The following is a 72,089-nucleotide window of genomic DNA, read 5'->3' as shown; positions in this document are numbered from 1 at the left end:
AAAACTACCACTTTTATTAAAGTTATTTGATTAAAATGACACTAAATACTTATGAACTCACCAGCATTTGTAAAAATGCTGATACTCGCTTTTCAAATAACTTGTATTCTCAGGTCAGCATTAGACAGGTACATCCCCAGAGCTGTTGATGAAGATAGCTTAGTACCATGTTGTACTTATTATATTTGCTTGTATTACTTTGATATATTGCAATGTAAACCATGTAAAACTATTACTATTAATGCAATGTTTTGTTGTACTTTGATTACTATAATGCATGTGTTGTGATACTTGACATGACGTCATCCACCCCAGAACGTTTCCGCCGTTCCGGTTTTGGGGTGTGACAGATTGGTATCAGAGCATTGTTTATAGTGAGCTAAGTATATCAATTCATAAAAGACATGCATCCTATAAATACAATAGGGATAAAACACTCTGACCAAGAATTATACTTTAAAATATAACCATATTTTACCAAAGTATAACAACATCTAGAACCTAACCACTCGAACACAAGTATCATAAGAACAACAAGAATAAAAGTCTTCGGATGTTGAGCATTACCGTCAAACCTGGGCAGTTATGAAATCGTAAGCAGGAATAAATGTAACCTGATCAACTACATTTATTCGAGATGCGATGAACATGTGCTTGGGAGTGATAGTGGTGTGCAACAGGTCTGAAACTTACCTACTAGGAATGTTAGAGCCAAACATAAAGTTAAAATACTATAGGAGTATTTTAGAACACTAAAAGACTCACACTAATCCCAGAATCATGCTCAGAAGATAAGAAAGCAAATAAGAAATTAAAATACCATAGGGGTATTTTAGAATCCATAACCAACCTTGTGTGAGAACTAAAAAGATCCTTATTGATATACCTACAACTACATAGGGTATACTTCCGAGGTTATATATAATAAGGACCCCATAGGCTAAGAATGTGTGCTTTCTCTCTACTTCGTTTTCCTCGTTGGGATGTGGATATAGAGTAGTATCACATATTCGAAGGCATCGGATCTAAGCTATATATGATTTGTATACCCTGTGTAATCGTAGCAGGACTCGATATGGATCACTCAGTGAAATGTTAATAATCTCTTAGGATTCTTTAGACATTTCCATTCTCGCACGAACCCTGTAGACAACCCTATCCACTTCAGTTCTTGACAGAAGATTTGATGCAGACCCAGCAAAGGTTCATTGAGAATATTTCCTGTTTGGAAATAGATGAACTGGGTCGAGACTATTGAATTCACCAAGCGCCCATATCTTTTTAGGGACATCGGTGAGAAACTCGCCTAAACTTCCGAGATTTCCAGTCATCCATCATGAAGTGATGACACCCAGAGACGGATTCGGAAGTGAGGCGGAGTAGAAATTCAATATGTCTTCACAAGAGAAGAACCCTAGGTAACTACCCGAAGGAAACCAACGCCGATTTCAGCCAAAGCTACCAGGTAGACAGAGGGAGCCAGTACATGGAACCCGAGAAGTGTCTTTTCCTCGTGTTCGTCACGCTAATACACCCATAAAATAATACAATTTAGTGAGTTAGTGGTTACACTACTCACGCTATGTGTTAGGTAAATCGCCGTTTCCCGTTGCCAGTAACACAATTAGAGCGGATCCCCGCACCTCTATCGAGAGTGTTTAGTCATGAGCTTTCATGATGCCTCTCTTTCCGTGATTTTCGTTCCGAATCGTTCTCAAATCTCTCCAGGCCGGAGAGTGAAACCTTTCCCAGTATTAAGGTAACTTAGTAGGAACGACACCCATCTTATGGCCTTTTCCGATACTCACACTCCTACCTTGATTACCAGGACTACATTATAGGGATGTAGGTCGACACTCAGACAACCAGTACCCGAGGCACGGGAAAAATTTATGCCTAATACATTCAGGATACATATGTCCGGGGCTAGCCATCATCTCTCATTATCCCGTATTCCTTTCCGTGTAGGAAAACCATGCCTCCGAAGAAGCGTAACCAGTCCGCAAGCAAGAAACCTACTCTCCTATTTGATGAAGCTACGTTCCAAGCTGCAGTCTCAGTAGCCGTAGCAGCTGTCATGGCTCACCTGAATGCTAACAACGCCAATGTTAGCAAGGGCCCTATTGGGATTTCCGATCCTAGCAATGGACAGCAGCAACCAACGCCTACATACCGAGCCACCCAAGAACCTCAACCGAATCCACTGAAGAGAAAACTCAAGATTGAGGAGGGAGGTACCTCGGCTCAAGGACCCTCCGAAGGGCAACGAGCTGAGGCAATCAACACCCCTGTCAATCCTTCCCTCCCGACTTCAAGAAGACCATACCTAGGAAACCTTCCCCACTGCGGCAAGTGTAGCTACCATCATCATGGTATATGTCGGGAACTCTTATGTGCTAGGTGCAATATGAAGGGGCATACTGCTCGCGTATGCAGAACTCCAGTTGAGTTTATTACATCAACCACTAATGTGGCGGCTAATCCAGTTTGCCGTCTATGTGGTGCAATTGGACACCTCAAGAAGGACTACCCGACCGAAGGAAAAGACAAAGACACAGGAGGAGCCTAACTCTACTACTTAAGGAAAAGCATCAAGGAACCCGGTAGATTTTAGTACGTCTCTCGATCTCAGCTAACTAACGCAAAACATCAAAAGACTAATTCAAATGTAAATGCTTCCTCATTAAGGCGAAAGTTCGGCATACTGCTCGCGTATGCAGAACTCCAGTTGAGTTTATTACATCAACCACTAATGTGGCGGCTAATCCAGTTTGCCGTCTATGTGGTGCAATTGGACACCTCAAGAAGGACTACCCGACCGAAGGAAAAGACAAAGACACAGGAGGAGCCTAACTCTACTACTTAAGGAAAAGCATCAAGGAACCCGGTAGATTTTAGTACGTCTCTCGATCTCAGCTAACTAACGCAAAACATCAAAAGACTAATTCAAATGTAAATGCTTCCTCATTAAGGCGAAAGTCCCAGCACTATTATAAAATTTAAAAATTCATCAGGTAAAACTATAATGGCTAAACATATACGTTACGGCCATGTATAGTTAAGATGGATAGACCTGGAGTGAGTGAATGCCGCCTCATTTCCTGTTCCTCGTTTGGTTGTGGATTTAGGGCGGAGTTGCTCAGTCAACAGTCCTCCCCACCTTAATTATACATGACTAGTATATGTTAGGCGATTATAGAAATGCCTCGTGAGAATTCATTCATGAAAAGGTACTCTACTCGAAAACACTTAGGACTCTCTATAGTTCCGCGTCGACTCTATTGGTCCAAGTATCTGCGGCAGTGATACACAGGACTAAACCCGAGACACCTAGAACTTGTGTGCCTATTCGGCGCATGACTCTATCGATCTTCATTTTATATCATGTTGAGGTATGCCAACTTCGACGACTCTATCGATCATGGTTTGTGTAACGCCCCATTCCTGGTACATTGCTTCTGTGGCATTTATTTAGAAGTTTTTGAGAGGGACTCGGCGAGTCTATGGCCCGACTCGTCGAGTGGGGACGAGACTTCGAGCACGTGTTAGTCGGTGACTCGGCGAGTCCATATTCGGGACTCGGCAAGTCTGCCTGCCAGGTAGAAACCCTAAATCCCCGGGTTTGCACCCTATTTAAACCACCTTATGAGCCCCAAACTCATCCCCTTCATCCTCAGAGCATCATTTAGCAAACCCTAATCGTTTCCTTGGTTATTTGTGCATTTTTGTGTGAATCTTGAAGTTTTGAAGAGAAGAAGGAGGCTAGATCCAAAGGAGAAGAAGAAGATCCAAGGTCCTGCTCCCATTTCAGAGTTCATTGAGGTATTAGCCGAATTCCTTCTGTTTCTATGATTGATTTCTCTTTAGCAAGCATATTTAGCCTCTTTTAGCCATTTCTTAGCTTGTTCTTGGTAGAGAGGTCACATTATATAGATTAGCCTTCGAATCTAGCCATGTTTCAGTTCCAAAATCGTAGATCTATCACCTTTATGGAGCCATTTTGCATGATAACCCTAGATCTACTCTTCTAAGTGCCTTTTTAGCCTTTATCTCCTTTTTCATGTGGATGTACACGTAAAGTTGGAAACTTTACGTGGTAAATCAGCCTTAGGCACTCAGATCTATAATTTGTATGCGGTGGTGTTAAGCAGAATCGAGTTTTTAGGATCTGCATGAATGTGACTCGGCGAGTCGTTCTTCGGACTCGGCGAGTCCGGTCGCGAGTCCCCGATATTTACCCCCTTTGAGTGATTCCGAGTGGAGGTCAGTGAGCAGTAGGATGGACTCAGTGAGTCGGAGGGTGGACTCAGTAATGGTGGGACTCGACGAGTTGTTCATACAACTCGGCGAGTCCAAGGCAATCTTCTTAGATCGAAGAACAACTCGTCGAGTTGTTTATATGACTCGGCGAGTCGGATGAAGATTGTCTGAGTTCTTGGATCGAGAGGATACTCGTCGAGTCGATGCCTTACTCGATGAGTAGCCACGAGTAGGGTTGAGAAGTGAGACTAGAGACTCGGAGAGTTGGCGGCCCAACTCGACGAGTCAGGTCAACTGTGGGTTGACTTTGACCGAGAGAGTTGACTTTGACCAAGGGTAAAAGAGTCATTTTACCCAAGTGCAGTGTTTAGCATTTGATTTAGTGTGTTTATGGACTTGTAGCCGGGGAGATACCGGAGCAGCAGCAGTTAGCTTCCAGAGCCATTCAATCAGCAGCCAGTTCACGAGGTGAGTTTCCCTTTAGTAGGAACGAGTCTAAGGCCACAATGCTGGCCCGTTCAGTTAGCCGTAGTTTCTGGACTTCGGTCCAATGCAGAAGCTAGTATGTTTGACGCCTCCGTGGCTCAGACAGGATTTATGTGTTTATGCTAGTTGATATGTTTATGCTATGTTCAGTCAGCTTCGGACTTCGGTCTGATGTAGGGGACAGAGGTGCCAGTCAGCTTCGGACTTCGGTCCGATGTAAGGGACGAAGGTACCAGTCAGCTTCGGACTTCGGTCCGATGTAGGGGACAGAGGTCCCAGTCAGCTTCGGACTTTGGTCCGATGTAGGGGACGAAGGTCCCAGTCAGCTTCGGGCTTCGGACTTCGGTCTGATGTAGGGGACAGAGGTCCCAGCCAGCTTCGGACTTCGGTCCGATGTAGGGGGCAAGGCCCCAGTTAGCCCGGACTTCGGTCCGATGCAATGGGCAAGGCCCAGTATGTGCTTATATGTTATTATGTGGTATGTGGTAGTTTGGGGGAGCTCACTAAGCTTCGTGCTTACAGTTTTAGTTTTTGGTTTCAGGTACTTCCGTAAGCAAAGGGAAGAGCTCGGGATGATGGCATCGCACACACCACAGCTTCAGTTTGTCCTAGGAGTTGATTTAGTTTTCTTGATATGTTTGGATACAGTTGTGATATAGTTTTTCTCACAGTATTTTATTATGGTTTTTGAAACACGTAGCATATGGTTTTATTATGTGATACTCAGTCTCGTGGTTTTTGTTATAACAAAAATTGAAATTTTTGGGTGGTATTTTTGGGTTGTTTCAAGTTTGTATAAGAGCCCTGGTTTGAGGGATTCGGATACACCTCCGGGTGCATCTGAACTCAAACTAAGGGAAAGATAAAAAGATTTTAAAAAAGAAAAATGTTTTCGAATGAGATTTTGAAAAGCACTTAGAAAGAAAAGAACTTTTTTTAACAAGATAAGGGTGTGGTGCATGCGATCAGCCGAGCTCAAGTAAGTACTCCCAAATTACCAATACAAGTTTTATTATTATGATTAATTGTTCCAGTTTCAGTAGAACAACATGCTAGTATAGGACTAAGGATCTAGGAGGATGCCTTATGTGCCTGCCTTATGTGTTACAGCTTTATGAGAATTGCATGCTAGTATTGAGTAGACAGCAGTAGGATAGCCTGTTTAGGTTATGCCTGGTAGCGCGAGCTTAGCATTGTATGCTAGAGTAGCTTCTCGTTATGAGAATAGTTTTGCCTGAGTATGTTTCCTTTATCCGAATGTTGCTTGCGTTGTGCTTTGTGGGACTCTGAGTGGTGGGAGTTAGCCATTAGGTGAATACGTCACATTACATGTGATCAGGGTTGAATAATCTCAGAGTGCTGGATTTGGCCCTATTGCGCAGCTCTTGTCTGAGTCCAACCGTTGTAGGGATGAGTCTTTTACTCGAAGGATTATCCGAGCCTCATTGCATGTGATTGTATTCAGGTAGTGGCTAATTAGCATTACAAGGAGGCCTTCAGCAGCTGAGGACTGGTTTGAGTGGAGTCAGAGATTTCCCTAGGGCAAGCCTAGGATGAGAGTGGCAGAGATCAGTAGTAGTAGAAGTAACTTGGTGGAGTCAAGGCAGCTCTTGAGGAAAGTACGGATAGATGTGGAAGGTAGTATGGGCCCGTACTACTGAAAGCAGAGGATCCGTGCTCGAATCAAGGAAGGCCGAGACAACACCAGGAAGTTAGTAGTAGTATCAATGATCCCTTGAAATATTTCAGTTTTCTGATGTTGCTATGATGTGTTTCAGAATGGTGGTTTTGCATCCGAGGACAGCAGCCGGCAGTGGAGGTGTCGGGGAGGGATCAGGATCAGGCTCGGGGGACGAGCGCATGGATGAGCAGACCAGAGAGTTTCTTTCTTCAGAGATTACTCGTATCATTTTAGAGCAGACTCCTGTGATCTTCGGTTCGATCAAGGAGGGTATCCTAGAGCTGATGGATGAGAGGTTGGGCACCTTCCGTGCCGAGGTGGTGGCCATGATGGGGTTGCGCACACTTACGTTCAGGGAGTTCAAGGCATGTGGAGCTCCAGACTATCACGGGGCGCGGGACCCCATAGCGAGTACTAGATGGTTGGCGGATGTGGCCAACGCGTTCTGCACTAGCAGGTGTCCCGAGGGGGACAAGGTCAGATTGGCGTCCTATCTTCTGAAGGACAGGGCACGGGATTGGTGGGAGGAGGTCGGACATACCATTGGAGATGATGCAGCGTTGGATGTCATGACCTGGGCTGATTTCTCTACCAGGTTCAGGGCGGAGTTTGCACCAGTCATTGAGGTGCGGCAGTTAGCCAGAGAGTTTCAAGACCTCACCCAGACTACGGAGACCGTGGCGGAGATCACCGCCAAGTTCAGGGAGAGGGCTGTTCTTGTTCCTCAGTATGCGGCCGATGAGGAGATGAAGAAGGCCCGTTATCATGAGATGTTGCAGAGCGATATCCGCCAGTTTGTGAGCCGGTCCAGCTGTAAAACATTGGACGACATGATTGTTAGGGCTCGAGAGAGGGAGATTGATCCCGAGATGGAAAAGAAGAGGAAACCGGAGGCGGTTTCGGGTTCAGGAGGTTCAGACAAAAAGCCCAAGGTTTCAGATCACAGATCAAGCATTCAGCCGAGCCACAATCGATGTGGCAGGTGTGGGAAGATGCACGATGGGGTGTGCAAGGCAGGGAGTTCCGGCTGTTTCAAGTGCGGTCGGACTGGACATTTGAGCAGGGATTGTACGGCCCCTGCTACTGCCGTTGCAGCATCAGATCTGATTTGCTTTCAGTGCAATCAGCGGGGACATAAAAAGTCCCAATGTTCGAGTTTAGTTGCAGTAGGGAAGGTGTCTGCACCTGCCCCTGCTACTTTGAGGATTACAGATGGCCGGCAGGGCCGAGCCGAGGCGCCGGTGGCGAAGAGTAGGGCGTTTCAGATGACAACAGAGGAGGCGCGAGCGACTCCTAATGTGGTGACGGGTATGTATCTTCCCTTCATCTCTTTATTATTATTGATTGATTATTGCTTATGATTGTATGTTTTATATAAGGTCGTTCTCTGTGAACGACATTTCTGCTATGGTATTATTCGATTCGGGGGCTACCCGATCATTCATATCGCTTGCGCTTAGCAAGAGATTTAGCAGAGCTCCAGGGGAGCTGGATTGTCCACTAGAGGTTGAGATAGCAGATAACAGGACCGTGAGGGTCACCAGAGTGCATAGAAGGTGTTCTCTTCAGTTGTTTGACGAGCAGTTTTCGGTGGACCTGGTTCCTATTCCCCTGCGAGGGAATAAGGTTATTATAGGCATGGATTGGCTAAGCCCCAACAGGGCGGTGATTGATTGTGAGCTTCAGCTAGTGAGGGTTCGCACTCCCAGTGGGGGAGAGTTAGTGATTCAGGGCGAGAGGCCACAGCGCGGACCGACCTTTTGTTCCGTCGCAAGGGCGAGGCGCTATTTTCAGCAGGGTTGCGCTGGTTATGTAGCTTATGTCTTGGATGCCCGGGAGAAGGGCAAGACGACAGTTGATGATGTTCCGATAGTGCGAGACTTTCCAGATGTATTTCCCGAGGATTTACCAGGAATACCTCCTGAGAGGCAGGTTGAGTTTGGGATCGACCTGATTCCTGGTGCGGCTCCGATAGCCAAGGCACCGTATCGCCTAGCTCCCCCTGAGATGCAGGAATTGTCTACGCAGCTGCAGGAGCTGCTAGACAAGGGTTTCATCCGGCCGAGCAGTTCGCCTTGGGGAACACCGATCATGTTTGTGAGGAAGAAGGATGGGTCGCATTGTATGTGTATAGATTACCGGGAGTTGAATAAGGTAACGGTGAAGAACCATTACCCACTTCCGAGGATAGACGATTTGTTTGACCAGCTTCAGGGAGCGTCTTGGTTCTCCAATATCGATCTACGCTCCGGGTATCATCAGATGCGGGTTAGGGATGAGGATGTGCAGAAGACTGCTTTCAGGACCAGGTATGGTCATTATGAGTTTGTGGTGATGCCATTTGGGCTCACCAATGCCCCAGCCGTGTTCATGGATCTCATGAATCGCGTGTGCAGACCGATGCTGGATCGGTCAGTGATAGTATTCATAGATGATATCTTGGTATATTCCAAGACGCAGGAGCAGCACGAGGAGCACCTGAGGGAGGTGCTAGAAGTTTTGAGGAGGGAGAAACTTTTCGCAAAGTTCTCCAAGTGTGAGTTCTGGTTGCGCGAGGTGCAGTTCCTTGGTCACCTCGTCAACCAGAAGGGTATTTTGGTGGATCCGGCCAAGATGGAGGCCATGATGTAGTGGGAGGTCCCGAAGTCTCCATCCGAGATTCGGAGCTTCCTAGGGTTGGCAGGGTATTACCGGAGGTTCATTCAGGATTTCTCCAAGATAGCAGTGCCGCTCACCAGACTAACCAAGAAGTCGGTGGTTTTTCGTTGGGGACCTGAGCAGCAGGCAGCGTTCGAGACCCTCAGGCAGAGATTGTGCGAAGCTCCGATCCTTACCTTGCCAGAGGGAGTAGAGGACTTCGTAGTCTACTGTGATGCCTCAATCATAGGTATGGGAGCAGTGTTGATGCAGCGAGGCCATGTGATAGCTTACGCCTCGAGACAGTTAAAGCCTCACGAGGCTAACTATCCTACCCATGATTTAGAGCTGGGGGCGGTTGTGTTTGCCCTCAAGATTTGGAGGCATTATCTTTATGGGGTCCGTTGTACTATCCACATGGATCACAAGAGTTTGAGGTACCTTATGGATCAGCCGAGTCTGAACATGAGGCAGAGGAGGTGGTTGGATGTGCTGAAGGATTATGATTATGAGATCCTTTACCATCCAGGGAAGGCCAACGTGGTGGCCGACGCCCTGAGCCACAAAGTGTCGGCAGCCCCTATCAGGGATTTGTGTTTGAGGATGACAGTGATTACTCCATTGTTGGAGCGGATCAAGGAGGCTCAGGTTGAGGGCCTCAAGGAGGAAAGGCAAAAGTGTGAAAGGATAGTGGGCCGAGTAGCTTCGTTTGATTATGACAGTCGGGGATTGCTGACACTTCATGGGAGAGTGTGGGTACCGTACTGGGGTGGGGTACGGCAGGTGTTGATGGATGAGGCTCATAAGTCTCGATTTTCTATCCACCCAGGGGCGACGAAGATGTATAGAGATCTTCGACCCGATTATTGGTGGCCCTGCATGAAGCGGGATGTCGCTTGGTATGTTGAGAGGTGCCTGACCTGTAGGAAGGTCAAGGCGGAACACCAGAGGCCTCACGGCAAGATGCAGCCGTTAGACATTCCCGTGTGGAAATGGGAGGACATCACCACGGATTTTGTCACCAAGCTTCCCAGGACCGCACGAGGAGTAGATTCGATATGGGTAGTAGTGGATCGGTTGACGAAGGGTGCTCATTTTATCCCGATCCAGGAGAGTATATCAGCAGAAAAGTTAGTCGATATCTATGTGCGTGAGATCGTGGCACGTCATGGAGTGCCGGTATCGGTGGTGTCAGACCGAGATGTCCGTTTTACATCCAGATTCTGGAAGCGGTTTCACGACGAGATGGGTACTCTTCTTCATTTCAGCACCGCTTTCCACCCTCAGACGGACGGGCAGAGCGAGAGGACGATTCAGACTCTCGAGGAAATGCTCAGGGCATGTGTTCTAGACTTCGGTGGCAGTTGGGATAAGTATCTTCCGTTAGCGGAATGTTCGTATAAGAACAGTTATCATGCGAGCATTGATCGACCTCCCTTTGAGATGCTTTATGGGAGGAAGTGTAGGACCCCGATTTGTTGGGGCGAGGTTGGTCAGCGGGTCATTTGGAGCACAGAGGTGGTGCTCAAGACGACCGAGTTGATTCAGCAGGTCCGTAGTAGACTGCAGACTGCGCAGAGTCGGCAGAAGAGCTACGCCGATAGGAGGCGTTCAGACTTGGAGTTCCGGGTGGGCGATATGGTCCTCCTGAAGGTCTCACCCTGGAAGGGTGTCATCAGGTTTCGGAAGAGGGGCAAGTTGGGCCCCAGGTTCATTGGTCCTTTCAGGGTTTTGGCCCGAGTGGGTCGGGTTGCTTATCGGTTGGATATTCCTGTAGAGCTTAGCCAGATCCACAAAACTTTCCATGTGTCTCAGTTGAGGAAGTGTTTGGTGGATGACTCAGCAGTTGTTCCCTTAGAGGATATTCAGGTTGATAGCAGCCTGAATTATATTGAGAGGCCAGTCGCGATTCTGGACCGGAAGACAAAGACCTTGAGGAACAAGGCAATTCAGTTAGTGAAGGTGCAGTGGCAGAACTAGAAGGGGTCTGAGTGGACGTGGGAGGCTGAGGAGGAAATGAGAGAGCACTACCCGGAGTTATTTGCAGATTCAGCCGTGGCAGACTTCGAGGACGAAGTCTGAGACAAGTGGGGGAGAATTGTAACGCCCCATTCCTGGTACGTTGCTTCTGTGGCATTTATTTAGAAGTTTTTGAGAGGGACTCGGCGAGTCTATGGCCCGACTCATCGAGTGGGGACGAGATTTTGAGCACGTGTTAGTCGGCGACTCGGCGAGTCTGCCTGCCAGGTAGAAACCCTAAATCCCCGGGTTTGCACCCTATTTAAACCACCTTATGAGCCCCAAACTCGTCCCCTTCACCCTCAGAGCATCATTTAGCAAACCCTAATTGTTTCCTTGGTTATTTGTGCATCTTTGTGTGAATCTTGAAGTTTTGAAGAGAAGAAGGAGGCTAGATCCAAAGCAGAAGAAGAAGAAGATCCAAGGTCCTGCTCCCATTTCAGACTTCATTGAGGTATTAGCCGAATTCCTTCTGTTTCTATGATTGATTTCTCTTTAGCAAGCATATTTAGCCTCTTTTAGCCATTTCCTAGCTTGTTCTTGGTAGAGAGGTCACATTAGATAGATTAGCCTTCGGATCTAGCCATGTTTCAGTTCCAAAATCGTAGATCTATCACCTTTATGGAGCCATTTTGCAAGATAACCCTATATCTACTCTTCTAAATGCCTTTTTAGCCTTTATCTCCTTTTTCATGTGGATGTACACGTAAAGTTGGAAACTTTACATGGTAAATCAGCCTTAGGAACTCAGATATATAATTTGTATGCGGTGGTGTTAAGCAGAATCGAGTTTTTAGGATCTACATGCATGTGACTCGGCGAGTCGTTCTTCGGACTCGACGAGTCCGGTCGCGAGTCCCCAATCTTTACCCCCTTTGAGTGATTCCGAGTGGAGGTCAGTGAGCAGTAGGATGGACTCAGTGAGTCGGAGGGTGGACTCAGTAATGGTGGGACTCGACGAGTTGTTCATACAACTTGGCGAGTCCAAGGCAATCTTCTTAGATCGAAGAACAACTCGTCGAGTTGTTCATATGACTCGGCGAGTCGAATGAAGATTGTCTGAGTTCTTGGATCGAGAGGGTACTCGTCGAGTCGATGCCTTACTCGACGAGTAGCCATGAGTGGGGTTGAGAAGTGAGACTAGAGACTCGGCAAGTTGGCGGCCCAACTCGGCGAGTCAGGTCAACTGTGGGTTGACTTTGACCAAGAGAATTGACTTTGACCAAGGGTAAAAGAGTCATTTTACCCCAGTGCAGTGTTTAGCATTTGATTGAGTGTGTTTATGGACTTGTAGCCGGGGAGATACCGGAGCAGCAGCAGTTAGCTTCCAGAGCCATTCACACAGCAGCCAGTTCATGAGGTGAGTTTCCCTTTAGTAGGAACGAGTCTAAGGCCACAATGCCGGCCCGTTCAGTTAGCCGTAGTTTCTGGACTTCGGTCCAATGCAGAAGCTAGTATGTTTGACGCCTTCGTGGCTCAGACAGGATTTATGTGTTTATGCTAGTTGATATGTTTATGCGATGTTCAGTCAGCTCCGGACTTCGGTCCGATGTAGGGGACAGAGGTGCCAGTCAGCTTCGGACTTCGGTCCGATGTAGGGGACGAAGGTACCAGTCAGCTTCGGACTTCGGTCCGATGTAGGGGACAGAGGTCCCAGTCAGCTTCGGACTTCGGTCCAATGTAGGGGACGAAGGTCCCAGTCAGCTTCGGACTTCGGTCTGATGTAGGGGATAGAGGTCCCAGCCAGCTTCGGACTTCGGTCCGATGTAGGGGGCAAGGTCCCAGTTAGCCCGGACTTCGGTCTGATGTAGTGGGCAAGGCCCAGTATGTGCTTATATGTTATTATGTGGTATGTGGTAGTTTGGGGGAGCTCACTAAGCTTCGTGCTTACAGTTTCAGTTTTGGTTTCAGGTACTTCCGCAAGCAAAGGGAAGAGCTCAGGATGATGGCATCGCACACACCACAGCTTCATTTTGTCCTGGGAGTTGATTTAGTTTTCTTGATATGTTTGGATACAGTTGTGATACAGTTTTTCTCACAGTATTTTATTATGGTTTTTGAAACACGCAGCATATGGTTTTATTATGTGATACTCAGTCTCGTGGTTTTTGTTATAACAAAAATCGAAATTTTTGGGTGGTATTTTTGGGTTGTTTCAGTTTGACGTAGTGTAACCATGTGTACATCCTTAGTGCTATGTAAGAAGAACTTTCTCCGTAGCCATATCGGCAAATAAAGGTTCTTCCGAACCTAAACATAATACAAATAATCAAACCCAATGCGATCCGTCAGTCGTCACTTTTATTTCAAACCTTCCGAAGTACCCAGGAGAAGGGTACCACGCGCTGTTGACCAACCCCTCTTAGTCAGATGGAAACCGAAGCGGAAGACACTGCGAGATACTCCAGAAGACGATAACCATCCGAAGCATACTTCGTAGGTTCCCCAGAAAGACCCTTCGCACCTCGCACACTAGGTTCGCGAACCCAGAGAATAGAACTCATAGGAATGACCACTATAACCAGGTATATGCGTAAAGGTGGTATATAATCGAGATCAAAAGATTTAAGATGTGTGCTTCCTCCCTACTCCCTGTTCCTCATTGGATTTTGGGTCTGGGGTGGAGTCTCACAACTGAACATCCTGCCAGTCTCAATTATATACGGCCTGCATACACCAAGTATTAGTGGTTAAGCCAAGTATGAGCTCTACCACGAACCTCATAGTAAAGCCCTTCATCCTATTCCATAAAATAGGAGTTGGAGTCAAGAGAACCACTGCGGGTTGAGCTACTATAACGACCACAAATCCGAAATTTGTTGTCAGACCGGTTAAGCCAACACAGTAGCTAACCCCCTCAGTTAGTAAAGAGATTAAAGTTCCGAGAGATGTGAACCTGTACTCACTAGATTTGACCTAGACCGGGAAAACTCAGAACCTTCGGAAGAGTAGTTGTAGTAGATGCTCGCACTACTTTGGCACTTCGTCCATCGGTTACCGACGAGTAGTGCCTAGGATCCTCCGCCCTCTCACATGGAGGAAGTCATCGGCGCCCTGTAGACGATAGACTTCATTCTCCGAAGTGAACACTAGAATACCGAGAACCACAGGATAACCTCCGCAGCCAAGAATACTTGATCAAAGTGCGAAAGTAGTTGCGTTAAGCCTCATGACCCAGATCCCGAAGAGATTATATACTTGACACCAGCCTTAGTGTTAGTCGAGGGGTTATGCAGGAGCGTGCGCTTTCCGCACTTGAATAAACCAAAGTCTTAGAGATTCATTGGACTATTAGGTGTTCCACGAATACTATCTCACGCATAAATAGTAGAACCACCTCTCGAGATAGTCCAACACTCATCTGGTGAAACCCTATCTCCCTGACCCTGAGGGTTTCCATTAGAAATACCTCAAGCATCAGAAGTGCAGGGTCATTTTGCACGAGCTTGAGATAGACACTCTACAGCAGACAGATAACCGTAGACACACAACCCATTCAATGATATAGAAAGTCTCTAAAAGCCAATGGACAGGAAACGTGAAACCAAGGACAACCTGAGCTTCCTAAGAGCCAACCTGAAGGACTACCCTACCAGTATGAGAGAGAACGTTAGGAACTTCGGAATGGCAATCACGCCAGTGATGATCTTGCCATAGAAGTACACTATGTTCTAAGAACTGAAAAGGCCTACCCTTCCGAGAGCTTAGGACCATCTAAGAATCCTCGCGGAGATTTGGTCCAACCCTCATCAGACCACTACTACTTCCGGATATTCCACAAGTTTCATACCCGATCGATCCACTCCTTAGACTTGATATGTGTTCACCCGACGCCACTCTTCGTATCCCACTCATTTTGATAGAGACCATGGAGAACCCTAACCTCGTAGATACACCAGTCGGAACCTACAAACTACACGAGACAAAATCCGCATCCCGTAGGTGAAGGTTTGTTGGAATGACAAACGCAGATCAGACTTCACTTGGGAATGCGAGGACAAACCGAATAGGAAGTACCCTCCTGCCTCTACTCGGTCATTCATACCTACTACCTTGCCTAGACCTGAATTTCGGGACGAAATTCCCTCTAACGGGGGGATGATGTGACAACCCAAAGTCTATTCCGTTACGTTATCGCGTTATAGTTAACGAAATATTCCATTTTATAAAAGTTCCGTTAATTTGAGGTCGTAAAATAAATAAACGTTTCATTTATTTATATTCTATGTCGTTATTCGTCGTAATAAAATAAAGTAAAAGTGTAAATTACATTTCCATATTATTTTGGAGAAAGTTAAATTTTATTACGACCACTAAATCGGGTGCGACCAAAAGCCCCGTATAACGACAGTATCGGGTAGATTTCCACTAAGCTTCAACTCCAACCCCTATATAAGGGAGAGTAAACTCCATTTCCACCTTTTTTACTCTCTCTCTCTCTACAACTTTTTCCCGAGCCAAAAATCGTCCGTTTCGAGCCCCAAACGAGTAGGTAAACTATCCTAACTTGTTATATAGCTTATCTAGCCTAAAAATTCGAGTTTACAACATAAATTAGGGACAAAATGATGTGTTTACAGCCCAAGAACACTCTTGGACCGTAAACACCATTTAATGGGGTTTTTAAGCCCCAAAACCCCTCCAAATTGCCCCTAAGGCTTAGATATGACTTTTAGGCTTACATATTCGGACTTAGAACACCTTGGAACGAGTTTTTGGAGAGTAAACTTGAGTTTACTACCCAAGAACTTGCTTGGGCCGTAAACTCCCCTTCATGGGGAGTAAACTCAATTCCATGTGTTAGAAATGCCCTAAACACCCCCTATGGCCTTGGAAAAATAGCTTGAATGCAATACCATTGTTGTAAGGGCCGTAAACTTCAATAAAACCAAAGGGATAGAGTTCATGGTCGTGAACTCCCATAGAGGTGGTTCATGGGCCAAAAACTCCCATTAAGTGCCCAAATGGTGCCCAAACTCCTTCATTCGACTTGGAAAAATACATAGGATTTACTCTCTATCACTTAAGCCCTTAAAACACCCAAGGAATATGTCCATAGGAGTTTACGGTCGTAAACTCCCTTGGTTAGGGCCGTAAACTCCAAATTGGTCCATATAGGTGACTTAAATCCATTCATACACTTTATATTTGGACCTAGCAAAATTCCACAATTGATATAAGGCCTTTAAGCATCCTAGAACACCCTCACCATGAGTTTACGGACGTAAACTCATGGGGAGTTGTCCCAAGGCCGTGAACTCTATATATAGAGTTTACTCTTGAAGAGTAAACTCCATTCCTAAGTCATTCTAGCCCTTAAATGTTACCCGAGACACCACAAACACTTAACCAAAGTGTTTTCCGCTCTTTAGGGTGCGTATACTTGTTTAATTAGTATTATATATACTAATTGTATGTGAACATATGTTATCATATGTTAAATAGGTCACTAAGTTTGTCCAAGTCTTTACTTGACACCGAGCACCCAACCGGCACCTTCGTCGGATCCACTTACACCAGGTGAATTCATACCCCTGAATGAACCTTTTAAATGTTTTTACATGTTTTATAGGGGGGGAATACAAGTTAAACATGCCAGTTATCATATCAATCACATGTGATTGATAACCCGCATGTACAAGGATTTACCACACTGTAAACTGTCTTACCAAGTAGGATATTATAAATGGTTTTCTAAAAGGCTTTCACTTGTTCAAAGCTCTTACTTATACTGTTTTATCAAGTTCATTTTAATCTGGTTTATGAAAAGTTTTCAAAGAATTTCTAAAGGCTTTCAAACTTATTTTACCAAAGAACACCAAGTTGTGATTTTCTCAAGAATAAAGGTTTTCTTCCATGTTTTGATAGTCCCTCTGAGTTTAAACTCCTACTTGATAACGCTTTCACTTTGTGATGCGTTTATACTTGTTATTGCCTCTATTGCACTTATACTTGTAGTCGCTTATACCTGTTAGACGCTCTTACTTCACTTGTTGTCTCTTCTACTTTGTGATACACTTATATTTGGTATGCTTATACATCACCATTCGGCTATTCCACACTGTACGTTATACATCACAAGTCGGTTATTCCACATTGTACGTTATACATCACGATTTGGTTATTCCACACTGTACGTTATACATCACGATTCGGTTATTCCACACTGTACGTTATACATCACGATTCGGTTATTCCACACTGTACGTTTACACACCACGATTCGGTGTTACTTCACGATACGTTTCCACTTGTTACACACTCAGTCGAAGTTAGATGTATGTCTGTGCTTGTATAGGTGCATATAAATAATGATTGAAGGACTTAGGAAAGTTTGTCCGCCCTATTTCCTTTTCTTCGTTGAGATGTGGTCTGGTGGGATCGGATGGCCGTCCGAAGGTCGTTTGATTCATTAGTTATATATTATGTATACGAGCACAGACATATAGGTTTACTCTAGTCAGTCTAGTTATAAGTCTCTAGCTCTAATTCAGCACTTACATATGAAACCCACTACCCACTATTAGGGATTCATCTTCGGGACACGGTCTTCTCCGTCGTCTAGTTGGTAACCAGAGTCTCCTGTAGGGAGAGCAGACATTGTATGTATAGATCTATACAGGATTGACACCCCCGCACCCTAACTGCTAGCTACAGTCCACGGCCTACGAAGCCAAGGGGTGACAAATGTCATATTTTATAGACTCTTATAGGGCGTCAGGTACTCTAGTGTCGGTTAGTATGGTTACGAGTATCCCAGGTTACCTTATAATTCTTGGCCTTAAGGTAACGGTATTTCACCAGCAATTTACAATGTATGCTGCAAACCCATTCTCAGATTCACACTGTTTTTAGACCTTGCTAGCTGTATCTTTAATTTGATACTGCATGCGGTCTGTATTCGCTGTTCTAGACCTTCCTAGCTGTATCTTTCATTTGATACTGTCTGCGGTCTATATTCTCTGTTCTAGATCTTGTTAGCTGTATCTTTCATTTGATACCGTCTGCGGTCTGTATTCTCTGTTTAGACCTTGCCAGCTATACCTTTCATTTGGTATCGTCTAGGGTCTGTGTCTCCCTTTGTTAGACTGAGTCAGGCGTGTTGTTCGTTCGATACTCTCCTGGAGTCTATGATTCCTTTGCCTTAGTCAGCAGTCCTCACTGCTGAGGCATACGTCATTTCCCTGATTTCTCTTGCTTTCTTTAATAATCAAATTCTATATTTGATAATGATAGCGATTAAGGGAAAACTACTTTTTACCACATAACTCTGTCCAGTGTTGGTAGAAGACTGCTTTTATTAAAGAAAATATAGGATTTTCTAGAAAGGACACTAATGTAATGGATACTCTAAAACTACCACTTTTATTAAATTTATTTGATTAAAATGACACTAAATACTTATGAACTCACCAGCATTTGTAAAAATGCTGATACTCGCTTTTCAAATAACTTGTATTCTCAGGTCAGCATTAGACAGGTACATCCCCGGAGCTGTTGATGAAGATAGCTTAGTACCATGTTGTACTTATTATATTTGCTTGTATTACTTTGATATATTGCAATGTAAACCATGTAAAACTATTACTATTAATGCAATGTTTTGTTGTACTTTGATTACTATAATGCATGTGTTGTGATACTTGACATGACGTCATCCACCCCAGAACGTTTCCGCCGTTCCGGTTTTGGGGTGTGACAGATTGGTATCAGAGCATTGTTTATAGTGAGCTAAGTATATCAATTCATAAAAGATATACAGCCTATAAATACAAAAGGGATAAAACACTCTGACCAAGAATTATACTTTAAAATATAACCATATTTTACCAAAGTATAAGAACATCCAGAATCTAAACACTCGAACACAAGTATCACAAGAACAACAAGAATAAGAGTCTTCGGATGTTGAGCATTACCGTCAAACCTGGGCAGTTATGTAATCGTAAGTTGGAATAAATGTAACCTGATCAACTACATTTATTCGAGATGCGATGAACATGTGTGACATGCCCAATTTCACGGCCAAAAAAAACCGATTTGTTTATGCTTTATTTTAAAATCAGAGTAATCGTTTAAAGAAAACGGTTGCGGAATTTGTTCCCAAAACAAGATATGATAAAAACTTATCAAAACATTTCTCAAAGAGAATGTATTTTCATTAAATAATAAAACCTCGGGATGTCATGTTCCGATACAGACACATAAGCATAAACAGAACATACATTCATTAACTTTAGTGATTTACATCTCCTTAAATCTCTCAGTGCAAAGCAGCTTCGTGTCGATACCTGTGATACAATTAAACTGAGTGGGTCAGGCTTGGGAGCCTGGTGAGCATATATGGTTTTCAACCCACAATAATATAATTAATATATTTATTTAACAAACAATCAACCCAATTACCCATCCCCATTATTTTCCTTACTCTTAAGGGTCTACCCTAAGAATCATTTATTCGTTCACTCCGTATTAGGCACTAAGACAATAGCTGCCAAGGTTCCTTCATAAAGCACTAATTTCATAGCTGCTATGGTTCATTCATCGGGTACTAAATCCATAGCTACCAGTGTAGGTACTAAGTCCATAGCTGCCAACGTTTATCTAATAGTACTATATCCATAGCTACCAGCGTTCGTCTTTATGGTACTAAATCCATAGCTACCAAGATTTGTCTATACGGTACTAAATCCATAGCTACCAAGGTTTGTCTATACTGTACTAAATCCATAGCTACCAAGGTTTGTCTATACGGTACTAAATCCATAGCTACCAAGGTTTGCCTATATGGTACTAAATCCATAGCTACCAAGGTTTGTCTATACGTCTCATCCTCAAGCTCATCCGTCATCACTGTAACAACCCGAAGTTGTTCATCGCCGAAAACCCATTCTACCCGTATAACTCGTCGGAGATCGAAATGTCCCGATATCGTTTTTGGGTTTAGTTAACAAAAATTATATGTTTATTATCATTCAATGAGGGTCCAAATCATTTAGGAACTCATGAATTTAGCCCAAAACATTTATTTCATAAGTTCTAGAAATATCCTCGTCGGATGACGGAAACTCAATCGGGTGCGACCTAAAGCTTCGTTTAAGGCCGGTATCGGGTAAAATTCCACCGTGTCCAAGTTTTAGGAACTATATAAAAGTGTTTAATCTCTCATTTGAAGCTTTTTCCTTCTCTCTCTACTCTCTCTCTAACCTCTCTCCTAAATCTAAAGATTAAGGGTCCAAACCTCAATTTTAAGGCCTCAAATCCTTAAGGTACCTTCCTAGCCTTAATCTATAGCATATTTCGCTTCCAAATTTGACATTTAATCATGAAATAGTACATCATATGTGAGTTTACGGCCCAAGAGGCTGCCTAGGCCGTAAACACCATTTTGAAGGGTTTTAAGCCCTTAAACTCCTTCCTAAACTCATTTGGACTTTAGATATGGCTAAGGGACTTCAAGTTATGGACTTAGAACATTTAAAACATGAATTTGGAGGACTTTGAAGGAGTTTACGGCCAAGGCACAAGCTTGGGCCGTAAACTCATATTTAAGGGGTTTTCTTGACCTTAAACCCTTCCAAATCACTAATATGGCTTAGTTATGAATTATAGAACATTGGTTTTAGCATTTGGACACTTGAAACATGATTTTTGGGGGACTTATGTGAGTTTACGGCCAAGGCATGTGCTTGGGCCGTAAACTCCCCAAAACATGGCATAAATTCAATTCTAAGGTGTTAGAAAGCCATTCAACACCACCAAAAGCCTTGGAATAAATCAAAGGACCAACCAAAAATAGTTTAAGGGCCTTAAACACACTATTTGTGGGATTTTTAAGAGTTTAAGGCCAAGGCTTGTTCTTGGGCCGTAAACTCCTTGATTCATGGTGTTAGAATGCTAACTAAACACCCCTAAAGCCTTTAGATGAATTTTAGAAGTCCTTCCATGCAAGTTTTAGGCCTTAAAACACTTTGTATCACCCTATAGAAGAGTTTACGGCCATGAGAGGGGTCTCATGGGCCGTAAACTCCATAAACCCCTCAAATGTCCCTTGCAAACTCAAGTTAGGCCTTGGAATAATTCTATTAATCACATGTGATTTGTTTTGGAACCATTTAACACCATTTTCATGAGAAAATAGGAGTTTACAGCCAGGAAGCCATGCTAGGCCGTAAACTCCCATAAGTGGGTCTATTTGATGTTTTAAAATCATTTCAAGTCCTTAAACCAAGTCTAGAAATTATCCCCTAAATGTTTGAAGTCATTTTGTGCCATAACTCACCTCACCATGAGTTTACGGCCGTAAAATCATGGGTAGAGGGTCTTGTGGCCATAAACTCCTTATGGAGTGTTCCTTTGATGTCCCAAATCATTATCCTAACTATATGTGACCCTAAACGCCACCCGGGTCCCTCCAAACACTCGTATCGGAGTGTTTTCGCGACTTGAAGCAAGTGTCCCTATCATATAAATAAACTAAGTCCTAATTACATACAAATGTGTATCTTTACATTATAATTAGGAACCTCGTGTATTTACAAGCCCCGGATCAACTCTTAGCATCCAAATCGTCACATTTCTCGTCCGGTGAGTTCATACCCCTACGCCTTTTCCGTGTTTTTCAATGTTTTCAGGGGGGGAATACAAGCAAAACTATAACTGTTTTCGAATTATAACATTGATGTATTTCAAATAATATCTGGCAAACTTATAAACTCTTTTACTCCTTATGTATTATACTGAGCATAAGGAATGATTTATCAATTTCAACTAAATGGATTTTAGTTAAGAAAATAACCAAATTAATCAAATTATTATGGGAATAATTTGGGGTTCTATGTTTCTCTTTATATCATGTATTGATATCTGTATAAAGTTATTAGATAAACTATGTCTGATTCAGTTTATCTCCGTATCATTTGAATGTATTGCCAGATAGTTTCCTGTATGTGACTATTTTCACTGTATCATGTCTTAAAATCTTTGTATGACTATTATCGTATGAGAATCCTGTGAATAGTTTAATACTAGCTTGTGAGATAGTCACTACCCTTTATGGATGATCAAGTAAATCCTCTCCGGAAGTGTAACCAGAGTCTCCTGGAGGGAGAGCGAGGAATTTGTGAATAGATCTATTCGGGACTGACAATCCCACACCTTAACTGCTAGCTACAGTTAGGCGGGCACGCCTGGGGTGACAAATTCTGTATATCATTCGACGTCTGACTAACGTCAAGGAGGTCTCGTTGTCGTATCAGTATGGTTACCCGACTCACAATACGTATTAATATAAACTTATTCACAGCTAGGATTTTGTTTAGAATCTATATCTTGTTCGGGATGATAATCCCAGGGTCTTGTATCTATATCTCGTTCGGGATGGTAATCCCATGGTTTTATGTCTATATCTCATTCGGGATGATAATCCCATGATCTTATGTCTATATCTCGTTCGGGATGGTAATCCCATGGTTTTGAAACTAAATCTTATACGGGATGATAATCCCATGATTTTATCAATCTATCATATATCTAGTTTCGGGATAGTTATCCCATGGTTTATCAAGCTATCTTATATCTATTTTCGGGATAGTGATCCCATGGTCTTTATCGAATTATCTTATAACTGGTTCGGGATGTTAGTCCCAAGGTTTTCAAAATACTTTCTATATACAGTTCATCTAAATTATAGTTTTGTATATTAAACTATACTCTATGTTATTTAATCAATCTTGTATTTAGGAAAATATGGGATTTTCCTGGGGTTAACGTATATCACATAACTGAACTGTAATGAAAGTTAACGAAACTAATTAACATAAGAAAACATGGGATTTTCTTGAATAACAAACCTTTTCGGAAAACTAAAGGAAATCGATACATTTTCACAAAACAAAACCGCTTATGAACTCACCAGTTTTATGCTGATTTTCAAACTGCTTGTATTCTTAGGTCCAAGTTAGACAGGTACCCGGCGATATCTTTTGGTGAAGACAGAGTGTTTCGAAGACTTGTCTCTTTTGTTCATATGATATATGTATAACTTTTGTACAATTTACTTTTGAACCAAATGTAAACTTTCATATATATGTAATGTAATGGTTGTTTACTGTGATTACTATGTACATTGGATTTGATACTCAACGTGGAGTCAACCCCGGGAACGTTTCCGCCTTTGGTTTTCGGGGTGTGACAATCACACACCAACTAATCCGTCTACCCATGTTCTACCCAACGTATTTGTAGATATAACATACATATACAGTTTAGATCATTTAAAAACCTGTATAAAACAATCATTCAACAACCATCTCAAGTAAACCAACAACATATAAACACATAGCACGTATTTCATAGCAAATACTTCATATCTATGTGGTAGAAGAAAGTAACCACACACTCACACATATAAACAACAATATACTTAATACATTCAATCAATACTTGTATTATTATCGTGTTTATGAAAGGGACTATACACTCATACATATAAACAACTTTATATTATACACATACCACGTATTTCATAGCAAATACTTAATATTTATGTGTTAGAAGAATGTGACCACACACTCACACATATAAACAACAATATATAAACACATAACACATATTTCATAGCAAATACTTCATATCTATGTGATAGAAGAAAGTAACCACACACACTCACACATATAAACTACAATATACTTAATACATTCAAACAATACTTGTATTATTATCATGTTTATGAAAGGGACTATACACCCACGCATATAAACAACTTTATATTATACACATAGCACGTATTTCATAGCAAATACTTAATATATATGTGTTAGAAGAAAGTGACCACACACTCACACATATAAACAATAATATACTTAATACATTCAAACAATACTTGTATTATTATCGTGTTTATGAAAGAGACTATACACTCACTTGATCAGAAGATGATCAGACAACACTACGGCTTGTAGAAGTAGTATCTCTCCGCAGATCTGGAAGATCTTCATAAAAATCGAACTTCTCGCGGGCAGAGCTTCGGCTCGGGAATCACGCTCTTCGGGATTCTCGGGGCTTCGGATCTTGCTTCGGGACTCGGTAATGATACCGGGGCTTCGGGGTACTTCTGGCACGCAAATCGCGGTAAAACGGGAGGGAGAAGAGAGAAAATAGCAACCCTAAACAGCTGGCCCTTCAAATCTATTTATAAGGCAAATTTGGCCCTTTCCACGTCGTGGCAACCTTTTTTCACGTCGTGGGCTTGGTCGTCACTGCATGCGTCATCCCAAGTTGCATCTGGGGGCCTCCCGGAGGTGTCAGGAGACTTGCCACGGCGTGGCACTGCTTGCCACGTCGTGGTCTTTGACAGTTTTGGGGTTTCGCGCCCCGAACTTCAGAAATTCATAACTTTCGCATACGAACTCCGTTTTCGACGTTCTTTATATCGACGCGAAGGTGAGATTATGATCTAAAAATTTTGTTTAGACTCCATTGGCTAATTTTGACTTTATTTTTAATATATTATAATTATATTACTTATATATTATTTTTAGTAGGCCGGGACAGGAAAACTCCGTTATAAACTCATAACTCCTTCATCTGAACTTCGTTTTCGTCTGTCTTTTTATCGTTGGACTAATATCGATGAGATATTCAATTCTCATTTAGATTGTTTTGGATAAATATCGCTCTAACGTAAATTCGCTATTTACGTCACGTTGTGTCGTGCCGGTTCTGTCGCGAAACTCTGACAGGTCATAACTTCTTCGTTATAACTCGGATTTTGGCGTTCTTTATATGCACGGAAACCTTGTGAAATATATTACAACTTGGTTAAGATTAATCCTTCTAAATAATCTTCCATCAAAAAGTCATTTTTGATGCTTATTGTCTCTAAATTGACTAGCCCGGATCTACGAGCGTTACAATTATCTCCACCTTAGGATGATTACGTCCCGGAATCATCAACGAAAATAGGACTTGCATAATGATTCCACACGTTATTTATTCATCCTAGGTAATAACCATAACTTCTATGTTTCCTCGAAAGAGTATTTAACTCTATGGCTTTCTTGACCGTAGAAGATGCCAAATCTTGCATCTGCTTAGCGTACTATGTTGTACTTTCAATCGTAACCTTCAAGTTACCAAATAAGTCCTTATTGTGGACTCCTTCTTCTTCTCAGGATAATTACTTTCATTTATCTATTGTAACGAACCGATGGGTAGTTCTCTATTGACCTCTCATCGCACGATGCGACGCTTAGACTCAGTCTTTAATAAATTTAAATCCCAGAATGGAATATACCTTTCTTCATATTCTAATGTGATATAATCACATTTCAGCATGTAGCATTTCTACCTGCAAACTTCTTTTAACAACGAGCGCGACACTATCAATCGCATTAACTTCAACCTTCTGAATTTAGTCGGATGTTACATCTAACTTGGTCCTCTAGACCACGTAACGTACTCCTCGTAGTCTAACTCAAATTTAAATATGACCACTAGGTTCGAAACAAGAACCATCTTACTAGTCATTACCGAAACAATGGTAATGACATACCAGAATAAAATGGAATCAATCACTAGCTTCTTGGTAACCTTGTGACATTCCCTGATCCAAGTGTGAGTCCTGTGCTTCCGGTAGTATATGCATCTACTACCTTTCACACCTACTCATACTCATCCCAAGTATTGTCCCGCAGTCGACCAAGTCACCATACAATAAAATCACAAAACAATTTAACACATATGAATGTGTCCAAATAATCATAAACAATTTCCCTAGACTCTACTAGGACTTCTTCATTGCTAAATCTTCAATCATCAACTCTACTTCAACTCGATTGGTGATGGAAATACTAGACGATGAGACAACTTCAAGAATTTCATCAATCGTTCCATAATCCTGCCAATCGAAGGTTTACTTCAGACGTACCGTACTCCTCTAAACATACTGTTATTTCATAAGACATACTCTAAAGGCAAGATACCACTCTTACGATATCTTCTGATAGGTTTCATCCACTATCATAAGCCTTCTTCAATTCCTCCATTTACTCAATTTCTCTACGAGTCTTCACCATGACCTCTTGTACATCCAAGCAGACATTCGGTGTACCAAGCGAGAATTTAATATAAGAAAGCTTTAATTACGATAAACGTATAAATCTCCTTATCACTCCGAAACATTTACATGCTAGTTCTAATATCGTAGTCATACGCTTAGAATCCTACACACATAAGGTTTCCAGATCCGGTCGGCAACAGACCATAGATCCGAACAAATAATAGCATCAATTTAGCTATCACACAAAACAATTATCACATAAAAGCATTTTAGGCATCATTCCTAAAATAAACTAGTGCTTGTGTCCATTTAGGTGTACTACCTAACATATTTTAGACACACTCCTCACAATCATTACTTAGCATTCTAAGTTTAAGTCTAGAAATTTCCTACAAATTCCTAGTTCGCTTAAACTAATGCTCTGATACCAACTGTGACATCCCCAATTTCACGGCCAGAAAAGACCGATTTGTTTATGCTTTATTTTAAAATCAGAGTAATCGTTTAAAGAAAACGGTTGCGGAATTTGTTCCCAAAACAAAGATATGATAAAAACTTATCAAAACATTTCTCAAAGAGAATGTATTTTCATTAAATAATAAAATCTCGGGATGTCATGTTCCGATACAGACACATAAGCATAAACAGAACATACATTCATTTACTCTAGTGATTTACATCTCCTTAAATCTCTCAGTGCAAAGTAGCTTCGTATCGATACCTGTGATACAATTAAACTGAGTGGGTCAGGCTTGGGAGCCTGGTGAGCATATAGGGTTTTCAACCCACAATAATATAATTAATATATTTAATTATCAAACAATCAACCCAATTACCCATCCCCATTATCTTCCTTACTCTTAAGGGTCTACCCTAAGAATCATCTATTCGTTCACTCCGTATTAGGCACTAAGACAATAGCTGCCAAGGTTCCTTCATAAAGCACTAATTTCATAGCTGCTATGGTTCATTCATCGGGTACTAAATCCATAGCTACCAGTGTAGGTACTAAGTCCATAGCTACCAACGTTTATCTAATAGTACTATATCCATAGCTACCAGCATTCGTCTCTACGGTACTAAATCCATAGCTACCAAGATTTGTCTATACGGTACTAAATCCATAGCTACCAAGGTTTGTCTATACGGTACTAAATTCATAGCTACCAAGGTTTGTCTATATGTTTCATCCTCAAGCTCATCCGTCATCACACACCAACTAATCCGTCTACCCATGTTCTACCCAACGTATTTGTAGATATAACATATATATACAGTTTATATCGTTTAAAAACCTGTATAAAACAATCATTCAACAACCATCTCAAGTAAACCAACAACATATAAACACATAGCACGTATTTCATAGCAAATACTTCATATCTATGTGGTAGAAGAAAGTAACCACACACTCACACATATAAACAACAATATACTTAATACATTCAATCAATACTTGTATTATTATCGTGTTTATGAAAGGGACTATACACTCATACATATAAACAACTTTATATTATACACATACCACGTATTTCATAGCAAATACTTAATATTTATGTGTTAGAAGAATGTGACCACACACTCACACATATAAACAACAATATATAAACACATAACACATATTTCATAGCAAATACTTCATATCTATGTGGTAGAAGAAAGTAACCACACACACTCACACATATAAACTACAATATACTTAATACACTCAAACAATACTTGTACTATTATCGTGTTTATGAAAGGGACTATACACCCACGCATATAAACAACTTTATATTATACACTTAGCACGTATTTCATAGCAAATACTTAATATTTATGTGTTAGAAGAAAGTGACCACACACTCACACATATAAACAATAATATACTTAATACATTCAAACAATACTTGTATTATTATCGTGTTTATGAAAGGGACTATACACTCACTTGATCAGAAGATGATCAGACAACACTACGGCTTGTAGAAGTAGTATCTCTCCGCAGATCTGGAAGATCTTCACAAAAATCGAACTTCTCGTGGGCAGAGCTTTGGCTCGGGAATCACGCTCTTCGGGATTCTCGGGGCTTCGGATCTTGCTTCGGGACTCGGTAATGATACCGGGGCTTCGGGGTACTTCTGGCATGCAAATTGAGGTAAAAAGGGAGAGAGAAGAGAGAAAATAGCAACCCTAAACAGCTGGCCCTTCAAATCTATTTATAGGGCAAATTTGGCCCTTGCCACGTCGTGGCAACCTTTTTCCACGTCGTGGGCTTGGTCGTCATTGCATGCGTGTCACAACTAGAATTTTTGTGTCCTTTAATCACTATAATCAAGCAATTGGAAACCCTAGAAGTTCTTGGTTAGGTCCATTTTGGACTAGGGCTTCCTTATTGGACTCAATGGACCAATAAGCTTCCAATTTGACTATCATGGGCTTAGAACCCTAATTGGGCTCTAATTGGACCCACAATCATTTATTTCAACATTTTGGGCCATTTTGGGCCTAGAATGAAATGAATTAAAAGCTTTGATCCATGAATAACCTAAACTAGTCCAACAAAAATGTAAAAATCATACTATATTCTTTTAGGTTAAAACTCACCCAAACTAACTCCAATATTGGGCTTAGGGGCAAAAAGCCCAAATTTTCCTTTTTCCTTCAAGATTCTCGGCCCAAGGCCCAATTCCAAGAAGAAATGGAGAAGTGTTGACTATTTGCATGCCACCTCACTTATATCCAACATGTTTCCATGCACCTCTCATACTTCTAGGAACATATCACTTCAAAGATCACTTCTTCTTTCCCTCTCTCACTCTCGGCGGAAACACACACACACACATACACAAATCTCTCACAAATTCTCTCTAGAATACTCAAGAACACATCCTTTCTCTCCACTCAAAAATCTCGAAAATTAGGAGGCTTTCAAGAAGATATTTCCACAAACTCTTCATCTAAGGTAAGGTTATGCTTGGATCTATTGCTTAGATTCTTTGTTTTATCAAAATCTCTTCCTAATCCATGCAAAAATCGTGATCTTGCATCCTAGAACCACCTCAAATTCGAGATCTTCAAGAAAAGGGTGCTAAGGCCAAAAATCACCAAGTTTTCTTCCATCTTTTCTTCAAAAACCGAAACTACACCCTAAGGTGAGCTTCATACTCCCTATTTTTCTATTTTATAAGTTTTGTGGGGGGGGGGGGGGGGGGAATACAAGTGAAAGTGTAGATCTATATGTGTTTTGTATGCCTTGTATGATTTCTATGCTTATATGTGTGTTTTTGTGTGTTTATAATGTTGGATCTAGCCATAAACCCCTAAAAATCGAGATATACTTCATGTTAAATGATACTAGCATCAAATATATTTCTACATACAAAGTGTTCCAAGAAAAATAGCTAAATGGCTTAATAACATTTTATTTGGGCTAAAAACTCAATTTTTGGACATTAAATGTTAAAAATATAAAGTTAAAGGGCCCAAAACGAAATATTTCGAATTCTGATGGATGAGATGAGTCAAAACAGTTCCCATAATGTATTTTCTGAAAATATACCCTTTTGGAGGATTAAAAACATAAATTTCAAGCTTAATGGGCTAAAAATGACATTTTCGGCCCATTAGGGCCCAATATGCGAAATTTTCTGTTTTGAAGGGCCAAAACTGTGTTTTTCTGTAAAACAGTGGACTACTAGTGTTCCAAGACCTTTTCTAAGGTTTAAAATGCTTTTCAAATTTAAAAAGGATCAAAGTTGCAAAAAATTTCCAATTTGGGCCAAAATTGTAAAAACTACGAAACAGAGGGGTTATAACCGAGAAAACTGAATTTTCAGGGACTCAAACTGTTTTCAATTAAAAATATGCTGAAAAATATCAATTTCAATAAGTTTTGGTGTTAAAATGTCAAGAAAATTGGTTTAAGGACCAAACCGGAAATTTATTTAATTAGAGGGTTGAAAAAGTAAATTTTCAAATAAAAGGGTGGGCTGAAAACAGAAAATTTTCAAGGCTAATTCAATACACTCAACGTGATCAAATATAGGCACCGCGACTACCGACGAAATACAATACACAACAATACCAAAAATCGTTGTTAAACGAATTGATTCGGTCTCGAATCAATAACAACCCGAAACTACTAACACGGCGATAACTCGATTCACACAAGTAATATTTGGGAATTTAACACACACGTGAGAGTGCACAGACGTCGACGCACCATCTTTGGGCCCCAAAGTGTAAAATCTTGTTTGTTGGGCCTAGCTAGCCCAATGACCTGATCTTAAGGCCCGAAGACTTCTACCTTACGAGTTGTTGGGTCTTACATGATCTAACACAGCGTAAAAGGACTTTCAATGGCTTTTATACTATTGGTCCCCAAGGGTCCTTTGGTACTGCTAGTAAAGTCGGTTATTTAATGCGAGGCGGGTCAAGGGCCCCTCGTACTCTTTTTTTTTATCCCCAACCGGCTACGGAGTTATCGAGGTCTTCGTGCCCTCTTTCTCTTCGGATGTGGGATTACTCGAAGTCAGGGCGGTTGGATTACGTGAATAGTACGGACGACGCCTATGGGATCGTTAGTATAGTTGTAAACTAGTCGTTTGTGTAACGCGTGTTTATAGCAATTCACCATGCACAATAATCCGACGTCGCCTGGAATTGATGACTTCACACGCAGCGATGGTTTTATTTTCAACTTCATGGAATTCAAAGAATTAGGAAAACATCGGGTTTTCCTAGGGTTTTTCAATACATACGGTTTTCCGAAACATACGCAAGTTTAATGAACAAATTTTTTTTTTTCAACTATAGAAACAAACAAGCATACTTATGGATCTTCACAAACTTTTTCAGAAACTCTTTTCAGAAAATATCGGATTTTCTGGTGGTTTTCCAAATAATACAAAACGTTGCTTTTCAAATACCGCTTATGAACTCACCAACATTTCACATGTTGACGTTTTTCAAAATACTTGTATTCTCAGGTAACAAGTGAACCAAAGGAAAATGTGCTCAGTGATGGCTTGCAGTTTGTTTATTTATGAACCGAACAATTTATTTTTGGGAATGTAATGTTAAGACAATTTACTCAATGTAAACTTTATCGGTTGTACTATATTAATGCATGGTGACGAATGATGTTATGTTTCATATATATTCAATGTTATGGTATTCAATTAAGTCACAACAGCCCTCGGACGTTTCCGCCGTCTGGTTCGGGGGTGTGATAATGCGTCATCCCAAGTTGCATCTGGGGGCCTCCCGGAGGTGTCAGGAGACTTGCCACGTCGTGGCACTGCTTGCCACGTCGTGGTCTCTGATAGTTTTGGGGTTTCGCGCCCCGAACTTCAGAAATTCCTAACTTTCGCATACGAACTCCGTTTTCGACGTTCTTTATATCGACGCGAAGGTGAGATTATGCTCTACAACTCTCGTTTAGACTCCATTGGCTAATTTTGACTTTATTTTTAATATATTATAATTATATTACTTATATATTATTTTTAGTAGGCCGGGACAGGAAAACTTCGTTATAAACTCATAACTCCTTCATCTGAACTCCGTTTTCGTCTGTCTTTTTATCGTTGGACTACTATCGATGAGATATTCAATTCTCATTTAGATTGTTTTGGATAAATATCTCTCTAACGTAAATTCACTATTTACGTCACGTTGTGTCGTGCCGGTTCTGTCGCGAAACTTCGACAGGTCATAACTTCTTCGTTATAACTCGGATTTTGGCGTTCTTTATATGCACGGAAACCTTGTGACATATACTACAACTTGGTTAAGATTAATCCTTCTAAATAATCTTCCATCAAAAAGTCATTTTTGATGCTTATTGTCTCTAAATTGACTAGCCTGGATCTACGGGCGTTACAACATGTGCTTGGGAGTGATAGTGGTGTGCAACAGGTCTGAAACTTACCAATTAGGAATGTTAGAGCCAAACATAAAGTTAAAATACTATAGGAGTATTTTAGAACACTAAAAGACTCACACTAATCCCAGAATCATGTTCAGAAGATAAGAAAGCAAACAAGAAATTAAAATACCATAGGGATATTTTAGAATCCATAACCAACCTTGTGTGAGAACTAAAAAGATCCTTATTGATATACCTACAACTACAGAGGGTATACTTCCGAGGTTATATATAATAAGGACCCTATAGGCTAAGAATGTGTGGTTTCCCCTAAGGAGGATTATTGATTTAGACTAATTGTTATTTTGGGTAATGGTAGCTCGGGGAGTCGAGAGATCAGCAGTTCGGGGATCTGCCAGCTAGCAACGAGAGGTTTATTCGCAGGATTCTACAGTTATCTTGTGAGGTGAGTCTCATCACTGTTTGTATGGGTCTACGACCACAATGTCGGCCCATTTAGTTTATGTATGGTAGGAAGACCCGGGGGTTAGCCCTATGCACTATGTATGAAAGACCAGGGGGTGGCTCCTAGCACATAGTATGTTATTATGTATGGTAGGAAGACCCAGGGGTTAGCCCTAGGCAATATGCATGAAAGAAAAAGAGGTGGCTCCTGGCACACTATATGCTGATTAGATAAGTAGAGTAGTGTGTATGCTAGTTATCTTTGTGATGCTTGCATGGAAGACCAGGAGGTGGCTCTTGGCACTTGTCTGTAAGACCTAGGGGGTGGCCCTCGGCTTGGCAAGAAAGACCACGTGGCGGCCCGTGGCATAACAGCAAGACTTTGTGCGACACATATCAACTTATTTGATATATGATTGATATGTATGGCTCATAGTATGTATGGCATGTATGTCCCATTTGATATGTATGGTATGTGGTATTTGGGGAACTCACTAAGCTTCGTGCTTACGGTTTTACAGTTTTGGTTTCAGATACCTTTAGTTTTCAGATAAGGAGCTCAAGACGATTGCATCGCATTCACCCATATTATTCCGCATTACGTGATATTTGGGATTAGACTTTGATATTTATTTTAAATGAAATGTTTTCAATGTTTGGGACAAAGTTACTAAGTGTTTTCTTATATATCAAATGAAAATTTTTGGTATTGAATTTTGGGATGTTAGAATGGTCTTCCAAACGTCAGCATGTTGTCTCACGCTCATCTGCTGAAGCAGAGTATCGAGGGGTAGCTAATGTGGTTGCTGAAGCTGCATGGCTTTGTAATCTCCTTCTTGAGTTATCTTGTCCATTATCTAAAGCAACTATTGTGTTTTGCGATAATGTGAGTGCCATGTATTTGGCATCAAACCCAATACAACATCAACGTACCAAGCATGTAGAAATAGATATACATTTTGTTACGGAGCATGTTTCCATTGGCCATGTGTGTGTTTTACATGTTTCATCGGCTCACCAGTTTGCAGACATATTTACTAAGGGTCTTCCCACTAAGTTATTTTTAAAATTTTGACAGGATTTAAACATTTGTAAGCCCCATGCTCAAACTGAGGGGGTGTGTTAAGTTTTATGTTATTTATTCGTATACTGTAGGGACCCCTTATGTAAATTATGTTGATATATATTCATTGCAGATTCGACCTGGTCCTCCGGTTATCTCGAATGATGGTTCTGATCACATGAGATGGTATTGGGTGCTCCGGGAAGACCTTCAAGGTCACAACTGGGAGAAACCGTTAGCCGTTCTCTGGGAGGGGCTCTCGGGAAAATGCTCCGACGGACAGTTAGTGGCTAAACTGAGAGTGTATGGTGTGAACTATAAAAACCGACTTACAGTACGGGGATAAGGTCGTTAGGTCCGACATGATACAACGCCTTGATTGGTTAATCGTGCTCCTCGTATTGCCAGAGTTAACGATTGATTCACGTAGTAATGATCTGAGCATACTCCTTGTCGCTTGGAGCCGTTGGGTTTGTCGCAAAGTGGAAGGTGCCCACTGAGGGATAAGCCTTCCACGGGAACTGCTGGGACACCCGCGAGCGCGAGACTTCGTCGAGGCAGCTATGCTGGGAGTAGCGTGGCCTGGTGGCCTGCCTTAAGGCATCTTTAGCGCGTCCTGAGCGCGGCTTCTAGCCCATGCTAGGGGCACGTTATCAATTGCAATATAATGCCCCTAATCAAGGAGGCTTTTCCACAATTAACACATTTGACTCATTTTTTCCGACGAGTCTTACCCTTGAGGATAGTAACTCCGAAAAAAAAGAAAGAGAATGAGATCTAAAGCAAAAGATATTATGGTCGACGTAAATTCTATTAATAATTAAAATGATGTTAAATAACAAAAGATGATTAAAATAAGGTTTTGGGCGTATATGATATTTTAGGTGTTTATTTAAGGTGTATATGATATATTAATACTAGATAGACAAGTTAAATATGATATTTAACTTTTTATTTAGAGCATATATGAAATTATTCGTTTTTTTATTTAATGTTGTGTTTTGTGAACAACGTTAAAGAAGTCATTTTCTTGTGTTAAATGTATTTGTGCCATTTTTTCCTTGTTTTCTAGGATTATTATTTATGAAAATATTAAGAATAGTCAACATAGACCTTATTAGATATGGGAATTTAACTTGAAAACCTAACCTTTAAATGTTTTAGTTTGATTGTTGATTAGGCCAATGAAATGCCAATGTATGCTTAATTGTGATATATTATTCGTCTTCCTAATAGATTATGCTAGTGATCGGTGTTGTGTTGAATTTATTAATTCTATATTGTTGACTCTATATTGTTGATTAAATGGACCAATATAAAATAGGATAAATAGCATAAAAGACATTACGTTTACACGAAAATCCTAATTTGACACTGTGTTATTTTTTTGTCTCAAATTTGACATTGTGTTTTCTAATTTGTTACAATTCTGACAATTTGACCGGTCAACCCGGTTACTTGCTGACGTGGCATGATGATATGTCAGTTTTGATGACATGGCATGTTGACATGACATGCTGACGTGTCAGAATTGAATTTTTTTTTTCCACAAAAGACATTAAGTTTTTAATTTTTTTTTTCAATTTTGTATACTATTGAAACCGGTAACCGGATTAAAACTAGATTTGAAATCGGGACGATTTCAATAATTTTTTTTTCAATTTGGTCAAAACCGGTTTTGACCGAACCGGTTCATATTGAAACCGGTAACCGAATTAAAACTAGATTTGTGTTTCAGACTAGGAATCGGATTGACCCCCGGATCAGGAACCAGTTTTAAGCCAAACTGGATTGAAAACCGGTTTGAAACCGGATTTGGAATATTACCGTTAAAAAATGCGCATTTTAACAAAAAATCGATTTTTTTTCATTTTTTTCTAGCTGTTAAAAAATGGGTATAAACGGCTATAATGCATTTTTTGTGTCTTTTTTATACCCTGACCACTTATAAATAGTATGTATTTTGCTAGATTTCAAGTTTTTAATATACACATATATTTTTCACGTCTTCTAGTTTTGTTAACACTTCAAACAAAAATGAGCTCGAGAGATTCTACCGCCACCGGTGCTCAAGAATCGGATGCAACGATGGTGAAAATTTTACCAATCGATCGGAATAAAGAAGTTTGGAAACATTTTGATATGGTGCTATTGTCGAACGGGAATCAAAAAGCTCGATGTAAGAAGTGCAGGTTGTTAATGGGTAAAGATGGCAATAGTACATTGAGGAGTCATGCAACTAAAACTTGTCCGATTGTAAAAGCTAAAGGCGATTCGAGTCAACCTAATATTACTCCCTACGGGGCGATATTTATTTACAACAATGAAGACATTCGTGAAAGCTTTTGCAAGTTTGTGATGCAAGAGAGATTGCCTTTTAACCACTTCGACAACCCACAACTGACACGGATTTTACGGGAAAAAATGCAACCTCAATATCGGCAAGTAAGTCGCACTACTCTTAGACGTGATGCTATAAAGTATTGGGGTATAGCCAAAAAAGATATGCAATTGGGATTCAAAAAGGACTGCCTTTCAACCACTTTGACTACCTTTTGGAGGAACAAAACAAACGAGCACACATTAACCCCTAGTAGAAAACTTGAAATTTATATGGGGTCAAACTTTTTAAAATTCATGAGTGCACCACAATTTAAAATTTTGGATCTTTTGGCTTGGTGGAGAGAAAAGGAAGCACAATTTTCTATTGTCTCCGTCATGGCCCGCGTTTTACTAACCGTCCAAGCTTTCATGGTAGCTTCAGAATCCGCTTTTGCTTTTAGTGGTAGAGCTTTATCAAAGTTGAGGACGAATCTTACCCCGGTTGCGGTAAAGGTTTGCGTTTGCTTGAAGGATTACTTGGATTCAGTGGAACGTATACAACACTTGACATCACTAGAAGGCTCACTAGGACAAAATGTTGAACCGTAGATAATGGAAGAAGATTATGAATAAGGCTTATCAACACCTCCAGAAATAAACGAAGACGATGACGATGAAGAGAAAGACGAAGATGAAGAATATGATATTGATGATACCCTTAACCAGTTGCATGACAGTTGAAGAACATTTTAGTGAAGGTGGCACAAAGTGGAAGACCGCAAAACTCTTTCTATTTGGCAAAATGTTATAAAACCACTTTATTATTATTATTATTATTAGTTAACTAGTTTCTAAACTCTTTCTATTTCGATGTTTGATGTATGTTTTAACTATTTTAATGAACCTATGTTGCATTTTGTGTTATATATGAGGTCCTAAAAATCTTTTATTTATTTATTTTTGTTTGTAAATTTCGGATCGGATTAAACCGATTCAGATTCGCAGAAGGGAAAACCGGTCAAAACCGGATGAATTTTTGATGAAAGCGGTTTCTGTTTGACATCATCAAACCGAATCGGATCGGATTAGATCAATTGTTTGGGCATCTCTACTAGCCGGTGGTTGTTGGTAGGAGTGGGAGTCGGAGGAATGGGAGTGCATGTGGGCCCCATTTGTTGATAAATAAATAAATTTATTTTCTTTAATTAAAAAAAACTAATAAAAATGAAAAAAAAAGTATATATTAAGGGCATTATAGTCATTTCCTATTAGGCAAAGACTTGGAACGTAACAAAATCAATACTTAGGGATGGTCTGAATGCAAGACAAAAGATAGAGATCAAACACGAAATTTTGGTAAACCATATGGAGGATTTCAGTAATTTATTCTAAAAATTAAAACTTTAATTGTCATATTTTCGAAATTAAAAACTACAAGAATAAAATCTGTAATTGTTATATTTTCTAAATTAAAAACCATAGCGATGAAAATTATTATTAATGCAACTTAAAAACTACATATATCAAAACTATAGTTAGTGTCCTTCCTGCAGACTAAAAAAAGATATAAATTTATAATCTAATTGGTTTATGTTAGGGTAGTGATCCCTACACAATAATTTTTGGTCATACAAAATAATTCGTGTTTTATGGAGTTGTACAGTACAAACATATAAAACACAAATTGTTGTGTATGGCTAAAAACTGTTGTGTACTCTTGGTTATGTATGCATATTATCGTAATAACTTATATATACCAACATCTATTTTGGCGGGAACCTTGAAATATATTTAATGTTGTGTTTTTCACTGTAAATGATTGAAATGGACAGGACGTGACTCGACAAAACTTGAAATATATTTAATTTTGTTTTTAGGAAATTAAGTAATCTAACCACATTTTAATGTGTAGAAATTAAATTGCTTCCTACATTTTATGCCTATAAATATTTTTACCCAATAATATTATTACAAGTGTCATCATTCCATATTTTTTTTAACTATCTCAATAAGAGTATATTAGGAATATATCAAATCAAATTAAATTGATCGGTGAAATGATGAAACGTGTCATAATATTAGTAGGTATAAATATTTGTTAAGATAAAAAGTATGAGATAATTTAATTTCTCTTTAATGTGTATTTAAAAAAAATAATAAACAAAAAAAATTGTTTTTAGCAAAAATAACCACTTGGTCCGGAATGAGGATTCTGGACCAAGAAGAAACACTTTTTCAGACAAAAAATATATTTCAAATTGACATTCCAGAATTACGAACCAACATTTCGGGTTCTAGACTGAAATTTTGGATTTCGAAAAAAAGCATTTCGAAATTTCAAGAACAAGTCTGAGATCTGATGAACAATTTCAGAATTTCGAGAAAAAAATTTTGTTTTTTACTTAAATCTAACAAAAAGTTAAACAAACATAGTGGATGTGATATACCATATTAGTGCATTAAATCAGACATTTTATTGAAAAAATGTGACATTAAAAACTTCGAAATAAACATTCAAGATATAAGTAGCGAGATTTTTTGAAAAAAACCGAAAAAAAAGAACTCTGGAATATAAATAATAGTCAAGAATTAAGAATTCCACATAAAATGGTTATTTTCAAAAACTTAATAACAATGATTATTTAAAAAAAAAACCTTATTTACGATGGTTAGATTACTCTATTTCCCTATAAAATTGTAATCTAATTGGTGTTTGTTATGTACATTGATTATCTTTTTGGTTATGTATGAATATTATCATAATAACTTTTATATACCAACAAATATTTTGGCGAGAATCCTGAAATATATTTAACGTTGTGTTTTTTACACTATACATGATGGAAATGGTTCGGATGTGACCGGGCAATTTATTTATTTATTTATTTGTTTTTTGTATTACATGAACTAGTTGTGAGACCCATGTATTATATGAGTTTATATAAAAGAAATTTTAAATATAAAATTCAAAATATTTGAGAAGTTTGAATTTATAAAAAAAGTGAGAAAATATTGAATTATAAAATCTAAAGTGTTTTTTTTCTCTTTAAATTTAAACGAATGATTTAAATAAATAAATAAAGAAAATTAATAAAACTTTAATTTAGTAATTTTGAAATCGGAAGGAAAGTTCATTAATGAAATTGATATGCATTTATTATTAGGTTTAAATAATATATATAATTTAATAAAATAGAAAAACCATAAAATGACATGTTGATTAAAAATTAATTTAAAATAACCATAAAATTACATGTAACAAAAAAATCTTTATTTATTAGAATAGATGATGACATTCAATTTTTTTGTAAGAAAAAAAAATAAAAGAATGAGTTATTATTAAATTGTGAATTCCGATTGCTTTTGGATCTTATCGCCGATTTATTAAGACCAAACAATAAGGTCCCAATAGGGAATTTTTCCAGGCCCCGACCCATATACAATTTTGTGGTCGAAATCTAATACTTGGCAATTTTAGCACCTTATAAGTATCTAGCTTTATATATAGAATATCGATGTAATTTTTAATATAACTAAAATCAATAAACTTCATTACTTTTGCTTATCGTGTGAACCATATAAATCTTATGTGTTTTTTATTTTTCTCCTTATCATTAATGGTGATTTTGTTGTTTGAAACCCTAAGAGTTTTGTTTTACCTTGTCTTTACTTGTTCTATTTTTTTGGTGGAACAAACAGTTGTAACTTAAGAAATGTATATGTTCGTTGTTAATAATAATAATAATGAGACCGATTGGAGTGGGGCTTGTTGCACACCGTGGTAGTTGACGTGTCACTATGGAGAACATGACACCGTGTGGGTTGGAAAGGTGTGGTGGCCTTATCGCATGAGAAAGTTATACCGCATGAATGTATTTTGAACGTTTGAGGGGGGAAAATATATAGTAAGGTACGGTATCATTCCTATCAATTTTGTTAGATGAGAAAATGATAAGGGTGATACTACACAACTGACCATAAATACAGTAAAATTTAGTACAACATCCACCCGTTTAAAGAACATATAGGGTGATCTTAGATGTCCTTTTGTTGCAGAAGAAATCAATCATACTCAATAGGATTGCCCAAAATTTAAGAAGCGGTTGGATAAAGAAGGTACATGTATATTTATATCATTTATGAGTCATTTTTCGTTTATGCGCCTCTAATAGTTATTGGACTAATAATGGCTTCATGATTCGCCTCACTAACTCCGTATGGAAAAACACTGGAGAGAAACGAACGACCCATAAGATTGGAGACGAACTTGATATTCATGTTAAGTCAAAGTTAGTCTTCCATTATTGTTGGAAACTAATCTTTCTTACTATTTTTTTAAATATATGATATTTTAATTATATATATCAAACCTCGATCTAAATTCTACTTTTATTATCAAAGTTGACCAAGTGAATATATATATATATATATATATATATATATATATATATATATATATATATATATATATATATATATATATATATACACACACACGAAGCTTAGGAATAGTAAACTTGACATTTTTTTGGCAGAAATGGTCCCTACACTTTGTTCATCATTCTTTATCAATTTTGACATTTTTGGTCCTTGCAATAATATATTAACGATATGAATCTTAGGAATAGTAAACTTGATATTTTTTTGGCAGAAATGGTCCCTGCACTTTGCTCCTCATTATTTACCTATTTTGACATTTTTGGTCCTTGCAATCAATATTTTTACACTTTTTAGGAACCTTTTAATATTTAAAGTTTGACCACAAAACTTTAACGATTTGACAACTTTGATCCCTTTTCTAAGAATTTGCTAATTCCTACCCTTTTAATTTTTTAACCGTTTTGAAACTTCTGATCCTTGCGGTCAAAATTTTTTTATTTTTTCATAAAAACATGAAAAAAACGGTCCGGGGCAAACTCCGGGCTTTTCATCCTTGCACTTTCTACGTCTATCATATTTATCGATTCGGAAACAATATTGAAAGCGTCTGGCCCCCGTGTAATGGGGGTAACCTTTCTAGTTATTATTATTATTATTATTATTATTATTATTGTTATTATTATTATTACTAAAGAATTAAATAACAAGAAAGACAATAACTTCAAAATCGAGGCATTAGACATAGAAGGGATATATATATATATATATATATATATATATATATATATATATATATATATATATATATATATATATATATTATCAAGATGGATCTTGGAGGTTACGGACACCAACCTTGCCAAATAAAAAACGAAAACGTTCCGCTCTAAGCGGTTTGGTAAAAATATCTTCAACCTGGTTAACAATGGTGATGGGAAGCAGTTGAACATCACCACACTCGACTCTTTCACGAACGAAATAACAATCCATTTCAACATGCTTAATTCGTTGAAAGATTGGATTATTAGCAATTTGACGAGTAGCTTGATTATCATAGTAAAGAGTCGTTGGACCAGGTTGAGGGGCCTCAAGATCACGCAGCAGCCAACGCAACCATAAAATTTCATTAACGGTAGTCGCCATAGCTCGATATTCAACTTCTACAGAAGAGCGAGAGACTACAAACTGCTTCTTTGTATTCCAAGAGATTGGAGCTCCTCCCAAAATAATGAAATAACAAGTTTTGGATCTTCGAGTAAGTGGACAAAAAAGCCAGTCTAAATCGCAAAAAGCACTCAAAGAAAGATCTCCTTTTGACGAAAAGAAAATGCCTTGACCATGGGTCGATTTCAGATAACGCAAAACACATTGAGCTGCATCTAAGTGCGTCTTTCGGGGAGAGGAAACAAACTGACTAAGATTATTAACAGCAAAAGTAATATCAGGTCGTGTCACATGTAGATATAAGAGTCGTCCAATGAACCATTGACACTGGTCGACATCCACAACCGACGAGTCAACTGCATGATCTAACCAAGCGTTTAACTCCATTGGGAACGAACTTGGACGATATCCTTGATGCCCACTATCAGCTAAAATGTCCATAGTGTATTTTCTTTGACTAAGGACCATGCCATCAGGAGTACGCGCCACTTCGATACCAAGGAAATATTTTCAAGATCCAAGATCCTTGATGCTAAATTTTCCATTAAGATAAGTTTTGAACTTTTCAATTTGATCAACTTTAGTCCCATGAAGTATGATGTCATCAACATAAATGAGTGTTGCAACATAAATAGTCTTGATTTTGAAGATGAATAGAGAGTGATCTGCTCGAGAATATCGAAAGCCAATGCTCAGAAGCGCATTAGTGAGTTTCTTGTAGTAGTTGTGTGAAGCATGTTTGAGACCGTACAAGGATTTACTTAGGCAACATACATGAGAATCTCTTTCTTTTGCAAACCCTTGTGGAACCTTCATGTAAACTTTTTCTGTAAGGTCTCCATGTAATAAAGCATAGTTGACGTCTAACTGATGGATTGGCCAATTCTTTTGTATTGCAACAACTAGGATAGTTATAACAATTACCAATTTGGCAACCGATGCAAATGTCTCGTGAAAATCAACGCCTTCAACTTGTGTAAAACCCCTGGCAACTAATTTGGCTTTGTACCGTTAACTTCTCCGGAAGGTTTGTATTTTATTTTGTACACCCACTTGGAGTCAATAGATTTCCTTCCTAAGGGTAGTTTGGTCAATGTCCAAGTGTTATTACTTTCGAGTGTCGAAATCTCTTTCTGCATACCATCTCTCCATTAGGAATATTTAACTCCCTGTGAACAATGTTATGACATCCCCTAATTTCTCGTCCAAAAAAGAGTGATTTAATTTATGCTTTTTAAAATAAAGTCAGAGAAATCCTTTTAAAAGATGTTGTAGAATTGGTCCCCAAAACAAAACATGATAAAAGTTTATCAAAACCTTTCTTTAAGAAATATATAATTTCATTTCATATCAAAACCTCGGGATGTCATATTCCGATACAGATCAAAAGCATAAAGAAGAAACTATAAGCCTTACAACAGTTATTTACAACTATTGGCCTATAATTCAAAAATCTCTCATCACCCTCCGACTATGCTCGGGGTCCACTACCCGTAACATAAAAAGCTGAGTGGGTCAGACTTGGGAGCCTGGTGAGCATATATGGTTTTCAACCCACAATAATAATAAACTTATTAAGTTCGCCAATCAACAATAACCCTAATTACCCATTCCCGTTGTCCTCACTTTACATCCCTAAACACCTATCACAAGGGACCTAGCCTAAGGAATATCATCGGGATGGACGCTACTGCTAAGGGGACTCCTCAGCCATACATGTCCTAAAGGCAACCATGAGGGAGATGGAGTATGCCAATGAACATTTAGTTCACCAACACCTACAAGTTGCAAACCTGCTAGTGTTCCACTGGATTGTCTAGAAAGGTTCGTGGTTGTCATCTATACTCCGCTAGACGACTACAACAACAACAACAACAACAACATCTAGGCCTCTCACCATTTTAACACACATTGACTATTTCGTCTATCCATGTTCTACCCAACATATTTGTAGATAAAATACATATACAGTTTAAAACATGTATAAAACATCCATTCAACAGTTACCTCAAATAAACATTTAATATAATTACACATAGCATATATTTTATAGAAAATACTTCATATCTAGGTGTAAAATGAAAGTGACTAAACACTCACATGATTTGATGATAATCGGGCAGCACTTCGTTTCCTAAAACGATCGATTCTAATAAAACCGAGAGTTTTATTGAGAAACCGGGCTCTGTGAGGGTTGGGCATCGAAACCGAAAAGATAAATTTCTCGGGCTTCTCGAGCACTTCGGGACGTGTTTCGGGTGTTTGGTATAATACCGAGGCTTTGGGGGAAGTTGGAATGAAAGAAATATTGAAAGAGGGGTTAAAAATGGCAAATTTTCAAAGTATCACCGGGAGGTCTCGCACCCTTCTATTTATAGGGGCGAGGCTCCTGATCCAACGATTGAGAGGCTTCTAGGTGGCAGCAAATCCGAAGAGGAGGCAGATGGGTTGCACGTGCGAGGGTCCTGCTGGAGGCTTCTGATTTGACCGAAGTCTAGGGTCCGATGAGGGGGGGGGGGGGGGGGTTCGTGGCGCACCCGTGAGGCTCGGACACGTCAGTAGGGCACGCGTCGCTCTGCGGTTGGTCCAGCGCTTCGGATGCAATGAGTCACCTGGACACGCGTCGGACGGAGGCGAGGTGGCTTCCGACGGTTCTCCGCATTCGAACACGCGTCTGCCAGCTGCTCGGATGACTCAGCAATTTTGGACACGTGGCACATTATGAGCGAGGGTGACGTGGCCGAAGTCCACCATGCGAAATTTCTCGGATTTGACATTTTTTTCTCGATTTTTGTGCAAAAAACTTCTAATATCCATAACTTTCGCATACGAGCCCCGTTTTTGACGTTCTTTATATGCACGCGTAGGTAAAATTACGCTCTACAACTTTCGTTTAGACTTCGTCGGTTAATTTTGGCTTTAATTTTTATATTATTATTTTTAACAGACCGGGACAGGAATTCCGTTAAAAATTCATAACTTCTTCATCCGACGTCCGTTTTCGTCTATCTTTTTACCATTGTGCTACTATTGACGAGACCTTCGATTCTCGTTTAGGTTGTGTCGACTAAAAATTACTCGATCTAAAATTCGAGTTTTTAGCTGTCTACTACTAAGCTGAAACTTAGAAAAATCATAACTTCCTCATACGAAGTCAGATTTGGGCATTCTTTTTATACATACTCTCGGTCTGACGAACACTACGACTTTCGTTTAGATCACTAAGGCTAAAAAGTAGTTTATCAAAAACTCACTTTTTACGACATTCGGCACCATGTCGGTTTTGTCGTGGAACTTCGACAGATCATAACTTCTTCGTTATAACTCGGATTTCGGTATTTTTTATATACCCGTAATCCTTGTCATGAGCACTACAACTTTCTTAATAGATATCGACTTTATCTAATATTTATTTTTGACGCTCATTGTTATTCTTAATTAATTAAATCCTAATAAATAAGCATAAAACACATAATATTCACATAATTCCTTTTCATTTCTTCAAAATGAGTTACAAAGGTTAATCTAGACTATCACATCAATATTAATGCCTAGCCTAGAAACACGGGCATTACAATTCTCTCCCCCTTAGGATGATTCCGTCCCCGGAATCACACATCAACAAACAACTGCGGGTCCCGACTCATCATGTCACTCTCTGTTTCCCAGGTGAGAGTTGGCCCATTCGTATGTTTCCAACGCACAAGCACTAAATCGACCATCTTGCTTCGCAACTTCTTAGTCTTACGGTCAAAGATTGCCTCAGGTTCTTCAATTAACCTCTTGTTTTCATCCAACCTTAATTCAGAAATGGGAAGTATGTCGAGCACATCTCCTGTGAACTTTCTTAAATAACACACATGAAATATGTTATGAATACCCTCTAGTTCTTCCGGTAATTCTAGCTTGTAAGCTTGATTCTCGATCCTCTGAAGAACTTTAAATGGTCCAATAAACCTTCGACTCAATTTTCCCCTTTTACTAAATCTTATAAGTCCCTTCCACGGCGAGTCTTTAAGTAAAACCGAATCTCCAACTTTGAATGAATATTAGTTGTCTTTTCTTGTCAGCTTAACTCTTTTGTCGATCTTGAGCTGCTAACATCCTTTCCATAATCACTTTCAACTTTTCAGCAGTCTGATGGACTATTTCGGGTCCCATAAACTGCTTTTCCCCAGCTTCCAGCCAACATGACGGCATTCGACACTTTTCCAATACAAAGCGTGATAAGGTGCCATCTTTATGCTTGAGTGGAAACTATTATTATAGGAAAATTCTACTAGAGGTAAGTGTTCATCCTAGTTACCTTGAAATTCTAGGGTACATGCTCTCAGCATATCCTCCAATGTTTGAATTGTTCGTTCGCTTTGACCATCGGTTTGCGGATGGTAAGATGTACTCAAACACAACTTAGTACCCAATTCCTCTTGTAGACTCCTCCAAAACCTTGAGGTAAAATGACTGTAACGACCGGATACAATCGTTAACGGAACACCGTGAAGCCTCACAATTTCCTTCACGTAAGAATTCGCAAGTTTATCCATAGACCATTTCTCGTTGGCTGCTATGAAATGCGCACTCTTAGTGAAGCAATTAACGACCACCCAAATCATGTCGTGACTGTTCCTTGTTTTGGGCAGTTTAGTCACAAAATCCATGGTGATGTCTTCCCATTTACCCATGGGTACAGGTAAAGGTTCTAAACTCCCATACGGTTTCTGATGTTGTGTCTTAACCCTAGCACATGTTACACACTCGGCCACATACTTAGCAACATCGAGCTTCATCGTCGGCCACCAGTAATAGGGTTTTAGGTCCCTATACATTTTTGTACTGCCGGGATGAATCGAGTACATGGTCTTGTGAAATTCTTCCATCAGAATATCTCTTACTCCTCCCGTCTTAGGTACCAAAATCCTATCTTTGAATACCTTCAGTCCTTGACCGTTTGTATCAAACACCAACGTTTTGCCCAAACGTTCCTCCTTTCGGTCATTTTTCTCTAAAGCTTCCTCCTGAGCTTTCTTTATACTTTCCACAATTGTCGAGACAACTTTACTTCTTAATGCTCTTGGCCTTTTCTTTTCAAGATTTACCTTCTGACTGAGAGCATCAACAACAACATTTGCTTTACAAGGGTGGTAAAGTATCTCACTGTCGTAGTCCTTGAGTAATTCTAGCCAGCGCCGTTGCCTCATGTTCAATTCCTTCTGATTCAAAGAGATATTGAAGACTCTTATGATCAGTGAAAAGTTTGCATTTAGTACCATAAAGATAGTGCCTCCATATCTTTAAGGCGAATACTACCGCTGCCAACTCCAGATCATGAGTGGGGTAGTTCTTTTCATTCTCTTTCAATTGCCTCGATGCATACGCTATCACTTTATCCCTTTAGGTCAGAACACAACCTAACCCAACTCCATAGGCATCACTATAAACTGCGAAGTCATCAACTCCTTCAGGTAACGAAAGAATCGTTGCTTCACACAACCTCTTCTTTAACTTCTCAAAGGCTTCCTTATGCTTCTCATTCCAAGTATAAGTAGTTCCTTTGTGGGTCAAAGCTGTTAATGGAGTAGCAATCGAAGAAAAGCCTTGGATAAATCGGTGATAATATCTGGCTAATCCTAAAAAGCTTCGAATCTCCGTAGGACTTTTTGGTTGTTCCCACTTCATCACAACTTCAATCTTTGCTGGGTCAACCATTATTCCTTCTTGGTTAACCACATGACCTAAAATTTGGACTTCTTGAATCCAAAATTCACATTTGGAGAACTTTGCATACAACTTCTCCTTTTTCAAAACTTCTAGCACTTCACGCAGATGCTTGTCATGCTCCTGCTTGCTTTTCGAATAAATCAAGATATCATCTATGAATACTATCATGGATTTATCAAGGTATGGTTTACAAACCCTGATCATCAAATCCATGAAAGCTGCTGGAGCATTGGTTAGTCCGAATGACATAACGAAAAATTCATAGTGTCCATATCTTGTTCTAAATGCAATCTTTTTGATATCCTGCTCTCTCACCTTTAGTTGATGGTATCCTGACCTAAGATCGATCTTCGAGAAATAGCTCGAACCTTGCAACTGATCGAACAGGTCATCGATCCTCGGCAACGAGTACTTGTTCTTTTTTGTCGCTTTATTCAGCTCTCTGTAATCGATGCACATTCTCATGCTCCCATCTTTCTTCTTACAAATAACACCGGGGCTCCCCAGGGTGATGAACTAGGTTTTATGAAACCTTTGTCCAATAACTCCTGAAGTTGTGTCATAAGTTCTTTCATCTCTGTTTGTGCTAATCGATACGGTGCTTTTGCTATCGGCGTCGTTCCTGGTAACAAGTCGATACAGAATTCTACTTGTCGATCAGGGGGCAATCCGGGAAGATCTTCTGGAAAGTCTTCCGGATAGTCACACACTACCGGAATATTCTGCACCTCCTTCTTTTCCTTCATAGCATCGATCACGAACGCTAGGTATGATGTACATCCCTTGGCCAAACACTTTATGGCTTTCATTAGGGAAATGATTCCAGAGTTTACTCTGCGTTTGTCTCCATACACCATAAACGACTCTTTCCCTGGCGGGTTTACTTTTACTATCTTCTTCCTACACAATATTTCAGCATCATTGGCGCTAAGCCAATCCATTCCTAAAACTATGTCGAATCCATTTAACTCAACATGCAATAATTTCTCTTGGAACTTATTCCCATTCAAGTCAATGAAGATGTTTTTCATACGATGGCTAACAGGTACAAACTTGCCACTAGCAATCTCGACTATTATAGCATTAACTAGTCTAACTACAGGCAAAGCTAGTTTTCTACCAAATTTATGCGAAATAAAGGAGTAATTGACTCCAGAATCAAACAAAATTTGGGCAGGCAATTTGTTTACGAGAAAGGTACCTGAAGCGACATCGGCTTCTTCTTTCGCAGCTTCAAGTGTCATCTGAAAGGCTCTCGCCTTCGGATTTGGTGGAAGATTGGACTTTGCTGCATCCTTCTTCTTTGGACAGTCTTTCAAAATATGCCCTTCTTCATGGCACCCAAAACAGACGTTCTTATTGAAGGTGCATTCATTGGCATAATGCCCTGGCTTTCCATATTTGTAACAAGTGAGTTCCACGCTGCATTTCCCAGCATGTTTCTTCTTACACTTGTCACACCACTTGGCTTCGGCTCCTCCTTCGAATTTTCTCGAACCAGTCTTTGAGAATTTGTTCTTCTTATTGGAACCTGAAGTCCCTTCAAACTTTTTATTTTCGTCAACTTTAACCTTGCTGGCGGATCTCCCCTTAATCATATCTTCAACAGACTTGGCAGCCCAGATAGTTGCCTCCAATGTAAGTGCCTGACGTACTGGCACCGCATACTCCTATGGAAGTCCCTTTGCGTATCTATCAATTTTTTCCAGCTCATCTGGGACAATACGCAAAGCAAACTCCATTTTTTTTGTGAAGTTATTCGTATATTCGTCAACGGTCATACTCCCCTTCTTCAACGTTAGAAATTGGTTTTCTAACTCAAGCACGTTTTGGGCCGAGCAGTACTTGCGCTTAAAGTGCACCAAGAACTCTGCTTAAGTTAGTTGTAGTGGCTCATTAGGGCTTAGGGTTTTCCCCAAAGTGTTCCACCAACGAGCAGCACTACCCCTAAACTGACGCACTGCAAATGTGGTTTGCAACTTGCCTTAGCAACCACAAGTCATGAAAGCCAATTCCATTTCCGAGATCCAATCCATTACTCCGGCAAGATCTTCTTTTCCAGTGAAGGTGGCTTGCAAGTGATAAAGTCTTTATACTTGCACCCATTTATCTCCACTCTATCTTCATGGTTATTTCTCCAACCCACAAGCGGTTCACTATGACCAATAGATCTACTGTTGTTTCCTTCTTCAGATCGATCGTCATTTAATTCACGTTGTTTAACAGGAACTGAAGGTTCATGCTTGTTGTTCAGCAACATTTACCTAAATTCCTCCCTTTGTTCAGCCACCATGGTCTGAATCATAGTTCGTACTCCAGCCATGGTGATGGGTTCTGGTGCAACTCCTACTATAGGCACATGTTCCACCACTTGAGGTTGAGGTTGTTGGTTTCTATTTGCATTTGCCGCTCCACTTCGAGTTCTTGCCATTATAATCTATATACTGAATAAGGCAAATTTAGGTCTTTATCCTTGATAGATATTTCAATTCCCTTATTACTCCGAAACATTTACATGTTAGTTCTAATATCGTAATCATAAGCTTAGAATCCTACACACATAAGGTTTCCAGATCCGGTCGGCAACAGACCATAGATCCGAACAAATAATGGCATATATGGCAAACATATAGCATTTAGCACATAAAAGCATTTTAGGCACCTTTCCTAAAATAAAATAGTGCTCGTGTCTAAAATATGGTAGACATTCATCTCATAATCATCACTTAGCATTCTAAGTTTAAGTCTAGAAATCCTACGATTTCTTAGTTCACTTAAACTAATGCTCTGATACCAACTGTGACATCCCCTAATTTCTCAGCTAGAAAAGACCGATTTAATTTATGCTTTTTAAAATAAAGTCAGAGAAATCCTTTTAAAAGATGTTGCAGAATTGGTCCCAAAACAAAACATGATAAAAGTTTATCAAAACCTTTCTTTATGAAATACATAATTTCATTTCATATCAAAACCTCGAGATGTCATGTTCCGATACAGCTAGATCAAAAGCATAAACAAGACATTATAAGCCTTACAACAATTATTTACAACTATTGGCTTATAATCCAAAAATTTCTCATTATCCTCCGACTATGCTCGGGATCCACTACCCGTAACATAACAAGCTGAGTGGGTCAGGCTTGGGAGCCTGGTGAGCATATAGGGTTTTCAACCCACAATAATAATAAACTTATTCAGTTCACCAATCCACAATAACCCTGATTACCCATTCCCGTTGTCCTCACTTTACGTCTCTAAACACCTATCACAAGAGACCTAGCCTAAGGAATATCATCGGGATGGACACTACTGCTAAGGGGACTCCTCAGCCATACATGTCCTAAAGGCAACCATGAGGGGGATGGAGTACGCCAATGAACATTTAGTTCACCAACACCTACAAGTTGCGAACCTACTAGTGTTCCACTGGACTGTCTAGAAAGGTCCGTGGTCATCATCTATACTCCGCTAGACGACTACAACAACAACATCAAGGCCTCTCACCATTTTAACACACATCGACTATTTTGTCTACCCATGTTCTACCCAACATATTTGTAGATAAAATACATATACAGTTTAAAACTTGTATAAAACATCCATTCAACAGTCACCTCAAATAAACACTTAATATAATTACAGATAGCACGTATTTTATAGAAAATACTTCATAACTAGGTGTAAGATGAAAGTGACTACACACTCACATAATTTGATGTTAAACGAATAGCACTTCGTTTCCTAAAACGATCGTTTCTAATAAAACCAGGAGTTTTATTGAGAAATCGGGCTCTGCGAGGGTTGGGCTTCAAAACCGAAAAGATAAATTTCCCGGGCTTCTCGGGCACTTCGGGACGTGTTTCGGGTGTTTGGTATAATACCGGGGCTTTGGGGGAAGTTGGAATGAAAGAAATATTGAAAGAGGGGTTAAAAATGACAATTTTTCAAAGTATCACCGGGAGGTTTCGCACCCTTCTATTTATTGGGGCAAGGCTCCTGATCCAACGGTTGAAAGGCTTCCAGGTGGCAGCAGATCCGAAGAGGAGGCATATGGGTTGCACGTGCGAGGGTCCTGCTGGAGGCTTCTGATTGGACTGAAGTCTAGGGTCCGAGGAGGGGGGGGGGGGGGTGGTGGCGTACCTGCGAGGCTCGGACATGTCAGGAGGGCATGCGTCGCTCTGCGGTTGGACCAGCGCTTCGGATGCGAGGAGTCACCTGGACACGCGTCGGACGGAGGCGAGGCGGCTTCGGACAGCTCTCCGGATTCACACATGCGTCTGCCAGCTGCTCGGATGACTCAGCAATTTCGGACACATGGCACATTATGAGCGAGGGTGACGTGGCCGAAGTCCACCATGCGAAATTTCTCGGATTTGACATTTTTTTCTCGATTTTTGTGCAAAAACTTCTAAAATTCATAACTTTCGCATACGAGTTCCGTTTTTGACGTTCTTTATATGCACGCGTAGGTAAAATTACGCTCTACAACTTTGGTTTAGACATCGTTGGCTAATTTTGATTTTAATTTTTATATTATTATTTTTAACAGACCGGGACAAGAAATCCGTTAAAAATTCATAACTTCTTCATCCGATGTCCGTTTTCGTCTGTATTTTTACCATTGTGCTACTATTGACAAGACCTTAGATTCTCGTTTAGGTTGTGTCAGCTAAAAATCACTCGATCTAAAATTCGAGTTTTTAGCTTTCTACTGCTAAGCTGAAACTTAGAAAAATCATAACTTCCTCATACGAAGTCAGATTTGGGCGTTCTTTTTATACATACTCTCGGTTGGACGAACACTACGACTTTCGTTTAGATCACTAAGGCTAAAAAGTAGTTTATCAAAAACTCACTTTTTACGACATTCGGCACCGTGCCGGTTTTGTCTTGAAACTTCGAAAGGTCATAACTTTTTCGTTATAACTCGGATTTCGGTATTCTTTATATATATGTAATCCTTGTCACGACCACCACAACCTTTTTAATAGATATCGGCTTTATCTAATATTATCTTTGACGCTCATTTTTATTCTTAATTAATTAAATCCTAATAATTAAGCATAAAACACATAATATTCACATAATTCCTTTTCATTTCTTCAAAATGAGTTACAAAGGTTAACCTAGACTATCACATCAATATTAATGCCTAGCTTAGAAACACGGGCATTACAAATGTCTAAGATCGTCTTGGGCAGATATGGCAGCCAAGAAGATTTTTTGAGCATTAGAAAAAAAATTATAAGACACAAAGTTAGATAGATGGTGTACCACCGAGGTTGCTGAATTGGCCTTGGGGAGAGAATGGTCAATGGAGGATGACAAGTAAACTTCAAAATCATCATACCTATGCGGTTGAGTTTGAATTCTCTTAGAACGTCGAGTTCGTTCAACATCAGAATTTTCATTTATGTTTAATCATGTTTCGTTACTGTTCCTGTGATTAAGCTGCTAAGAATCTGAGTTTTATGGCCTTGACTGGTCTGCTGTAGGCACAACAGGCTCCCAGGTATTGGGCTACTGTTTCTCGATCTGTTGTGGCTCATCAAGAATGAAGTCACGTGGGTTATTTGGTGATTGTGAATCCTGCTTTGTGATCTGAACAAATTCATTATTTTGGAAGGGGAAGTAACATTCAACAAACCTAACATATCTAGAAACGACAATTCTTTTTTCACTCAAATAAAAAACTTGATAACGCTTTTATCCTTGTAGGTACCCAAGGAACACACACGGTCTCCCCCTTTCCTTGAATTTATCCTTTCCCGCTTTATTTTCTTTGACATAAACCAAACAACCAAAAACATGCATGTGTTCATAGGGTGGTTTGTGTTGGAACCTGAAAGTGAACCTCTAGCAATCCTAAGTCCTTATTCCGAAGGGTGTGACTTCCGAAGTGAAGACTGGTCCGGAACCTGTTCGGACCAAATAAGGAGATAAGAAGAGTGAAGGAATTCCGAAGCTGATCCTTACGTCCGGAATGCATGCTGATCCGGAACATCTTGTTTTGTCTCTTGTGCATTTATTTTTTTTGTCTTGTTATTGATGTAACGTTTCATAGGACTAAATCAATAGTTGTATTAGGATAATCAGAATGTCAGACTTATGTCTTTTGTCCGGTCCTATGTAAACACTTGGGTTAATTAGCTGTAACATTCAATCCTATCTAAAGGAGCTTTCAATACAAGTCAACAACGTATCTTTCACTCACTTTTGGCATTTACTCTTATCATATTCAAAACATTCTTCTTGTTCTTCATTTATTAACTTTACCTTGATCGTTTACTACTTGTCTTCAATTAATGTCTTGATCATTTGTTAAACTTATTATCTAAGACTTGACTGGTCTTTCCAACCTCGACTTGAACATCTATTAGCAAGTAGACATAGATCTCAAGCATTCACTCAAGGTTTGAGTTTTCAAACCTTGTCCCTGCGCATCGATCTTGTTCTCACAATTGGTATCAGAGCTTGAGTGGTTGTGCTTTGAATCCATAAGATCAGATTATGATTGGTTTGAATTTACCTTGGTATCTCAACCATTTTTGTGATAAGGATAAAAGTTCTTCTATATACAACTTTAGCTTGAAGATATCTTGACTTCAATGGCTGCTTCTAATCCTCAGCAAATGATTTCAATGCAAATTGAAAATAGTGTGGGTGGCTCTACACGTGCCCCATTGCTAGTTGTGGAAGAATATGATCACTGGAAAGTTAGAATGGAAAGGTTTTTACTAGCCAAAGATAAAGGTGAACAAATCTGGAGATCCGTCAAAGAAGGCCCTCATGTTCCTGTAAGAACAGTTGTAAGAGATGCAACTGCTCAACTCATGCGAGAAGATGAAGTTCGACCGGCTCCTCTAACTGCAGATGATATCGAAAAACTACATGTTGATCAAGTCGCCTTCTCAGACATGGTGTTTGGTATTCCTCATTCACTCTTTGAGCATATCAAGCTATGCAAATTAGCCAAAGAGATTTAGGACACTCTTTAGGATCTTATTCAAGGTTCGGTAAATATGATGGACAAACACCTCACCTCAGTTGTCAATGACTTTGACACCTTCACCACTACTCCAGGTGAATTTGTGGCCTTTGCCTCCAACCGTTACCGAATTGTTTAAACAACATGACTGCACATGGGATTATCCGAACTCCTCTGGAGTACAATCTTAAGTTCATAAACAGTCTTGGCAAAGGATAGGGAAATGTAAAATCTTTCCTTCAGAGCAATGGTTCTTTGAAAAAGTTAAAACTCTATCAACTTTTTGATGAGCTTCAAGGGCATGAGTCAAACGTTGCTCAAACCATAAGGGAACTTTCCGGAGGTCCTCTTGCCCTCGTCAGTTCCTTTGAATCAACCATTCCGAACTCATCCGCTCCAGAACCTTAAAAACCCACTGTTCCATTGATTCAGTCATCCGTACCTACCTTACCCACACAAATCTATCTTGCTGATGATTCCAAAACCATGGATTCTAAACTTCGTTTCCAACAAGAGTTTGCCTTACTCTCAATGAAATACAAACTTCCTTTCAATCCCTCTTACAAATCATACCAAAACAGATTCAGTGCTCCTCACCAAACCAATCCTCAACCATATTCCCCTCCGGAACCGAAATCAACTTCCGAAAACCCTCCTGCACACAAGCCTAACCTCACTAAACCAAACTCAGCTCCAGAATCTTCTCTAAGTTCCAAATCGGACAAACCAAAGATTTTGTGTCATAAGTGTGGACATGCAAACCATTTTGCCAAAGATTGTCTGGCTGGTGCTCCACAAAAACCAAAAGTCAAAGACTCAACTTACTATGTCCGAAGAGCACAAGAAATGGCTGAAAATGAGAAAGCCTTTGTTACAACGGTTTCAAGAGATGTTGAAGGATATTGGTCATCCAGAGATGATGATGACATGGTAACTGGAAGGAATATGTGTCTGATGGCAAGACAAATGGTTGAATGTGATGAAGGTTATTGGTCTTCTGGGTCCGAAGATGATGATGATGTTGTTGAACCTCACTACTGCTACATGGCCACCAACGATCCACCGAGTCGAAGCATTGTTCAGCAGGTAAAATCTATGATCTCTGATAATAATTTTGATTTGACTCTTTGTGAACCTTATCTGACCCAAATCCAAACAGATATGAACACCATCTGTAAAGCATATGAATCTGCCATAGAAGCCAGTGAGAAGAAGGACTGTGAACTAAGTCGTCTTAGGTTACGTTTTGAGGATAAGAAATTGAAAATCGAGTCTTTAGAGCATGAACTTGTAATGTCAAAATATGAATGTATCATTTTGAAAGATAAATGTGAAATCACTTATTCTTAACACAATATTTTGATTTCTGATAACAAACATCTTAATGCTAAGATAGATGCTTTGCATAATTCTGTAGACATACTTGAAGCGGACATTCGGATGACTCATAATTTTCGTCATCCATGATCCAAAGCTCCCAGTATCAGAAGCGAGTTTCCGAAACCAACTGTTAGTCCCCTTAAGTAATTACAGAATTTGACATTTATGGGAGAAGTTTCAAACACTAAACATTCGGACACCCCTGTCTCTCCCTTGTCACCACTTCCGGAGACTATAGACCGCTTTGAGTCCCTAATTCCTGAGTTTAAACCAATAGTTGTCAAATGTCCTGATTCCACGCCTTTTCCACCTCTGATAAACCTGAACCTAAATCAGACCACGGAATTTCATCATAGTCTCACAAATTGTGTAGACTATGTTCCTAGAAGTAATCACGTGAACAATTGTGTGATTGAGGAAATTATTCTGGAGACAACTGAAACCAATGCCTCTGAGTTTGTATGGGCATCTTTAGATGATAAAGTTGAAGTCTCAAGCCACGCGTCCTCTGATTCATGTGAATCGGATTCCTTAGTACTTTCAAAGACTAAATTGGTACCCATTACTCCTGAGTTGAAGAATCCATCCAAAGGACAAACTTCTAAATCCTCACCTCATCTTATGAAAAAACCAATGTTGAATAGGAAGGATTCTGTAGATCCCAAAGTAGAAGCTCAAAATGCTCACAAAAATGAGGTTATGATTAGACAAAATTCCAGGTTTCTTACCAACTCTAAATCAAATTCATCCCGGAATTCCAAAGCACCAACTCATCATAAAAACTCCTTTATTCCTACTAGGATCCTAAAAAGACCATCTGAACCTCTTGCTCGTATGGAACCTAAGGAAGTCATTAGCTCTACTCAGTCTCAAGCTCATGCCAATGCCAAAACCATCCGGAACACTTCACCGGAATCTCACACTTTTTCATCTATTTTTATTGCAAAATCTGATGGCACAATTTTTAAACCTAAGTTTTCAAAAAACAATGTGTCATCAAACAAATCCACAAGTGCAAAAACAACAACTGTTTCAAAATCTTCAAGAACAACTCTTATGTGGAAAGTCAAAACATCTGTTAATGAAACACCAATTCTGGAGGTAACAAAAGTTATCAATCCTCCGGATGTCATAGGTCCGAAGAAGTCAGCTCGGAACCCTCAAGTAGTTGAATATGACTACTGGATAGATGAAAAAACATTGGCCTTCTGTTTGTTCCCAAAAATCACCAAGAATGTCACCCAACAACACAGAGTTGTTCCCAAGTCACAATCTAAGTCCAAAGCCCGTGCCTATGTCCCAAAATATAATTCAGAGCCTAAAAACTCCATTACTCACTAATCTTTCCAGACACTTTGTGCTTCAGAGCAAGAAACAATATGGTATATTGATAGTGCTTGCTCCGTGCACATGACGGGGCAAAAAGATTTCCTGCGAGATTTAAAGCTTTCTCAAAATGCTAGTTACGTGACATATGGAAACAACTCCAATTCTCAAATTTGTGGTTATGGGACTCTCACCAATGGAAACTTCTCTATTTCACATGTAGCCTATGTAGCTGATTTGAAACATAATTTGATAAGTGTTGCTCAGCTCACTGACTCAAATCGTCGTGTGGAATTTTGCAAAAAGTACAACTATATAACGACTGAAGACCGGAAAGAGTGTTTAATAAAGTCACTTCGCAATAAGAACATGTACCCGCTTAACGTCAACATGATTATTGGCAAACCGCAACTCTGCCTTCTCTCCAAAGCTGTTCCTGACGTCAGTTGGTTATAGCACCGAAGGCTCGCCCATCTAAACTTTCGGTACATGAATGATCTTGTATCCGGCAAAATGGTAAGAGATTTGCCTCTTCTCAAGTTCGAAAATGATCATTTTGTGTTGCGTATGAGTGTGGTAAGCAATCAAATAAGGGTCATCCTGTTATCATAGAAAAGTCCATCTCGGAACCATTGGAACTTCTACACATTGATCTTTGTGGACCATCCACTGTAGAAAGTCTTCATCATAAGAAATACATTCTTGTGATTGTTGATGACTTTACAAGGTTCACCTGGGTCTTCTTCCTAAGGTTGAAATCCGAAACAGCCTCTGAGCTCATCAATTTTATCAAAGGAATAAAAGTTCTTATCAAACTCCATGTCAGGAGAATCCGAAGTGATAATGGTTCGGAATTTGTTAATTCCACCATTGAGAAATTTCTCATAGAAAAAGGAATCGACCACAATTTCTCAGCTCCCTATACTCCACAACAAAATGGTGTAGTTGAAAGACGCAATAGAACCCTTGTTGAAGCCGCTCGATCCATGCTGAACTATGCAAATCTCCCACTCTATCTTTGGGCTGAAGCTGTATCCATTGCTTGCTTCACTCAAAATCGGAGTATCATCAATCGACGTCTCAACATGACACCGTACGAAGAAATGAATGGTCGGAAGCCAACAATCTCGTTTTTGCATGTTTTCGGATGTAGATGTTTCATCAAAAACAACCGTGATCAGCTTACAATGTTCCAACCTAAAGCTGATGAAGCCATCTTCCTTGGGTACTCTTCCAAATCAAAAGCTTACAGAGTTCTCAACCGGAGAACTCGTGTTCTGGAAGAAAGTTTTGATATTACTTTTGATGACAACTTCGTTCGGAATTCTGGCCCCACTCACATCACAACTCACATCATGGAGTCCGATGCTCCTCCGCCAGGGTGTCCAAACCCTCAAACAATTCTTGAGGTTGACTTTGAAACTCTCTTTGGTCCTTCCGAAACCGCTCTTGATTCGGAATCTCGATCAAGACCATCTCTAATTCCAATTCCTCCTTCGGAAGCTCCAGTTTCTCAAAATCTCTCCGGTCCGATTCCAAGCCTCCCTCCATTTGATTTCGAACTGTTTCAACCTTCTCAGGTTGAGGGGGAGAATAATGCAAATCCCTCTCTTGAATCAAATGTAGATGGCTTCGGAGATGCAGCTGTTGATCGATCACTCTAATCCTCTCAACATTGATGAAAATGAAAACTTCTTTGAGTTCCCTTCTGATGATGATGTCAACCTCTCTGGTTTAGAAGTTCAGGGGAGCATCATCCCAATATTCAAATCATTCATGGGAGCAAATCAATTCCACTGTTGATATAGGATCAACGGCTGCACAAGAACTCCCATGATTACATGTTTGGACGAAGGATCATCCTCCGAATCAAGTAATCGGTAATCCTAATGTTGGTGTACAAACTCGCTCAGCTACCAACATCCAAAATGAATGTCATTTTTCAGCATTCATATCCATGGTTGAACCCAAATCCATCAAGGAAACATTGGAGCATGTTGATTGGATTACAGCCATGCAAGAAGAACTGGCAGAATTTGACTGAAATGAAGTTTGGACTCTCGTGCCTCCTCCTCAAAATCATCCCATTGTCGGGACAAGATGGGTATTTTGCAACAAGTTAGACGATGCAGGAGTTATCATCCAAAATAAGGCAAGATTAGTAGCTAAAGGTTTTACTCAAATTGAAGGGCTCGACTACAACGAGACATTTGCTCCTGTTGCACGACTTGAAGCTATCAGAATCTTTCTTGATTATGCTGCTCACAAAGGCTTCAAAGTATACCAAATGGATGTTAAGAGTGCCTTTCTTAACGGTGAACTTGACACTGAAGTATACCTTCAACAACCCCCCAGATTCATTAATCTTTCCTTTCCAAACTACTGTTATAAACTCCGGAAGGCTGTCTATAGACTCAAGCAAGCTCCTCGGGATTCTAGATCCCAAACGATCCGGTTTCAAAGAGGAATTCTAGATCCCACTCTATTCCGAAGATCAAACGGAAAGCATCTCATGCTGGTACAAATTTATGTGGACGACATCATTTTTGGATCTACGGAGTCATCTATGGTTGTTGATTTTGCCAAACTTATGATCAGTCGATTCAAAATGAGCATGAATCGAGAATTAAGCTTCTTTCTCGGCCTCAAAGTCGAACAGACTAACAGAGGTATCTTCATTCACCAAGAGAAGTACATTTCAAAACTTCTCAAGAAATACTCAATGGACACCTGTGCCTCCGCCAAGGTACCTATGGGCTTCAGACATAAGATTTTTGCCAACCCTTCGAGTGTTTCTGTTGATGAAAAGAAGTATCGTGGAATGATTGGATCCCTATTCTATCTCACAGCAAGTCATCCAGATATTATGTTCTCAACATGTTTATGTGCCAGATTTCAAGTCAACCCAAAGATGTCTCATCTTTTGGCTGTGAAGCAAATATTCTGTTACCTCAAAGGTACAAAGAGTCTCAAAATCTGGTATCCAGCAAATGAGAGCTTCCTACTGCAAGCTTACTCTGATTCAAACTATGGTGGTCTTCAACTCGATAGAAATAGCACTTCAGGTGGCTGTCAATTCTTAGGTGGTCGTTTGGTCAGTTGGTCATCCAAGAATCAGAACTGCATGACACTCTCTTCAGCCGAAGCTGAATACATTGGTGCTGCCAGCTGTACATCTCAGGTTCTGTGGATGAAATCTCAACTTCTGGATTATGGTTACCGCTTTCAGTGCATTCCTATCTATTGTGACTCTCAAAGTGCTATTTCAATTTCTCATAATCCAATTCAGCACTCCATGACCAAGCACATTGATATAAGGTACCATTTCATAAAAGATCATGTACTTAATGGTAACATTGAACTCATTTTTGTTCCATCTGACGATGAGATTGCTGATGTCTTTACCAAGGCATTGGACGAAACCAAATTCAATGGTTTTCTCAACAAAATGGGTATGATGGTACCGGATCCTCAGTTCTTTCAAGAAACTTGCTCTCTTTGATAGACGTATTTGAAAGAAATCTAGTTCCGATCTCAAAACCTTTTCATCTCGGAACTACTTTCTCTCGGAATACTTAGGATCGTTTTACTTATCTTTGTTTCTGACCTTCACTTGAGTTTTTAAGCTGTACAGTTCATCATGATCGTTTGCCATTTTAAGTCCACATTGGTTTTAGAATCATCATCTCGGAATATACCTCATGATTGGATCCGAAATTCTACTCCGGAAAGGATATAAAATTCAGCGCTCCGGAATTTCAAAAATTGCTCTGGTAATTTCGAAATTGCTCCGAAAATTTCAAAATCACTCTGGAATTTCAAAATTGCTCCAGAATTTTCAAAACGGTTCCGGAATTTCAAAAATTGTTCCAGAATTTTTCAAAATTGCTCCGGAATTTCAAAATTGCTCTAGAATTTTTAAAACGGCTCTGGAATTTCGAACATTGCTCCGGAATTTTCAAAATTGCTCCGCAATTTTCAAAATCGCTCCGGAATTTCAAAATTGCTCCGGAATTTTCAAAACGGTTCCGGAATTTCAAAAATTGCTCTGGAATTTGAAACCTTGCTCCGGAACTCTTAAATCTCACTCCGGAAGACTTTCACAATTTTGTTCCGGAACCATTTACAAATCTGCTCTGGAATTATCAAACAAACTGAAATTTTGCTCCTAAACTCAAACTTGCTCCGGATTTACTTCGCATTCCGGACCTCTTTTTAAAATCAGTAAGTTCCGGATCACAACTCTTTGTTCTCCAGATCATACTCTGTCCGGAACAGCTCGTCCGGAATACCACCGGACATTAAGGTGAAACGGTTTTTCTCAACGGTTACTTTTCAGAAAGATCCTATCCTATCCTCCTCGATTTGCGTGACACGATCGCACGCCCCCATAAAATAACCATCTAACTGTCGATTGAAATTCTCCATTTTTAGCCACAAATTACCTCACCTTTCACCTCCCGTGTCCAATCAACGTCTCTAACATTAAATACAACCCATTTTCTTCTCGGATCCTCTTCATTACACTCCTAACCCGACCCATTTCCCTTACCTATAAATACCCATTCAAAACCCCTTTTACCTCTTTACGCTCCCTAAACCCCCAAATCTCCCAAATTCTCTCTACTGTTCTTCGTGTTCTTCAAGCACTCATAACCTGCAACAATGGCGTCTTCTCAAGAATTCAAATCCACTGCTCCAGTTCCCAAGAAATCGATTGCCAAGAAAAAAACCTCCAAAGGATCAAAAGGTTCCTCATCCTCTGCTGATCAAGAACCTTTCTTGAGAGACACTACTCATTTGTTCTCTCTGAATCCAATGGATTATGACGAATCAATAAGGGTGATGATTGAGTTCATCACAAATCACCTCATTTCAGTTCTTCTCACGAATACCCCAGAACCGCCACTGCCGCTTCATCATCTTCATCGAGCTTTCACCAGTATTCGACTTGTCGATGGTGTTCTCAAAACCACGATCATTGGGGACATAATGGTTCCCATCTACAAATCGAACTTTCTCAAGGCGATTGGTGTCAAAGCGAATCCACGGGGATTCAAAGTAGTTGAGCCAACGACTGAAGAGTTTCAGACATTCCTCAACTACATCGGGTACACTCAAGACTACCGAGCCAAAGATTTCAAGAAGACGGCTGTGTCCGGACTATGGAATGTTCTAATGCACATCATCCTCAGAGGGTTGTTCGGAAAGAATGGAGGAACGGACACCTTAAGCAAAGACTGGCTCAATGTTGTCTTCAACATCTACTCTGGACGAGAGAATGTTGTTGATCTTCCGGAAGTCCTATGGCAAGACTTCTGCAAGTTTGCCACTAAGCGGAAGCCAAACGAAATCTCAAGCCCTCGATTTTGGGCACTGACGCTCCAACAAGTCTTCAAGGAGCTTTCGGAACCGCTTCTAGTCAACACCATCCCTTCAGAGGTATGTGTTACTTTCAAAACTATTAAGGCCTATAGGATACCGGACCAATCCTCCTTTGGTCCGGTTAGACGTCTTACGGAACATATGTTGGCCCTTATCCCTTCCGACTCCGTTTTTATCAAACAACATCTAGAGATTTCGGTTGTGTTTGACCCAACACACCCTGCCCCTGTCTCTGTTGAGCCTATCTCGGAAGAGTCCAAGTCTACACAGTCCGGACCCAAAATCAAGAAGACGTCCAATAGAAAGGCTTCTCCCACTAAGCCCAAAGCCAAAAAGAAAACCAAAGTCATTGCCCCCTCTCAACAGGAGGGTACCCATGACATTTAGGCTGATTCTGACCATCCGCACACCCCACCTACCCACTCATCCGAGTCACACCTCGATGTTTCAAAAACACAAGCACACACTCACAGGGATTCTCCACATAATCCACCCTCACCTTCCCAAAAAGTGATGCAGGTGTTGAACATATTTCCTTGCAGCCCCTTGGAACACACTCACGAGTCACTTTTGATACCCCCATCGTTTCTTCAACATGCACACACTCCGGAACCACTATTCCGGACACCAAGCATTCAGGAGGAGGAGCAGTCCCTCCACCTCCGGAAGGCATATAGGACGACCAGGTGTTAACGATCCCCTATGGGAAGATTTTGTGAACAAGACCGCATCCAAACGTCCAGATCTCACCAGAGCTCAGGTGGATTCCACACTCATTTCCATGAGGAACCGGGCTATCGAAAGCAATCTGCCCTATGTTCCTCCCACCGATGCTGATGTTATCAACGAGCTCACTGCGGAACTGCCTCCCATCACCACTCATCAAAGTATTTTCCACACCGATCCGAAAGAAGAAATTTCTAAAGAAATCATGCTGGAAGAAGATGCAAAAATCATTCTGGATGCACATCTCATGACTTCAGTTCACTACCAATCAAAGGCATCAGTCTCTAAGTCTACCTATGACTTCAGATCCTCTTCCTCAACCACTTCGGATGAAGGTTCCAACTCCCAACTTCATGAAGATGATGCTACCACAAAGCCTGGTCCTTCCACCAATCCTTCCTTCAACCAATCTCCTCCGCAACACTCCAGTTCTGACACGAAATCCAATGTTGGTGACTATGTCGACCCCTTTGCTCTGTTGGAAATCTGCACAAATGTCTCCGACACCATGAAGAAAGTATCATCTGTTGAGGCATCCGTAACAGAACTAAACACCAAACTAGATCAAAAGGTCTCCGGACTTGATGCAAAACTAGATGCCATTCTTCAGTCCCTGTCCCAGCAATCCGGACCATCTATTGCTGAAAGGGAAGCCCAGTTGGATCAGCTCATCTCCCTCCGACTCAAGCACACAATAGATGAATTCGACACCAAATACGACATCTTGGTGGATCACTACCTCAACACCATCACCTCAATGCTCAAGGTTCATGATGACTTGGTGTCTGCTACTAATGACCTAATCAAGCAGACCCATGTTCGTCATGAGATACAAATTCAACGGCTGAAGAAGGAGATCCGGAAGAAGGATGAAATGAACCTCATTATTCAACAAGTCCTCATCAAACTCCTGCGCTCAACTTGGAACATTGTTGATGTTTCGAACAGGAAGTTCGATGAGATGATTTCCATCCTCAGCAGCACATTCAAACATCTTTCCGAGCAAGCCCCCACTGCTAACGCTTATGTTGCTCTCACTCTTCAACTCACATCCGGTATTCAGAAAGTCTTCTCAAAATTTGATGATTTGAAAGAGGTTTTGCAGGTTGCACCGGTTCCAAGATTCACTGATGCAAGAGAGGGATAAGGCCCAAGCAGAAGATGAAAACCAACCACGAATTCATACTCCAGGATGAGGACATGGATTCCGAAGATGAAGACGTTCATATCGTCTCCGGAATCCTAGGGGTCACTAAAGGAAGCGAAGATGAAGACATATATGTTCCGGATGAAGCTCCCAAAGGATTTCTTGGTCTTTAAGCTCCAAAAATTTTCCATTCCAAAGGAGATGTCTGAAGAACAAAAGAGGATATGGTCCGATGTCTCCTGGCCATCCTCTCTTCCGGAAGCTTTTGAAATGGCTGTCAAAATGGCTACGACAAAATCTTTTTCTGACTACTTAAGCCTTCCGTGCTACTCCCTCAGTTTAATCTCCCATTCCGGAACCAAAAGTTGCTCCGATCGACTTGGGCTCTCCTCTCCAGACCCCTGATGATATTCCGAAAGAACCACTTCCAAATCCCACTCCAAAATTTTTGATCGACGAGAATATGAAGATTGTCATTGCTGCGCTTCAAAGAGCCAAAGGGAAGAAACCGATGACCACTGAACAACAAGCCTTTCACTCGGGACCTCCCCCCAAGCACAAACATGGATGGTCTCAGGAGGAAATAAATCAGGCACTTGAGGACAACATCCGGATCCAAGCTCTGAAAGACAATCCTGATTCGATGCGTGGCATCTCTCCTCTTTGCCGTGAAGGAATCCTCAAGGCTCAGGAAATTGTTCCATGCCTATATTATGAACTTCCCTCCAATGATGCTGATCAGCTGGATCTTCCTCTCTCTCTCTCTCTCTCTCTCTCTCCTTACAACAAATTCTACATTAAGTTTGCTCCTCTTCAACCCACTAATAATCCGGAAGTGATCATCCGGACAGAGTGAGAAAGGCTAAAAACCTTCTATGCAAAGAATGCTCAACCCTTCAAGGAAGTGTGGACAAGGAAGAGGATCACCAAAGTTCAAGGCTTCGGAAGAAAGATTTTAGTGAAATTTGAGCTGAACTGTCCCTTATTCCGTTTCCACCTCCTCCGGAACAAGCCAACTCCCCGGACCGTTACTGATGCAAATTTTCCTTCAATGAATCCGAACGACATCCTCACCCTAGCTGCTTATTTTAGAGAAAATCAAAAGGATGACATCAGTATGGGTGCTTACCACGCAACTCTTAGCTTTCGTAAAGATTACGTTGCTGAGTTATGCCGGTGTGACTACGAGCTTGCACACCTCTATGGAATAGAACAATTTGTTGCCAAGATCGACTTTGTTCTTCTGGAAGCTGAAATTCTTGCAGACGGTCCCATTGAAGAACCAGTTCTAGGGTTTGTTTACACCACCAAAAGAACAAACAAGAAGGACTTCTTCCGAGTCCTTGAAAAACACCTAGTTCCAACCAAAGCTCTGAAGAAGTTCATATCCCGGGCATCCAATTCTGATGCTCCGGAACAGGTTAATGCAAAGTTTGTAAGTCAACTGCGTGGTACATTGCGGTGCGAGAATGGTTGTTCAGAGCCTACACCTTCATCAAGGAAGAAATGAACTGAGCTTGTTGTATTACTAAGTTCACTTAAGGGGAGATTGTTGGAACCTGAAAGTGAACCTCTAGCAATCCTAAGTCCTTATTCCGAAGGGTGTGACTTCCGAAGTGAAGAGTGGTCCGGAACCTGTCCGGACCAAATAAGGAGATAAGAAGAGTGAAGGCATTCCGGAGCTGACCCTTACATCCGGAATGCATGCTGATCCAGAACATCATGTTTTGTCTCTTATGCATTTATTGTTTTTTTGTCTTGTTATTGATGTAACGTTTCATAGGACTAAGTCAATAGTTGTATTAGAACAATCAAAATGTCAGACTTATGTCTTTTGTCCGATCCTATGTAAACACCTGGGTTAATTCGCTGTAACATTCACTCCTATTTAAAGGAGCTTTTAATACAAGTCAACAACGGATCTTTCACTCACTTTTGAAATTTACTCTTATCATATTCAAAACATTCTTCTTGTTCTTCATTTATTAACTTTACCTTGATCATTTACTAATTGTCTTCAATTAATATCTTGATCATTTGTTGAACTTATTATCTAAGACTTGACTGGTCTTTCCAGCCTCGACTTGAACATATATTAGCAAGCAGACATTGATCTCAAGCATTCACTCAAGGTTTGAGTTTTCAAACCTTGTCCCTGCATATCGATCTTGTTCTCACAGTTTGTCCAAGCAAAACTTCATATGGGGTTTTTATTCCCAATGGCTCTTAAGGGTAATCTGTTTACTATGTAGGCAACAATCGTTATGCATTCACCCCATAATTTTATTGGGAGATTGACTTGAAACCTTAGAGCTCTAGTTATCTCAAGTAAATGCATATGTTTCCTTTCAACAACCCATTTTGTTGTGGGGTGTGAACACATGAAGTTTCAAGCAAGATACCGTTTTCTTCATAAAATTTCAACATGTGATTTGAAACAAACTCACCACCATTGTCACTAATGATTTTCTTAATCTTTTTCCTAAATTGTGTATTAACCATATTATGAAATGCTATTAAACTAGTACTTGCATCAGATTTGTTTTTAATCAAATATACCCATGTTGTTCTACTAAAATCATCAATTATTGTGAAAAAATAATGAGCTCCTGATAAAGAAGGAACTCGATATCCACCCTATATATCACAATGGATTAAATCAAAACAAGAACTAGTTTTTATTGAACTACCAGGAAAAGGAAGTCGAGTTTGTTTTGATCGAATACAAATCTTTTATGCCATATTTCAGAATCAATTTTAATTGCCATGATGGCCACCCTTTTATCATTTCCTTCCATGCTGTAAAGAGCATTCTCACATCTCCCCATGCCAATCAGCTTCCGTAAGTCCTGAATAAAACAGAAATCCGAGAAAAAGTTCATGAAATAATTAAAATCTTTGGTAACTCTACTAAATGATAACAAGTTGCATTTAAAATTAGGAATGTATAAACATCGTTGATCAACTTCATGTTGTTGGGTAATTGGAGATCTCCTATTCATTTAACAGGAATTTTATCACCATTAGGAATGCAAACTGGAACTCCATCTTGTGGATGTGTTAAGTTAATGAGTGTGGATTTTTGACACACCACGTCTTTAGTTGCCCCCTGAATCGATTAACCAAGGTAACCGGAACTCAAACTTACCTGCCATGTTGACTTCCAATCTTTGTACATCTTGCAATTTCTTCATCAGCTTTGTATATTGCTCCGTACTAAGACCTGGTATGGGGATGGTCTCCATCTCAATGTTAGTTGCCTTTGGTTTTGGTTGGTTGGTACTATTATGATTAGTAGTGGTCTTGCATCGAGCGTCCCACCACTCCAGATAACCAATCTTTTCGAAACAACCTTCGATATTGTGCCCATTCTTCCCGCAATGCTTGCACTTCATGCCTTCATGGTTAGTGTTTTTTTCTTAACCAAGTTCTTGTCGGTGGTATCTGAGCACACATCTGATAAGTTGATGCGTCTACATTGGGTTTTCTTGCAGTTGAGATATTTCGATGTTGTTCATCCTCTGAAACCAAGTGGTAAGTAGATCCAAGTAAGGGCATGGGTTTAGTGCTAAGGATCTTAGTTTTAATAGTTTTAAAAGTGTCTTTAAGACCCATTGGGAACTCGTAAACACGTTCCTTGTCTCTTGATTCAACGAATCTTTTTCCAATGTCGCAGGTGCAATTGCCACAAGTGTAAGTTGGTGTCGGTGAAACAGAGAAAATTTCATCCCAGATCGCCCTCATCTTCGTGAAGTAGGTTGAAACAGAATCAGCTTCTTGTTTGAGTGTTGTTAGGTCACATTTTAATTCATAAGAGTGTGTTGTACTTTCCTTTCCAAACCTTTCTTCAAGATCATCCCATATCTCCTTGGTGGTGGTAGCGTATTTTACACTATTCCGAATATTCTTCTCCATGACTATAGTAGGCCATCCCTTTATCAAGGCATCAATTCGTTGCCAGACCCTATATTCATTCTTTCCTTCAGTCGGTTTTGCAATGGTTCCATCAATGAAGCCGACCCTATTCTTTTCTAGGAGGAAATCTTTCATCTCCATGGACCGGTTAGCATAATTGTTGTCACCAAGGTTTTCATTGACGTGAACTTGTCGTGGATAATCAGTGGGATGAATGTAAAATGGTGAGTTTGGATCTGATGACGGGTTGGTGTTGCTACTGGAGCCGCCTGGTGGAGTGTTGTCCGTCATCGTTTAACAGGATGCAGTATCCTGTTCTGATACCATAAAGAATTGAATAACAAGAAAGACAATAACTCCAAAATCGATACTAGCATTAGATGTAGAAGGGATATATAATCCCAAAAGACAACTGGATTACAACTGGTTTTCTAATAAAAAGGATAAAGATAAAAATAACTAGTAATTATCTAAGCTAATTATCTAATAATAAAACAATAACTCCTATTATTATTATTATTATTATTATTATTATTATTATTATTATGGAACTAATGAAAGACATTAAAAATTTATTATTATTATTATTATTATTATTATTATTATTATTATTATGGAACTAATGAAAGACATTAAAAATTTATAGGATACATGATTTTGATTTTGATGAGTGAAATTGATTTTCATACAAAACTACAAAGTTTAATGGATTTAATACCTAAACTGTTGGAATCCTAAGTCGAGTAGGACTTGGAAACCATGTAATAGCAACCTAGTTTTTAGGAAATCATAAACAAGTAGGTTTCTAGTTTCCTAATTGTAATCTAATTACAAGTCGGTAGTTAGGAGTATATATATACATTGTTTTAGGTTGAGCTAGGATCATTGGAAAACATTGTAATATCGTGAGTTTTGAGAGAGTTTCTCATATAATCAAAGAGTTATTTTGATTAAAACAATCGTGTTTACATATTCCAATCTTTAATTGGTATCAGAGCTAAGAAACAAGAAGCTGTAAGATCGATTTTACCTGTTGACGAGTCAGGTCAACATGGTTGATGCAAGGGAAGACGGAGGACCTGCTCAGGTGAGGACCAAGGAGGTCGGAGCGACTTCTGTTGTCTGTCCGATGCTCACACCAACAAATTACACTGTCTGGGCCCTGTGTATGAAGGTGGTGCTTAGAATTCACAAGGCTTGGACAGTGATCGATCCAGGAACAGAAAAGAATGAAGAGAAAGATTACCTTGCAATAGGATTGTTGTATCAGGTAATCTCGGAAGATCTAATCATGCAAATCGGAGATGTGGAATCTGCCAAGGGACTGTGGGAATCGATCAAGGCTCGCTATGTAGGAGCTGATAGGGTGATGCTCACGAAATCAGCGTCGTCTGGTAGTGGTCGGTCTTCTGGATTTCATGGAGGAATGACAGGGAAGGCAAAGGGAAAAGGCTGGTTAAGTGGAACTATTCATGGAGCAACCGGGTCGAATGGTGGATCAAGTGGATCAGGCCCAAATGTGTTTAAATCAAAACAGGCACAAGATGGAGAGCCCAATTCTAATTGCAAAAATTGTAATTGTTGTTGTCACAAGAATTGGAAAAATAGGGAAAAAGACCGATCTAGGGTAATTTGTTTTCGGTGTGACAAACCGGGTCATTTTGCTTCTGAATGTCCGGAACGACTCCAAAAATTACAAGAAGGTGATTTTTCGGAACGTGACGACAGTGACGAATCCGTTTTTTAAATAAGGATCAGGTTGAAGAATTCTCTAGAAGGACTTAGAGATTCGGGGGTGATTGTTGGAATCCTAAGTCGAGTAGGACTTGGAAACCAAGTAATAGCAACCTAGTTTTTAGGAAATCATAAACAAGTAGGTTTCTAGTTTCCTAATTGTAATCTAATTACAAGTCGGTAGTTAGGAGTATATATATATATATATATATATATATATATATATATATATATATATATATATATATATCTATATCTATATATATATATATATATATATATATATATATATATATATATATATATATATATATATACACATTGCTTGTCGAGCTAGGATCATTGGAAAACATTGTAATATCGTGAGTTTTGAGAGAGTTTCTCATATAATCAAAGAGTTATTTTGATTAAAACAATCGTGTTTACATATTCCAATCTTTATAAACTTGTATACTTAATAACATTTTATTTTATTTTCCATCATTATTATTATTATTTTATTATTATATAAACTACATATGATAATTAGAAGGAAATTATCCTAAAGCTTATACTCCTACTACCAATACTCTAATAATAATATAATAAAGTGTGGATACTTCTTTTTGTAACGTAAAACTTTATAGTTTTTGCTAGTTTATAATATTACGTTGTTCTACAAAATAAATGGTGGATGCACTTCCAATTTCAATTACAATAAAGTAATTATGTCTAACTATTTTATCACTGTGATTTCGATGATTTATAAGGAAACCTCTAAGGATTAAATTTATTTATATTGACAATGAGTCCATTTAATATTTACAAAAAAGTTGTCATGGAACTAAGAGAAAGTTAGAAAACAAGGTTTCAGAAAGTTGTTGCGTAAACGTTTTGGCCAAATATCAATGGTCAGAATGATATGTCTCATAAAAAATGGAATCCATTATCGACCTTGATTACTCATAGTGCCTTGAATGTACCGATTGTATGCAGGGAAAATTGCTAAATGGAATAAGAAAGGGGCCATAATACGAAAACTATTGGTTAATGACCGTAATAAAGTTTTAACTTTCGCATTAGGTTTTTAAGTTTTTTTTTTTTTTTTTTTTTTTTTTTTTACATATTACACCAATATGATTCTCATAACGGTTTAAAAAAAGTAATAAAGTTTTAATTTTATCCACATTAGGTCCCTAAGTTCTTTTTTTGTACATCTTACACCAACATTATTGTTATAACCGTTTAAAGAGGGGTAACAAGGTTTAGTTTTGTCCACATTAGACCCTTATTTTTAATATTTTTATCATTTCATCTAACTGTTTTACAATTTATATTAGTATCTAGTTAGATGACTTCAACATTTCATCTTTTCATTTTAGTCGCTAATTCACCATAACCACGGTTTCAATTGAAATGCTACATAACATTTTTTTTTGTCATTTTTACAAAACAATAATAATAATAATAATAATAATAATAATAATAATAATAATAATCAAAGTCTTAATGATTAACGCTATGTTTGGCGCGCCACAACAAACTGATAAACTAGTTTATTTTTCGATATTTTTTAAGTTGTCATGTTTGGCAAGCCAAAAAGTAACTTATAAGTTAGTGTTTAAAAAACTACTTAGACTAGTTAATTTTTTTTTCCAAATATAACCCTTAATTAATTAAGAAAACATATTTTTTAAATGTCATTTTATGTCATTATATAAGTTTCAGATAGCTTTTAAGCCAGTGACAGAGTCATTGTCAAAGTAAAAGAGTATCCCCGACAAGTAATGCAATATCTCCGATAAGTAATGGCGTATCGGAGATACATCATTGGTGGAGCCATTACTTATCGAGGATACCCGATTCTTTTCGGGGATACTCTTTTACTTTGACCCTAGCTTATAAACTATCTGAAATTTATATAATGACATAAAAGGGCATTTAAAAAATATATTTTCTTAATTAATTAAGGGGTATATTTGGAAATTAAACTAGCTTATCAACTAGCTATGGCGTACCAAACATAACCTTAATCATTAAGACTTTGAATATTATTAGTTTTTTTTTTTTTTTTTTTTTTTTTTTTTTTTTTTTTTTTTTTTTTTGTAAAAATGACAAAAAATTGTTATATAACCTTTCAATTGACACTGTGGTTGTGGTGAATGGACGACTAAACTGAGAAGATGAAATGATGAAACCATCTAACTAGATACTAATATAAAATTATAAAAGAGTTAGATGAAATGATAAAAATATTAAAAATAAAGACCTAATTTCGACAAAATTAAAACCTTATTACCCGTCTTTAAACGGTCATGACAACCATGTTGGTGTAATATGTACAAAAAAAAGACCTTAGATATCGAATGTGGACAAAATTAAAATCTTATTATCTT

At 39.6% G+C, this 72,089-nt stretch overlaps 2 protein-coding genes across 2 annotated transcripts; one reads left to right on the top strand and one right to left on the bottom strand.

The window, feature by feature from the left end:
• Positions 1 to 59,529: 59,529 nt before the first annotated feature.
• On the top strand, positions 59,530 to 60,546 carry LOC111910594 (uncharacterized mitochondrial protein AtMg00810-like). Its single transcript, XM_023906422.1, has 2 exons — positions 59,530 to 59,977; positions 60,434 to 60,546. Exons 1-2 carry the CDS (start codon positions 59,530 to 59,532, stop codon positions 60,544 to 60,546), a joined length of 561 nt encoding a protein of 186 aa, XP_023762190.1.
• A 6,924-nt stretch (positions 60,547 to 67,470) lies between these two features.
• On the bottom strand, positions 67,471 to 68,271 carry LOC111910595 (uncharacterized). Its single transcript, XM_023906423.1, has one exon. The coding sequence runs from the start codon at positions 68,269 to 68,271 to the stop codon at positions 67,471 to 67,473; it is 801 nt and encodes a 266-aa protein (XP_023762191.1).
• Between the last annotated feature and the right edge of the window lie 3,818 nt (positions 68,272 to 72,089).

Source organism: Lactuca sativa, chromosome 5 (assembly GCF_002870075.4).
Source record: "Lactuca sativa cultivar Salinas chromosome 5, Lsat_Salinas_v11, whole genome shotgun sequence".
NCBI lineage: Eukaryota > Viridiplantae > Streptophyta > Magnoliopsida > Asterales > Asteraceae > Lactuca > Lactuca sativa.
This window is presented reverse-complemented; position numbering and strand designations above follow the sequence as displayed.

Excerpts from the sequence above, each read along its gene's own strand:
- LOC111910594 (XM_023906422.1), top strand. The coding sequence starts at position 59,530 with ATGGACACCTGTGCCTCCGCCAAGGTACCTATGGGCTTCAGACATAAG. Across the intron at positions 59,978-60,433 it reads ATACATTGGTGCTGCCAGCT|CTGTACAGTTCATCATGATC; the intron begins GTACATCTCAGG and ends TGAGTTTTTAAG.
- LOC111910595 (XM_023906423.1), bottom strand. The coding sequence starts at position 68,271 with ATGACGGACAACACTCCACCAGGCGGCTCCAGTAGCAACACCAACCCG.